The 72,089-nt window shown below is 36.0% G+C and overlaps 1 long non-coding RNA gene and 1 pseudogene across 1 annotated transcript; both read right to left on the reverse strand.

Moving 5' to 3' along the window:
- Positions 1–23,884: 23,884 nt before the first annotated feature.
- On the reverse strand, positions 23,885–24,820 carry LOC116532337 (annotated as a pseudogene).
- Positions 24,821–36,261: 11,441 nt separating this feature from the next.
- On the reverse strand, positions 36,262–47,385 carry LOC116532289. Its single transcript, XR_004260814.1, has 3 exons — positions 47,302–47,385; positions 41,466–41,470; positions 36,262–36,272 (listed from the first exon to the last, which is right to left on the reverse strand). It is a non-coding gene; the product is annotated as an uncharacterized LOC116532289 (long non-coding RNA).
- Between the last annotated feature and the right edge of the window lie 24,704 nt (positions 47,386–72,089).

A 72,089-nucleotide genomic window follows, 5' to 3' on the forward strand; every position in this document is an offset into this window, starting at 1 on the left:
AGAATTTCTGTGAAAGGGCCATAATCACCAACGGGAGGTAAGTAGAGTATGATTGTTTAACACAGGAGTCTGAAGGTCTAGGTTTCTCCTTCATTCAGACACTAAAATACAGGACAGAATCACTGAATTGGGTAACTATCTTGAGACAGTTATTGAACCACTTTGTGACTCAGTTTCGCTGGAAAAAGCAATATTGATTCCAGGATCATCTACATATGATTCTAAGACCCATTAAAATTACTCTATCTATAAAACTTTTCAAGATTTTCAGAAAAAAGGCACCTCATCAGCGATAAAGCAATAGAAATGCAATGCAATCTAATGTTATGTCTTCTGAAAAGCAACATCTCTGCTATTTATTCTGTTCTTTGACCTCATAATCCACAATTTCTCTTGGGAATTTTCTTCTCTGAGACTGCTTTCAACTTCATCTCCCAATAATGTCAAGGAAAATTAAAATAAGTTCTATAAACAAATCTACAAACTAAGCTATTATTTTCTTCCCTTTTTTTCTGTAATGAAAAGGGTCTTCTATTATGAATTACAATAATGAAATACGGCAGTAGATCTTAAAGTGTTCCCTTCCTCAGGCTGTAGTTATGTAAAAGGTTACATAGTACAACAGTTATTAATCCTTCTTCACTTTGACAATTGATTTGAATACAACGTCTGTTGTAGACTCTTTATAATACAAGATCATAAAAGTTCAAAACTAATTTATTGCTCTTTGTTCCACCCTGCAGAAAGTGCACCTTATCAAAACTGTTACTGTCAGATCGATATTATGCTGAAGGAAAAAATGCAGATTAGCTGTTAAAGGCTTCTCTTTTTAGCTGCATTCATGAATTACTTTGGAAAATGCAGGCAGTGTTGTGGAGGAAGGAAAACTTCAGTAGAGAAATTTAAAATGGAATGGAGAAGCAAGTCGGAAAAGAGGTTCCATAAAGGTTCTATTCCTAAAATTCACTGGTGTAAATTTAATAAATTTACATATTTAAATAAAACACTGATTATACTTGGTATGCCCAGATATTGAACTTGAAATTGGAAACTGGTAGTGGAGAAGACATCTGTTCCCATTTGGACTGGTTTCCCGTTTCCAGTTCAATATTACCTGCACGTAGGGAACACACATCCCTACGTGTGTGTTCACGTAGAAGAACAAAGTTCTTCTCAGATGACATAATCTAAAGTATTTGAGCAGACGGTAAAGGTTTGATTCACATTAGTGATGCAAACTTATTGAATGTAGAGGCTAATAAATTCCCAGTTAAAGTACAAAGTGCTCATTGATTTTACAAGGAAAAATCTGTAGTTCCACATGGTTCAACGAATGTTTACGGCCAATGATAAAATGTAACTAGCTTTGTTTTTCAATTAGGCCTATTCAAAAATTCATCAATCATTCTCCCTGCTCCCCCCAAGGAGTTCTCCATTATCACCTCATCTCCGGGGGTCAGAAGGGTGTACAAACACAAACTGGGTTAGAGGTAACAAAAGGGAGGAAAAAGACAGCATCTGGATACAAGCATATTTGGGTAAAACTGCACAATTTCTGAAAACAGATGCTGAAATATATGGTGGGTTTATATGCTACCCTTAGGCATTGATACCTTCAACTTGCATACTTATTTATATTTGCATGTTCTGCTATTAGGTGGGAAACAGTTACCACACCAACCTCTAAATCTCCTGGCAGCTTAGCTGTTTCAATAAAGCCATAGAATTACTTCCAACTATACATATATATGTATGTGTGTATATACATATATATGTATAGTTGTATACAACAATAAAAAACAATGTCTTGTATGTAATGTTTATACAGTGGAGGGCATTCATCTTCACATCGTCCTTGTTCCTTCCATCCAGCTAGCTAGTAGTGGAACTTGAGAATGTATTTCAGGCCTTCCAAATCTGAATTTCTTCTCATTTTTCCCACTATATTTCCACTGAGTTTATAAGATTTTCGGTGAATTAATATTGGTTAAAATTTTTCTAATTCTCAGTACACATTTGACTAGAAGTCTTATTATAAACACGTGCATTTGATTTGCCACTTTGGCTTTTCATTTTAACTTGAACAATGTGGAGCTCCTTCCTTTAAAAATTACATAGGAGTGAACAATGGTACATTTAGCATTAAAGTTCACACAGGAGGGAGAATGAAAAAAAAAAAAAAACAAGCTATTAGAAGAACAATTTAGTTTAGCGCATTTATTAGTATGTATAGGTTTCGGGTAACCTTAAAAACTGAAATCTGTCCCACCTTTCTTTTTCTCTTTTCTCTTCTTTTATGAGATGGAGTTTCACTCTTGTTGCCAAGGCTGTAGTGCAATGGCGTGATCTCGGCTCCCTGCAACCTCCGCCTCCCGGGTTCAAGCCATTCTCCTGTCTCACCCTCCCGACCAGCTGGGATTACAGGTGCGTGCCACCATGCCCGGCTAATTTTTGTATTTTTAGTAGAAACGGGGTTTCACCATGTTAGCCAGGCTTGTCTCAACCTCCTGACCTCAGGTGATCCGCCGGCCTCAGTCTCCCAAAGTGCTGGGATTACAGGCTTGAGCCATGGTGCCCGGCCGAAAACTGAAGACTCAAATGTAAAATGTATCCACTAGCAGCTTTCTGTTAGCTCCAAGTACATAATTTCATCCCACTGATCCACAAATGCAACTGCAATAGCAAGTAGAAATTTCTCATTTCCAGAGAATTTTGTTTTCTGTTTTTATGAAACTGTTTTTAATATTTTATTGTGAAAGTTTGTTTCTTTGTGCTTTTATTACGCAAGCTATAACTTGTAACAGTGTTTGCATTTCCAGTCTGTAGTGCTAAAATCTAAGCATCTCCTTACTGACTTCCTTTTGACATTTAATTTAGAATGTACATCAATTAACTGGAAGGTGCAAACAATTAGGAAATTCCAGCTAATTTTTTGAAAAGAGGATGAATCCTTATTGTGAAATATATGAAATATGAATGGGTAAAAGTGTATATTTTTTTCAAGAATATACTTACAATTCTCCAGGAAAAAAAAAAAAGGAGAATGAGAATGGCAAAATGTTGATAATTTTTGAGTCTGGGTACTAAATACATGGCATTATATTGTTATTATTTTCTCTACCTTTGTGCATATTTGAAATTTTTATAACAAAAAATTAAAACGGTCTAAAGTGTACTAGCTTCAAGATTTTGCCCCAATAGAATTTAGTAAATATAATTGAATCTTCTTTCACTTAATTGAAGAAATTGACAGATAAGTACATGTAAAACACTTCCACGTATTATCTCATTTAATTTCTGTATCAATCAACTCAGGTAGGTATTATAATAATTTTAAAGACAAAAAATTGAAAGTTGCAAATTAGTGGCATACAGGTCAGTCTAATAATAAGATCAGGTGAGCTCTGAATGTCTCCACTTAAATAAGGATCTGCCTCTCACAATTTAGGATTGGAGGACTGTAAGTATCAGAGAGTAGGCCAGATGTGTGTTAAGGTCTGGAATATATTTGCTTGGTTGTTCGTTTTGTGTTTTACGTATTCCATAATAAGAATTTGTTTTGTTCTTTTCTGTTTTTTTTTGAATTTTTACTTTTTAATCTCTCTAAGGCAAATAATAATATTAATGTTCAGCCTATAAAGTTTCAAGTTAAAATACAGGATGATATTTGAGGCATACATAAACGTAAAATTAACTAATTTTTTAGCTCGGCATCCTATATGTTTATTTTATAAATCTGGTAGCTATGCATTAGTAAAACGTTTTCCTTAGTTGATTCAGAGTGAACTGAAATTTTAGTAGGCACAGACGTGAATATGGAAACATTGTCTTCAGTGCAATGGAGAGGCATTTGCAAATCTGCAATATTGCAGAAAAGCATGACTTTCTTCCAATTGTAAGTCCAAAATACTGAGTACATTATTATTCAAAATTTCCATAATGAATAGGTACTGCTTTTGTGATGTAAAAAAAGTCATTTTTAAATTTTAAAATAAATTGATTTCTACTTTATAAGAGTTGACTGAATACCTCTGAATAAATGCAAGGTTTTGTTTTATTGTTTTATTTGTTTTTTCATGTTGGGAGTGACATTTATTTTCCTCAGTGTTGAGTGGTCGCAGAGATACTTACAAAGAACTTTTTCTTCTTCCTCTTTCCTCTTTTTTTTTTTTTCTTCTTTTGAGACAGAGTCTCTCTGTTGCCCAGGCTGGAGTGCAGTGGTACAATCACAGCTAGCTGCAGCCTCATACACCATTACATCTGGCTTTTTTTGATTTTTTTTTTTTTTTTTTAAGAGACAAGGTCATACTATGTCGCTGAAGCTTATCTCTAACTCCTGGGCTCAAGTGATCCACCCACCCTCAAGTGATCCCCTACCTTGGCCTCCCACAGTGCTGGGATTACAAGCATCAATCAATCACCACCCCTGGTCCCCTTTTCTCCTTTTAAATAAAAGTAGAGATTTCTCCAAACACTCAAAGCTATTGGGAATTTAAACCAAATCAATAGGGAAAATTCAAAGTATTAAATAAGGCCTTAAGTTATTTGGGGTTATTTTTTCTGCCGTAAGATGTTTAGGTGGGTTTATTGTATAATGAAAAGGAAAAAAAGGAGAGGAGCAATAATAATCGCCAATAAACCAAAACAACCAATTTTTTAACTTCCATCAACCTGTTAATTCAGTTGGGTGTGGGGGTGGGGTTAGTCTAATTTGTTATTTGACTGCGACTTAGTAAAATAAAACAACTATACCTCACATGCAGTTTGTTTGCAAATGTTGCTTGCTTTTAAAACTGTAACTGAAACAAAGTCTATTGAGAAAAATGCACACAGCATTCTTCACTTAGGCCAGATAAATTACCAAAGCTCTTGTTTGCTTCCAAACATGATTAGTATATTCCAGTGCTTTCTAGTACATTCTAGCATTCTGTTTTGTCCCAAATCAGTATTCATTCTGGGCAATGCTGACGTGTATGGTTGCCTTCATAGCATTCCATCTGAGAGCCATGCTGAGAGAAAGCAATAATCGTTTCATTGGACTATACAGAGTATGTAAACTATCAACACAAAACTAGCCCTCCCACTTGAAGAAGAAAAAATGTCAGCAATTGTCTCAGAAAATTTTCTTTACCAACATGACTCTGAAGATTGAAGAATGAATGAACTAAATTAAAGAACAAATCTACTAATTAAAACTGCTAAAGCGATGCTTGCTTTGAAGGTGTTTACTAGTTTGCCACTTTTCTGAAAGTATACTTACCATTTAGCAAAATCATGTTTGTATGTCCACCTAATTTATAATAAGATACTTGAAAATTGCTAATTAATAATTTTGATAAACGATGAAGGGCCCACATTTTACTATTTTATTTTCTCGTATTGCTAATATTTCACTTCATAGTCAAAGGTTCTCACCTGTTTATCATTATACCACTCATTATTAGAGCGCCTGATTTTATAATCATATCTCATGCTAACCAGGTAGTTTATTTCCATCTTTTGTCTACTCAGTAATCTTTCACCAGACCCTTGGTTGTTTCTCCCATATATCACGACAGTTACATTCATGCAGAGAGCACTGCTTGGAATGACTTTCCTTCCCATGGCTGCCTGTCCAAATGTCAATCTTTATGATTCCAACTGAAGTTACACTTGCTCTGTTAAGTCCTTATTTAATTACACCAACTCACACATATTTCTCTTTTTTCTAAGCCCCTAAGTGTGGTTCTCAAATAGTGGTGCAAGAACCCTTGTGATTACTAATGCTCTTCCCTAAAGTCTGTGACATTAAAATTATTTCCATATAAATGTCAAGATATGACCTGCCTTTTTTCTTGTGTAGATATTGGCACGTGGCAGAAAATCTATGGGGATTAAAAATGCTAGCACCCTTAGAAAAAATCAGGGCAGTGGCATCAAACTGCTAATAGTCATTATATTATTTACTGTCACACATATGCAGGTAGATATAAGTCAGTTACATTTAAAAACACTATTGATGAAGCAGTAAAGACTATCAAGGCTATTAAACCTAAATCCTTGAATATACAACTTTTGAATAATGTTGTGATAAAATGGTAAGTGTACGTAAAGCACTTTTGTTGTATAGTAAAGTATGACGGTTGTCTCCAGAAAAAGCAGTTGTATGATTGTTTGAGGTAAAAGATGTTAGTAATTTTTAAAGCTAAACAAACACATTGTTTTATTTGAAAGAATGAGATAAAAGTCATGATTATTTAGACAGGTATTTGGTAGATTGTTTTCCTCAAAAATAAAGAAAGCCAGGCATCAGTGAAAAAAAATGACAATATTTATCATAAATATTTGTTATTTGGTTTCACTCTGTAGCCCAGGCTGGAGTGCATGATCACTGCTCACTTCAACCTCAACTTTCTGGGCTCAAGTAATATTTTCACCTCAGCCTCCCAAGTAGCTGGGACCACAGGCAAGTGCTACCACGCCTAGCTAAATTTTTTTTTTCATTTTATTTTGAGAGACAACGTTTCTTCATGTTGCCTACCTCGGCAACCTCCTGAAGTGCTAGGATTACAGGCATAAGACACTACGCCTAGCAAAAACGTTTTCTAAATGTCAAATTTATTAACATGGTCTAAAAGTTAACATTGAATCTACCTTATCTATTGCAACTAACAGTTAGCAAGTTTTGGTAAAGTATTAAAGAGGAATATCCACAATTCTCTATAAAGGTTATTAGAATAATGCTTTTTCCAACTATATATTTGTGTGAGGCTGGATTTTCCTGATATATTTAAAGTAAGACAACATATGGAAAAGATTGAATGAAGAAGCACATAAAAAAATCCAGCTGTGTTGTAGTCACACCAAAGAGATGGGATGGACTCTCCATCCAAATGTGGTTTGAACATTGAGACTAACCATGCCACATATGCACCAAAAAGGTTTGGAAAAATTTATGGCATGTATAAGGAGGCCTTCTGGAGAGAGCAAAAATGGCTCCCAAGCAGGTCCAAAAATGAACTGAGAAACCAAGGAGGGGTGAATGGCCGTGGCTATCATTTTATTTAGGGAATTGGGGCTGTGTTAATGATTATATGCTTTGAACTTCCCACTGGTGCCAAAGGGTGAGAGTGTACGCTTTCTTACCAGCTTTCCTAGTTGTGAGACAAGATGAGGAAAGAGAAAGATGAAGCTGGAGAGCTGTGAGTAGTCAAACATTAAAAATAGAATGAGAATTTTATTTTTGCTCTAAGAAATTTAATTTGAAACTAATGTATAAGACAACCTGAGTAAATCTGACTTTAGAGAGATTCAACTGTACTATACCTGACTATATGAGAAGGGCAAACAGTAGAAAAGAAGAATGGGGAATTTTAATGCATTCACCTACTTTTAAAGACAGTAAGTAAAGCTGGTTAAATGTCATCACCAGCAGCATTAAACTGCATGAAGTTTGCACTGCCTTTTTTTTTTTTTTTTTTTTCATTTTTTTGAGACAGGGTCTCGCTCTGTTGCTCATACATCACTGTTGAATTTTTTTAAGCTCTTTTCCATTGTACCAGATATTCCAAAGATTTACAAAAATAGTAAAACAATGCCAGTCTCCTTACGAATTTTTTTATTAGAAAAATATAGATTTTTTTAAAAATGTCAATTATTTATGTTAACACGTAATGGGTTTATTATAATTATTTTTAAAATAACAATTTAAAAAATAAATATTAATTAACTTTAAAGAAAATTAAATTATTAAAAATAAATATTTTCATGATGTGAAAACTAGACAAAGATACTACAAAACAGAAAACTACAGGCCAAAATCCCTGGTGAACATAGATACAAAAGTCCTCAGCAGAAATTAGCAAACCAAATTTAACATTTCATTAAAAATATCATTCCCCATGATCAAGTAGGATTTACCTGAGATACAAGGATAGTTCAACATACAGAAAACTAAAAATGAAATGTGATAAACCACAGTAATAGAATAAAGAACAACAACCATATATCATTTCAATAGATGCAGAAATATCATTTGACAAAATACAACACGTTTTCGTGATCAAAACTCTCAACAAATTAGGTATAGAAAGAATGAACCTAAACACAATAAAGACTGTATATTACAAACAAACAGCCATCATGATACTCAGTCAGGAATATTAAAAAGCTTTCCTTCTAAGATCATAAACAAGACAAAGATATTCACTTTCACCGCTTTTATTCAACATGACAATGAAGTCCTGGCTAGAGCAATTAGACAACAGAAAGAAATAAAAGGCATCCAAAGTTTCAAGGAAGAAATCAAACCTACCTTGTTTACAGACAATTTTTTTTTTTTTTTTTTTTTAGATTGAGTCTCACTCTATTGCCCAGGCTGAAGCACAGTAGTGGGACCTTGGCTCACTGCAACCTCTGCCTCCCAGGTTCAAATGATTCTAAAGCTTCAACCTCCCATGTACTGGGACCACAGGTGCACACCACCAAACCTGACTTATTTTTGTATTTTTAGTAGATACAGGGTGTATGGGGCAAGGAGAGGAATAGCAGTAGGAGAAATATCTAATGTAAGTGACAGGTAGATGGGTGCAGCAAATCACCATGACACTTGTATACCTATGTAACAAACCTGCACATTCTGTACATGCATTCCAGAACTCAAAGTATAATTTTAAAAAATTAAAGCTATTTATTGTAAGAATGAAAGGGTAAAATCGAATTGTGACAGAATAAAAGATGATTTATAACATGAACAAAATAATATTTAATGTATTTAAATATCTTTTTAACATATGAAAACTTGTTCGACATCATCCAGAATGATAGAAATGTAAGGAATACCTAGGACTACAACTAACAAAGGATATAAAGGACCTCTTCGAGGAGAACTACAAAACACTGCTCAATGAAATAAGAAAGGACACAAACAGATGGAAAAACATTCCATGTTCATGGTTAGGAAGAATCAATATTGTGAAAATGACCATACTGCCCAAAGTAATTTACAGATTCAACACTATCCCCATCAAACTACCAATGACCTTCTTCACAGAACTGGGAAAAAAACACCTTAAACTTCATATGGAACCAAAAGAGAGCCTGCTAACCAAGTCAATTCTAAGCAAAAAGAACAATGCAGGAGGCATCACACTACTGGACTTCAAACTATACTACAAGGCTACAGTAATCAAAACAGCATGGTACTGGTACCAAAACAGGGATATAGACCAATGGAACAGAACAGAGGCCTCAGAGGCAACATCACATATCTACAACCATTTGATCTTTGACGAACCTGACAAAAACAAGCAATGGGGAAAAGAGTCCCTGTTTAATAAATGGTGCTGGGAAAACTGGCTAGCCATGTGCAGAAAACAGAAACTGGACCCTTTCATGACAATTTACACTAAAACTAACTCCAGATGGATTAAAGACTTAAACTTAAGGCCTAACACCATAAAAACCCTAGAAGAAAACCTGGGCAAAACCATTCAGAACATAGGCGTAGGCGAGGACTTCATGACCAAAACATCAAAAGCATTGGCAACAAAAGCCAAAATAGACAAATGGGACCTAATCAAACTCCACAGCTTCTGCACAGTAAAAGAAACAGTCATTAGAGTGAATCGGCAACCAACAGAATGGGAAAAAAATTTTTGCAATCTACCCATCTGGCAAAGGGCTAATATCCAGAAACTACAAAGAACTAAAACAGATTTACAAGAAAAAAACAAGCCCATTCAAAAGTGGGCAAAAGATATGAACAGGCATTGTACAAAAGAAGACATACTTGAGGCCAACAAACATATGAAAAAATGCTCCTCATCACTGGTCATTAGAGAAATGCAAATCAAAACTACATTGAGATACCACCTCACACCATTTAGAATGGTGACCATTAAAAAACCAGGAGACAACAGATGCTGGAGAGGGTGTGGAGAAATAAGAACACTTTTACACTGTTGGTGGGAATGTAAATTAGTTCAACCATTGTGAAAGTCAGTGTGGTGATTCCTCAAGGACCTAGAAATAGAAATTCCATTTGACCCAGCAATCCCATTACTGGGTATATATCCAAGGGATTATAAATCGTTCTACTATAAGGACACGTGCACACGAATGTTCATTGCAGCACTGTTTACAATAGCATAGACCTGGAACCAACCCAAATGCCCATTGATGATAGACTGGACATGGAAAATGTGGCACATATACACATGGAATATTATGCAGCCATCAAAAACGATGAGTTTGTGTCCTCTGTGGGGACATGGATGAACCTTGAAACCGTCATTCTCAGCAAACTAACACAAGAACAGAAAATCAAACCACATGTTCTCACTCATAGGTGGGTGTTGAACAATGAGAACACATGGTCACAGGGAGGGGAGCATCACACACTGAGGTCTGTCAGAGGGAAATAGGGGAGGGACAGCAGGGAGTGGGGAGTTGGGGAGAGATAGCATGGGGAGAACTGCCAGATACAGATGATGAGGAGGAAGGCAGCAAATCACACTGCCATTTGTGTACCTATGCAACAATCTTGCATGTTCTTCACATGTACCCCAAAACCTAAAATGCAATAAAAAGGTACAAATTTTCCTAATCAGAGTGGCAAATATCAAAATGTATAATATTGCATAGTCTGGAAAAGAGGTTGTATTAACAGGCACTTTCATAAAGTGTTTATGAGAATGTGAATGAATGTGCTTCTGTACAGGGTAAGTTGGAATTCTCTATACAATTTCATACAGTTTGAATCGGTAATTCCAAATCCAGGTATTTATTCTACAGACTTACTTCCATATGGTGGCAAAATTACATATAAGGATGTTAAACGCAACATCACTGTAGGAAAAAAAATCTGAGGTTTGGTTAAATCAATCATGACATTTCCAAACAATGTAATACTGAGCAATCTTGTTTTTTAAAACTTCTTTTATTAAAAAAAAATAACATTTACAGGTCTTTCTATCCTAACCTCTTTTCTCAATTTTAGAAGGATATGAGAAGCAAAATGAAGAGAAGCTTACAAGGTTTCTTCTTTTTATTTTAACATTAATAAGGTTAATTGACTTCAGTCCTCCACTATCTTGATTACTATAGCATTGTAATTAAGTCTTGAAGTCAGGTCTTGTGAATCCTCCAACACTGTGCTTCTTATTCAGTTATTTTGACTATTCTAACTCCTTTCAGTTTCTATATGAATTTTTAAATCAGCGTAAATACTATAAAAAATTTTAACTGAGATTGCACTAAATCTGTAGATGAACGTTGGGAAATTTGATATCTTAACAATATCGATATTTTGGACACATAAGCACTTTATACAAATATATTCATTAATTTATTTAGGCTTTAATTTTTGGCAATGTTTTGTGGTTTTCACTATACACATTTTTACATATTATCTCAGATGTATATTTTATTATTACATATTTTTATGCTTTTAATAATGGCATTTGGTTTTAATTACAATTTCCAATAAATTAGTGTTAATGTACAAAAATATATTTGAAACTGAAGAAGCTGCTCTACAGAGAGAGACACATCAAGTAAGCCTGAAAATGAGAATTCCAAGGAGGTTCATGATAAACTTCATTGTAAAGCCCTCAGATGTTCAGATGAGCAGAGGGGCCCCTAGAAATCCCAGACTTACTTTTAAATTTTTTTTCTTTGTTTCTTCTAAAAAATAATGGAATGCACTTGAAGAACATGCAGGTTTGTTACATAAGTATACATGTGCTATGGTAGTTTGCTGCATCAATTCGCCCATTCTCTAAGTTCCCTCCCCTCACCCCAATCCCCCAACAGGCCCAGGAATGTGGTGTTCCCCTCTCTCTGTCCATGTGTTCTGAATGTTCAACTCCCACTTATAAGTAAGAACATGCAGTGTTTGGTTTTTTGTTCCTGTGTTAGTTTATTGAAGATGATGGCTTCCAGTTTCATCCATGTCCCTGCAAAGAAAATGATATCATTCTTTTTTATGGCTGTATAGTGTTCCATGGTGTATATGTACCACATTTTCTTTATGCAGTCTATCATTGATGGGCATTTGAGTTGTTTCCATGTATTTTGCTATTATAAATAGTGCTGCAATAAACATACAAATGCGTGTGTCTTTATAGTAGAATGATTTATATTCCTTTGGGTATATATCCACTAAAGGGATTATTGGGTCAAATGGTATTTCTGGTTCTAGCTCCTTGAGGAATCTCTATAATGTCTCCCACAATGGTTGAACCAATGTACTTTCCCACCAATAATGTAAAAGCATTCTTATTTCTCCACATCCTCTCCAGCATCTGTTGCTTCCTGACTTTTTAATAATCACCATTCTGACTGATGTGAGATGGCATCTCAATGTGGTTTTCATGTGCGTATCTCAGATGATCAGTGATATTGAGCTTTATTTTCATGTTTGTTGGCTGCATAAATGTCTTCTTTTGAAAAGTGTCTGTACATATCCTTCTCCCACATTTTGATTTTTTTTCTTGTAAATATGTTTAAGTTTCTTGTAAATTCAAATTCTGGATATTAGACCTTTGTCAGATGAGTAGTTTGCAAAAATTTTCAACCATTCTATAGCTTGTCTCTTTACTCTCATGATAGTTTCTTTTGTTCTGCAGAAGCTCTTTAGTTTGATTAGATTTCATTTGTAAATTTTGGCTTTGGTTGCAGTTGCTTTTGGAGTTTTTGTCATGAAGTCTTTGCCCATGCCTATGTCCTGAATGATATTGTCCAGATTTTCTTCTAGGTCTTTTATGGTTTTGGGTCTTATATTTAAGTCTTTAATGCATATTGAGTTAACTTTTTGTGTAAGGTGTAAGGAAGTGTCCAGGTTCAGTTTTCTGCCAATTCTCTCAGCACCATTTACTGAATAGGAAATCCTTTCCCCATTGCTTGTTTTTGTCAGGTTTGTTGAAGATCAGATGATTGCAGATGTGTGGCTGTATGTCTCAGGTCGCTGTTCTGCTCCATTTGTCTATATGTCTGTTTTGATATCAGTATCATGCTGTTTTGATTACTGTAGCCTTGTAATGCAGTTCAAATTCAGGTAGCATGATGCCTCCAGCTTTGTTCTTTTGCTTAATGTTCCCTTGGCTTTATGGGCTCTTTTTTTTCTAGATAAAATTTAAAGTAGTTCTTTCTAATTCAGTGAAGAATGTCAATGATAGTTTAATGGTAATAGCATTGAATCTTTAAATTACTTTGGACATTATGGCCATTTTCACAATATTTATGCTTCCTATCCATGAGGATGGCGATTTTTTTAATTTGTTTGTATCCTCTAGTATTTCTTTGAGCAGTGGTTTGTAGCTCTCTTTGAAGAGGTCTTTCACATTCATTGTTAGCTCTATTCCTAGGTATTTTATTCTTCTTTTAGAAACTGTGAATGGGAGTTCATTTATGATTTGGCTTTCTGCTTGCCTATTGTTGGTGTAAAGGAATTGTTGATTTCTGCACATTGATTTTGTATTCTGAGAGTATGCTGAAGTTGTATATCAGTTCAAGAAATTTTGACTGAGATAACAGAGTTTTCTAAACATAATTATATATATATATATATATATATTGTCATCTGCAAACAGAGACAACTTGCATTACTTAATGGTAAAGGGAGCAATTCAAGAAGAAGAGCTAACTATTCTAACATATATGCACCAAATACAGGAACACCCAGATTCTTGAAAAAAGATCTTAGAGACCTACAAAGAGACTTAAATTTCCAGACAATAATAGTGGAAGAATTTAAGGCCCCACCATCAGTATTAGATAGATCAATGAGACAGAAAATTAACAAGGACATTCAAGACTTGAACTCAGCTCTGGATCAAGTAGACCTAGTAGACATCTACAGAACTTTCTATCCCAAATCAAAAGAATATACATCTTTCTCTTCCCAAATCAAAAGAATATACATCCCAAATCCAAAGAATGTACATCCACATGGCACTTATTCTAAAATTGACCACATAATTGGAGCTAAAACACTTCAGAAAATGTAAAATAACTCAAATCATAACAGTCTCTCAGACAACAGTGCAATCAGATTAGAACTCAAGATTAAGAAACACACTCAAAACCACATGATTTCATGGAAATTAAACAACTGCCTTTGAATAACTCCTGGCTAAATAATGAAATTAAGGCAGAAATCAAAAAGTTCTCTGAAACAAATGAGAACCAAGAGACAGGTATCAGAATCTCTGGGACCCAGCTAAAGCACTATTAAGAAGGAAACTTACAGCACTAAATGCCCATATCAGGAAGTTAGAAAGATCTCAAAATGATACCCTAACATCACAATTAAAAGAAGTAGAGAGGCAAGGGCAAAATAATTCAAAAGCTAGCAGAGGACGAGAAATAACTAAGATTAGAGAAGAATTGAAGGAGATAGGGACCTGAAAAACTTTCCAAAAAGTCAACAAATCCAGGAGTTTTTTTTTTTTAATTAACAAAATATATACACTGCTAGCTAGACTAATAAAGATGAAGAGAGAGAATAATCAAATAGACACAATAAAAATGATAAAGGGAATATCACCACTGATCCAGCAGAAATGGAAACCACCATCAGAGAATACTATAAACATGCCTATGCAAATAAACTAGAAAATCTAGAAGAAATGGATAAACTCCTAGGTGCATATAAACTACCATGACTTAACCAGGAAGAAGTTGAATTCCCGAATAGACCAATACCAAGCTCTGAAATTGAGGCAATAATAGCCTATCAGTCAAAAAATGAACAGAGAGATTCACAACTGAATCCTGCCAGAAATACACAGAGGAGCTAGTACTAGTCCTCTTGAATCTATTTCAAATAATTGAAAAGGAAGGACTCCTCCCTAACTCATTTTATAAAGCCAGCATCATCCTCATACCAAAAATGGGAGGAGACACAACAAAAAAAAGAAAACTTCAGGCCAATATCCCTGAAGAATATCGATGCAAGAATCCTCAATAAAATACTAGCAAACCAAGTCCAGGAGCACATCAAAAAACTTATCCACCACGATCAAGTTGGCTTCATCCCTGGGATAAAAGGCTGGTTCAACATACACAAATCAATAAACATAATCCATCACAAAAACAGAACCAAAGACAAAAACCACATGATTATCTCAGTAAATATAGAAAAGGCCTTTGATAAAATTAAATATCCCCTCATGTTAAAAACTCTCAAAAAACCAGGTATTGATGAAACATAGCTCAAAATAATTAGAGCTATTTATGCCAAACCCATAGCCAATATCATATTGAATAGACAAAAGCTGGAAGCATTCCCTTTGAAAACCAGTATAGTACAAGCATGTCCTCTCTCATCACTCCTATTTAACATAGTATTAGATGTTCTTGCCAGGGCAATCAGATAAGAGAAAGAAATAAAGAATATTCATATACGATGAGAGGATGTCAGATCTAATGTTTTATCACACAGGTTATGGCAGCATAGACATAATTTCAGAAGCCCAAGTTTATTACAGCTTTCCACCTCAGATTTTAGGACTCCTGATAAAGATAGTAGCCTCCGTGAATCTGTTTCCAGGCTTCTTTATCAACATGATTATGACAGCAGGAACTTTATATCACAGGATACAGCTGATGCCACACAAAAAGAAATAAAATACTTAACCAAGGAGGTGAAATATTTACACGTTTGAAAGAACAAAGTGTTCCTGAAAAAATTTAAGAAGACACATGTAAATGGGAAATGTATTTTTCCATTTTGTACTTCTACTAAGGAATACTTGAAGCTTGCTAATTTGTAAATACAAGAGATTAATTTGACTCACATTTCCACAGGCTGTACAAGAAGCATGGCACTAGCATCTGTTTATTTGGAGGCCTCAGGAAAATTACAGTCATGGTAGAAGGCAAAAGGATAGCAGACATGTCACATGGTGAGAAATGGAGCAACAGAGTAGAAGAGACACCAGACTCTTTTTAACAACCATATATTGTATGAATGAATAGAATAAGAGCTCACTCATTACCATGGAGAGGACACCAAACCATTCATGAGGGATCCAGCCCAATGACCCAAGCAACTCTGCCTGAGCTCCACATTCAGCACTAAGGATTGCATTTCAACATGAGATTTTGAGGAGACAAATAGCCAAATTATACCAGAAGGATATCCTATGTTCATGGAATAGAAGCCTTAATACCATAAAGATGTCAATAGTACCCCAAACAATCTACAGATTTAAGATAGTTGCTATCTAAATACTAACATTGTTTTTCCAGAAATAGCAAAATCCCCATCCTAAAATTCACATGGAATCTCAATGGACTCTGAATAACAAAAGAAATATTGAAGAACAAAATAGAAGGTGTCACACTTCCGGATATTAAAACTTGTTAAAAAACCACAGTAGGAATACAGTGTGGTACTGGCATAAAAACAGACATGCAGACCAATGGAAAGTAACAGACATCCCAGACATGCATTTTTGCATATATGCTCAAATGATTTCTGACAAAGATGCCAAGATCATACGATGTGGAAAGCAGACTGTTGAGAAAACTGGATGTATAAATGCAAAAGGATAACGTTCCATCCTTATATTACAATATACAAAAATTAAGTTTAAAAAAATCCTTAATTCTAAGAGCTAAAACTACAAAACTCATTTTTAAATGGGGGGGAAGATTTACATAATTGAATTTGCCAATAATTTCTCAGATATGACACCAAAATCACAATAAACAAGAGCAAAGAATAGCCAAATTGAAATACAACAAAATTAAAAACTATTTTTACATAAAAGGACACAATCAGTACAGTGAAACAGCAAACTACAGAATGAGTGAAAATGTTTGCAAATCATATATCTGTTAAGAGATAATTCTCAAAACACATAGGTTTGAACAACTCAAGAACAACATCACAATGATCTGTTTCACAACTGGCAAAACATTTTAATTAACATATATCTGAACACTATATACAAATAATCACAATGAAACATGCTGAACATTACACATTTAGGATGAAACATATAGTAATAATTAATAGTAGTAATAATAACAGAGGGATTGCTGGGTCCTATGGTAGGTCTATTTTTACTTTCTTCAGGAAGCTTCATACTATTTTCCACAAAGGCTACACCAATCTACATTCCTACTAATGTTCACACTTTATGAGCATTCTTTGTTCACCACACCCCTACCAACACTTGTTATTTTGTCTTTTTGATAATAGCTATCCTAACTGCAGTGAGGTATTACCTTATTGTGGTTTTGGTTTGCATTTTCCCTATTATTACTGATGTTAAGCATATTTCTATATACCTATCAGTCACTTTCATGTCTTCTTGGAGAAATATCTAGTCAGGATTTTTGCTCATTTTTTATTTGGGTTATTACATTTGTTTGGCTGTTGACTTGTGTGAGTTTCCTCTATATTTTTAAAATTAATCTCCTACTATCTATGTAGTTCGCAAATATTTTTTCCCAATAGTTAGGCTGCTTTTTAATTTTGCTGATTGTTTTATTTACTGGGCAGAAATAAGTGTGTGTGTGTGTGTGTGTGTGTGTGTGTGTTGGTGTGTGTGCATTTACTTTGACAAGGTCATACTTATTTATTTTTGTTTTTGTACCTGTATTTTTGCTGTCCTGTCGAAAAATGTATTGCCAAGATCAATGTCAAGAAGTTGTTTGCTATTTTTTCTTCAAGAAGATTTACAGTTTTAGGTCTTGTGTTTAGTTATTTAATCCCATTTTAGTTGATTTTTGTGTATGGTGTAAGATAAAGCTGTAATTGTATTATTCTGTATGCGGATATTCAGTTTTCTCATTATCGTTCGCTGAAGAGATTAGCTTTTCTCTTCTGTGTCTTCTTGCTGCCCTTGTCAACAACTAGTTGACAATATTTGCTTAGGTTTATTTCTTGGCTCTCTATTCTGTTTCATCAGTCTATGTGTCCATTTTCATGCTAGTGCTATACTGTTTTGATTACTATAGCTTGGTAGTATAAATTGAAATCAAGAAGTGTGATGTCTCCAGCCTTGTCCTTTCTCAGATTGTTTTGCCTTTTCTGGGTCTTTTGTCTTTCCATACAAATTTTAGAATATTTTTTTCCTGTTTCTGTAAAAAAATTCATTGGAATTTTTATATGGGCTCTATTGCATCTGTGTATCACCTTGGTTAGTACCTTAGTTCAATTGTGCTGCTATAACAAAATATGTGAGACTGAGTAATTTGTGAAGATCAGAAATGTATTCCTCACAATTCTGGATTACGGAAAGTCCAAGATGAAGGTGCTGGCAGGTTTTGCCTCTGTTCATGGCCTACTTTTTATATATGACACCAGCTAAATGTCCTTACATGGCAGAAAGGTTGGAAGAGAAAAACAGAACAAAAGATGTGCCCTCACATGGAAGAAAAGCAAAAGAGTGAACTTACTTATTCAAACCTTTATGCATGGTCCCTAATTCCATCAATGAGGGCTTTGTTTTCATAACTTAATTAAATTATAAAGACTGCACCTCTTAATACTATAATATGAGCCATTAAGTTTCAACTCATGACTTTAGAGAGGCATGTTCAGACCATAGCAGAAAATATGGACATTTTAACAATATTGATTCTTCCAATACATGAATACAGGACATCTTTCTATTTATTCATGACTATTTCAATGTCATTCATCAATATTTTGCAATTTTCAGTGTACAGATTTTCTACTTCCTTGGTTAAATTGATTCCTCAGTATTTTATTCTTTTCTTTCTTTCTTTTTTTTTTTTTTGGGACGGAGTTTCACTCTTGTTACCCAGGCTGGAGTGCAATGGCGCGATCTCGGCTCACCGCAACCTCCGCCTCCTGGGTTCAGGCAATTCTCCTGCCTCAGCCTCCTGAGTAGCTGGGATTACAGGCACGCGCCACCATGCCCAGCTAATTTTTTGTATTTTTAGTAGAGACGGGGTTTCACCATGTTGACCAGGATGGTCTCGATCTCTTGACCTCGTGATCCACCCGCCTCGGCCTCCCAAAGTGCTGGGATTACAGGCTTGAGCCACCGCGCCCGGCCTCTATTTTATTCTTTTCAATGCTATTGTAAATGAGATTATTTTCTTTATTTCTTTTTTGAATAGGTCATTATTGATGTAAAAAAATGAAACTATTTTTGTATGCTGATTTTCTATCCTGACAATTTACTGAATTTTTGTTAGTTCTAATTGTACTCACTTTTGGAGGCTTTAGGGGTTTCTACATATCGGATCATATTATCTGCAAATATAAATAGTTTTTACTCTTCCTTCCTGATTTCAAGGCCTTTTATGTTTTTTCCTTACTTTATTGCTCTTGCTAGAACTTCTAGTACTGTGTCAAATAGACATGTCAAGAATGGACATCCTTGCCTTGTAATAGACATTAGAGCAAAATTTCTCCTCATTGATTATGATGTTAGCTCTGGGCTTCTCACAAATGGCTTTTACATTGAGAAACATCCCTTTTGTTGAGTATTTTTATCATAAAACGTTGTTAATTTTTTTGTTAATTGCTTTTTCTGTACCTATTGAGATAATATTATGAACTGTATTTTTTATTACATAAATGAGATATATTTTATTCCCTCTTTTGGTTATATGCCCAAAGGAAATGAAGTCACCATCTTAGAAATATATCTGCATGCTCATGTTCATTGGATCATTATTTACAATAGTCAAATTATGGTGAACATATGTGTTCACTGATGGGTGAATAGATTTATAAAATCATGGTGTAGAAGTAAAATGGAATATTCTTTAGCCCTAGAGGAACAATATTCTGTTTTTGTGACAACATGAATGAACCTAGAGAATACTGCATTAAGTGAAATAGGATAAATAAAATGATTGCATAATCTGACTTATATGTAGAATTAAATCTATATATCTATATTTATATTTATATCTATACATATGTAATACAGAGAAACAGAGAGTAGAATGTGGTTAACGGGGCAGGGAGGGGTAGGTAATGGGGAAAATGTAGGACAAAGGGTAAAAACTTGTTGTTATATAGAATTGATAAGTCTAGAAATCTAGTGTACAGCATTAGAATTATAGTTAGTATTATTGTAGTGTATACTAAATATTGTATTTTATTATATAATAATTATGGAATAGAATTATTATATTATATACTATTATAAAAAGTATGTTGTAGGTCTTCTTACCACAAAGAAAGATAATTATGTGAGATGATGGATATGTTAATTTGCTGGGCAGTCGTAGGCAGTTCACTATGTGTATCTACCTATCTCTACATATATATATCAAAATGTCATTATGGACCACTTAAATGTACACAGTAATTAAATAAAACAACAATTGTTGATGAGGATGTAGAGAAATTGGTACATTTTTGCTTTCATTAGTGAAAATGTAGAATGGTGTCGTCACTTGACGGGTGCAACAAACCACCATGGCACATGTATACCTAGGTAACAAACCTGCATGCTTAGCACATTTATCCCAGAACTTAAAGAATCCTAATTAAAAAAAAAAGTATGGTGGTACCTAAAATAATGAAAGCAGAATTGTAGAATAACCATAGATTCAGCAATTCAATTTCTTGATATATATTAAGAAGAATTTAAATCACAGTCTGAAAGAGAGGAACATTATGATAAATTATACACAACATAAAATTTCCCATCTTAATAATTTTAAGTGGGTATTTCAGCAGTATTAAGTATATTCACAGCATTGCACACCCAATCTCCAGAACTTTTTTAACTTTGAAAAACTAAAACTTTATACCTTTTAAACAACAATACTTCAAACCTCCCTTGCCAGCCCCTGGCATCATCATTCTACTTTCTGTCTCTGAGAATCTGACTACTTTAGGTAGCTCATAAGAAAGGAATTATATAATCTCTGTGTTTCTCCAGACTGTGAGAAATTGCATACTTTGACCAGCCTATTCTAGGGTGGGGATGTGAGGAATCTAATTTAAAAATAAACAAAATAGAGATGTGCAAAAATATCAACACCCATTTGTTTAAAACAAAAATTTATCTTCAATGAAACAAGCAGTGGTCATATTAATTTTTATTAATTATTATTAATAATGCCTCTTACAACTTACCCAAAGCCCCTAAAAGGAGTGTATCCCAAAGTTATACCACCTAGCATGAAGCGAGTTTTGGAATATTCAATAAAAAATCTGGCGTTTATGTATAAGCTTCTGACTTTTGAATCTAAGTTTTGTTATTTGATGGTTTGTATTAGTCTGTTTGCATGTGAACACATATCTCTAGAATTCAAGAGGTTAGAGGAATGCTGGAGATACAAAACACCATGAGAGAATAATAAGAATACAAACTGAAGGTTTATGGACAGAACAGAAAATATGCTTATGGACTGGGGATGTAAAACTATAGGGGAGCAGATAAAAGTATGATTGCACCTTTAATTTATTTAGGAGTGTCTAGTGAATGATCCTGAAATATGCCATCCCAAAAAACAGCGATGTATTACAGGCCAGCGCGGTGGCTCACGCCTGTAATTCCAGCATTTTGGGAGACCGAGGCAGGTGGATTACGAGGTCAGAGGTTTGAGACCAACCTGACCGATATGGTGAAACCCTGTCTCTACTAAAAATACAAAAATTAGCTGGCTGTGGTGGCTCACACCTGTGGTCCCAGCTACTCGGGAGGCTGAGGCAGAAGAATCACTTGAACCCAGGAAGTGGAGGTTGCAGTGATCCGAGATCACGCCACTGCACTCCAGCCTGGGTGACAGAGTGAGACACTGGAGGAAAAAAAAAAAAAGTCAAAAAAAAAACAGGGATAGACAAGTTGGGCAAGGAACACTTTAAGACAAGAATGAAAGGCTGGGCTATGAATAGGACCAATAGTGGGTGCTGTAAATGGGGAGATAATCCAATGAGGTGAAGGACAGGTAAGTAAAATTATAATAAAACAAAATAAAATAAAATGTACAGTCAAGAAATAGCCCATGTTCAGGATAGAAGATGAGACAAAGACAACCTGGATAGTAAGGATCGGATCTTAAATTTTACTCAGGAATTAACAGTGAGGCCACTAGAGCCAGGACCAAGCTGTGACACCTAACTAAGGGAAGAGAACTCTATCCACAATGAGAAGAAGAAAGAATTTGTTAGGCAACTTCTATGTGCCAGACAATGTGCGGAGTGATTTACATGCATTATCCCGTTTAACATTTAATCCTAAAAAAACCCTACAAGATAAATATTATGAAAATATATTTTGCATAATTTCAAAATTGCTGTTGTTGCTTGTTTTCTGAGCTACCTCTCTAATTCCTTCAGATGAAAAATGTATGATTGAAAGAAATAGATAATGGGATGAATAACATCTTCTCAAAAACATAAAAATATTCATTATAATTTGTCCAAAATCGTTAACTGTTTGATGGTCCAGAAGTTCTCAATTTGTATTTTATGCATTGAATTATGTCCCCCAAAATTTATTTCTATAGCTCTAACCCCCAGTACCTCAGAATGTGATTGTATTTAAAGATACAGTCTTTATTTTATTTTATTTTTTACATTAGTGGAAGATGATTATTTTTATCTCACTATTGCAGGCAAGATCAAGCCTTGTACTAGTTAAAAACAGAAATTCCTGGACTTATACCCAGGTACATGAGTATCAGAATCTCCAGAGAGTCTTGGAAAGCTGTACGTTTAACAAGCACCCTAGGTGATTCACATCAGCACAGAAGTTAGGAGAATATTGCAAGGGACAGTGGTTCTCAATGCTGGCTTGTGCAGTAGAATCCCCTAGGAGGAACTCATTCATTAAGAGTCTAGTTTATTGGTCTGGGGTGAGTTCTTATTGTTTGTTTGATTGTTTGGTTGGTTGCTTGGTTGCTTTTTTATTTTAATTTTTCCATAAGTTATTGGGGTACAGGTGCCATTTGGTTACATGAGTAATTTCTTTAGTTGGTTATTTGTGAGATTTTGGTGACTCATCATCTGAGAAGTATACACTGCACTCTATTTGTAGTCTTTTAACCATCAATCCCCTCCCACCCTTCACATCAAGTCCCCAAAGTCCATTGTATCATTCTCATTTCTTTGCATCCTCAAAGCTTAGTTCCCACATATTAGTGAGATCACATAATGTTTGGTTTTCCATTCTTGAGTTACTTTACTTAGAATAATAGCCTCCATTCTCATCAAGTTTGCTTCAAATGCTGTTAATTCTTTTCTTCTTATGGTTGAGTAGTATTCCATCACACACACACACACACACACATCACAGTTTCTCTATACACATGTTGATTGATAGGCATTTGGGTTGGTTCCACAACTTTGCAATTGCTAATTGTGCTGCTATAAACATGCTTGTGCAAGGATCTTTGTCATATAATGATGTCTTTTATTCTGGTTTGATACCCAGGAGTGAGATTGCTCAATCAAATGGTAGTTCTACTTTTAGTTCTTTAAGGAATCTCCACACTGTTTTCTGTAATGGCTGTACTAGTTTACATTCCCACCAGCAGTGTAAAAGTGTTCTTGATCACCACATCCATGCCAACATTTACTGTTCTTTGATTTTTTGATTATGACCATTCTTGCAGGAATCAGGTGGTATCACATTGTGGTTTTCATTAGCATTTCTCCAAACATTAGTGATGTTGAGTATTTTTTCATATGTTTGTTGGCCAATTTTATAATCTTTTTAAAAAATACATACTTTTATTAAATCATAAAGAAGTATCAAAATTAAAAGCAAAAATTACAGGGTAAGACTTAACAAAACTACTAAGAGCATCAAAGGAAGTGATTTGGCACAGGGAAATATGAATTAATGAATATGGGAAGAACAAGGATGGGGAGAACAGTGAGCATGTGTTGAAGATACTAAGGGAGAGGATATGGTAATAAATTTCATTTTAGACAAGTGCCTAGGTAAAGAAATAATAGGATAAGATTTCTAAACCCCACTATGTGCTTAAGAGTCATCCTCACCATTGATGCTGTCCCTGTCATCCTCTGCTTCCTCAGCCTCTTTTTCATCATCCTTGATCAGCTCCAGCTGGTCATCCCCCATATTCATTATCACCATCATCCAATAGGTCCCCCTCCTCAACAGAGTCATCTGCAAACCACTCAGACTCCACCTTCACATTAATCTCACCTTTCTTCAAGGAGCTGCTGCTCTGCTCCTCTTCTGACTTACCATTCTTCATCTCTACTGCTTATTTGCTCTGTTCCTTTTCAATTTTTTCCAGGTTTTCCAGGAGAGAATCCACTTTTTGTTTTATCTGGGTCAATTCTTCTTAATGGCCTGAAGGTCATCTCCTTTCAACTTTCCAGACATGGAAGATCCCCGCTGTCTACTCTTAGAATTGAAGCCACTTTTGCCCCTTCATGAGGTGTTTCCTGATACACACTGACATTTCGAGGGCACTACAGCCTAAGCAATAGGAGGAGGAGGTACACGTGCTGGGTAACACGTGCTGGGTACATCCTATCATAATAATCCCTTCAAAAGTCATAGTCCAAGTCAAAAGAGGAGTCATATATCTCCACTGCAGATCATTTCACACCTGCTTTTCCTCAGTTCACTTTTGGCTCTGCAGCCAGGTTAATATCTAAAACCTGGCTAGCAATCATTCTGCTCTCCTCTCCTGCTACAGCAGCCTAGGCATTTCTCTCATTAACATATTGAACAAAGGCAAAGCCCTTATGAACAGAGCAGCCCACAATTTTGCCATACTTCAAAAATATTGCCTCCACATCAGATTTCTTGACTACAAGAGTGTTGAGATTCCCAATGAACACACAGGAGTTCATGGAGCGAGGATCTGTCTTGATGGTAACATCGCTGGCCATGGTGTTTGATGCTGAGGTTTCTCACAAAGCCAAAATGTAACTGAAGATCAAAAAAATCCCACAGGAGTGGGGAGGGAGAAGAGATTCGATTCTGAAACTCTTAGTCCCAGGTTCTGTGTCAAGAAGCAGACTGCTGCTTGAGGTCAGCAATGCAGCCACAACTGCTCAGCCTTTGTCTCTTCACAAAATTGTTTTATAATCTTATTTTGAAAATTGTCTATTAATGTTCTTAGCTCACTGTCTTGATGACCTGCCTAGTGCTATCAGTGGAGTATTGAAGTCCCACAGTATTATTGTGTTAATGCCTATCTCATTTCTTAATTCTAATACTAATAGTTTTATAAATTTGGGAGCTCTGGTGTTAGGTGCATATATGTTTGGGATTATGCTAGTTTCCTGTTGGACAATGTTTTTTACCATTATATAATGTATCTCTTTATCTCTTTTAACTGCTGTTGCTTTAAAGTTTGTTTGGTCTGATATAAGAATAGCTGCCACTGCTCAGTTTTGGTGTCTGTTTGCCTTTTTTCACCCCTTTATTTTAAGTTTATGTTAGTGTTTATGTGTTAGGTGAATAGCCAGAAAGCAGCAGATAGTTGGTTGATGAGTTCTTATCCATTCTTCGGTTCTGTAGAAGATACAGTCTTTAAAGAAGTGACTAAGTTAAATGAGTTGTTAGGTGGACCCTAATCCAAAGTAGCTGATGTCCTTGTAGATGAGGAAATTAGGACACTGACAGGTACAGGAGGAAGATCATGTAATCACACAGAAAGAAGACAATCATCTACAAACGGAGATAGGCCTCAAAATAAACCAACTCAACTGATACCCAGATCTTAGACTGCCAGCTTCCACAACCCAATGATCCAATTAGTTAAAATAAATTTGTTTTTTTTAACCCACCCTATCTGTGGTACTTTGTTAAAGCCAGTCTAGTGAACTAACAAAAGGAAGCCATTTAAGGTCATGGCTATTCCTGCAATAAAAGAGCTGATAAAACATATTTTTCTAAACTTTTTAAAGAGTATTATTTAAGTACTCACAAAACATAATGTTTTGTTTGAATTGAGGCAAGATAGGTAGGCAAGGAAGTAACCATGTCCTCAGGATGCAACAACCTGTATAACACAACATCAACACAATAAGCCCCAGCATTTGCATTGTAGTCAAGCTCATTCAAGAAAATCACTCTCTGGTAGGGAAGTTCTCCCATGGGGAGCCCAGGCACATTTTTATTTTACCTGTTCTCAGACTGATGCTTTGCTCTTACAATAGTAAAATCACACCCTGGATAGAGATTTAAGATGCTAATGAGACATGTGATGCATGAACAAGAATGTACAGCTACTGTGTATGTGCAGCCAAATGTTGTCTATAACATATTTACTAGCAATACCCCTTTCTACCTCTTATGAACAATCATGTAAGATTTCCAAAAAGGGAATCTCCCTAATTCCAGTCATTGTTATTTCATCCTTATGAGCAGCCCACTCTGAATTGTCTCTCAGCTGTGCTGACTATTCTGCAACTAACTTTCAGAGTATTTTTTCTCTTTTGCAATACATCGTTTTATGCTGCATCTTCTTCGCTGTATGTCTCTTCCTTGAATTCTTTTAAACTAAGAAGACAAGAACCAAGATTTCACAATAGCCACCAACATTTCTGGTGCTGCAACTTGGAGAGAAGTTTGTCTGCTTCATTTTGATCAGTTTTCTTTCAGCCATAGTGAGTAGTATGGTAGTCCCAGACTACCTAGCTGACTATGATTTTTTTTGCCAAGTGCTATTTTATGGCATTTTAAAATCGCTCAAATTCTTTAAGCAAGTAATTATAATTGCTTTCCATTTGACTGCTGCTTTTGCAATGTTGATAATTACCTTATTCGGACGGAATGTCCTGATTACTCAGCCTTTGGACTCATGATGTTTTTGTCTCATCTTTTGTTTAGTTGTCCTTTCAAGAACCTCAATCAACCAGTATTTATTAGCTATTATAACTTGTTTGACATTAAATAATCTCTTCAAAGATTTTTGTTTCCTTTGAGGTAAACACATTAAATATAATTTGCCAAAAATGTTTTATCCTTGCAGACTCTATGTGGTTTTAGACTTTCTCAGGAGACTTTTCAAGTGGCCATTCATGTTGAGTGCAAGGTGCATGGCCACATGAATGCCCAGTCAGGGAGACTACACCAAATCATTCCAAGCATCATAATTGGGCATCAAAAATGGCACATCAGGTGGAAAATGGTGGATACAAGGAAGGACTAATGTAGCTTTCACTCAGATGGACAGAACAGTGTGAATACTCACCTTATGAACTTTTGCTCCAAGAACTACCACAGGGAAATACCAAAATAAACAAAATATTTCACAGACCCTTTGAAAAATGTGACTTACTCCTACAAACATCAAGAGACAGCCAAAAAATTGTGAGTGCCCAAAATGTGAGGGGGAAAGTCCACCTCCAAACACAGATTCTCACTGAGGACCCTGAAAGTTCAGATCATGGAAGGATTTAACCTTACCTAAAGCCAAAACAAATTTAGAGAGCCAAGTGAAATATAAAAGCAGAAGTGGGAAGAGCCCTGTAGGTACTCCCGGCTCCTGACGAAGCCCACGGCCCCCATTTTTTACTTTACCTCACAGGGTTCCTTGGGGAGGGCTCCCAGTGGAATTGAGGAAAGACCCCAGGGAATAGAAAACTTACAGCTAAACTTTGTAATAATTTTGGCTGAACATGAATTTTCTAGGGTAAAATCTGGGGGTGGGGAGAGAACAGGAAGCGCAGGTATGAACACAGAAACTGTGGTGGGGAGGAGCAAATCCTGAAAGCCCTGCTTGCTTTCTCAGAGAAGAGGTTTGTAACCTGGGGCAAATTCTCATCCCTGCTCATCAGCTGCCTAGATATAGACTTGGTGTTGTTGGGGGAGTACGATGGAACCGAGACTGGCCTTTCTGGCTGCATGAGAGCTGGGTAAGTCCTGTCACTGCTGGCTTTTTCCTAATTTCCTGGTAACCTGTATGATGCTGCAGAGGCAGCCATAATCCTCCTGGGAACATAACTCCATTGGCCTGAAAAATTCATCCCCATCTCCCACAGAGGATGCTGCAAGCCCTGCCCAGTGAATCTGAGCTCAGGCACATGTAAGCCTGCCCCCATTCTGAAGGTCTTTCTCTACCTACCCTGGTAGCTGAAGACAAAAGGCATAATCTCTTGAAATCTCTATAGCCCAATCCACTACCTGAGAACCCTGAGTACTTATCCAGGTGACCCTAGGGCCAACTTGTATCTTCCTTATACTACCACAGCTGATGCTCTCTTAAAAACAATACATCCTGGCTGGAGACCAACCAACACAAACCATTACAAAAACTTATAAAAGAACAACTCTGCCCTGAAAAATGAAAAAAAAAAAAAAAACAAAAAAACAAACAAACAACAAAAAAAAACAGCTAACTTCACTGCCTGTGACCTCCTGGCTAACCAGAGGTCCTAAGTCCTTCCATATGACAACTTTACTGCCAGCACAACCAGTGTTTGCAAAAACCAATGCACTAAACAACACTACAACCAAGGTCCCTAACAGAGTCCATCTCACTCCCCTGGACCAGTTGCTGGAACCCATGGCTTAGAGATCTGAAGATGGATGACATCACAGGACTCTGCAGACACTCTCCAGTACCAGTCTGAAGCCCAGTAGAACTGCTGGGAAGCTAGACCCAGAAAAGAAATAATAACTGCAGTCCAGCTCTTAGTAAGCCAAATCTCTACTGGAAGGGGAAAGGCAGCACATCAAGGGAGAATCTCATGGGACAAAAGGAATCTAAATGGCAGTGCTTGATGTCCAGGTCTTTTCTTTGACATAGTCTACCCAAATGAGAAGAAATAAAAAAACCAATTCTGTTAATATGAAAAAACAAGTTTCTTTCACAACCCCAGAAGATTACAGTAGCTCACTAGCTATGGGTTTAAACCAAGTCATCTCTGAATTGCTGGAAAAGAATTGAGAAGCTTGATAATCTACTCAACGAGGCACCATAGAAAGCTGAATATCAACTTAAATCAAAAACATGATACAGGATATGAAAGCAATGTTTTTCAGAGAAATAAACGTATAAATAAAAAAGTTACAAATTCTTGAAATAAAGGACACACTTAGAGAAATGCAAAATATACTGAAAAGACTCAACAATAGAATCACACAAGTATGACAAAGAACTTCAGAGCTTGAAGACAAGGCTTCAAATTAACCCAATCTGACCAAAACAAAAAAGAAAAAAAGAAAGAAAAGAAAAAAGTAAAACAAATTCTCCAAGAAGTTTGGGATTACATTAAATCACAAAACCTAAGAGTAATTGGTGTTCTCAAGGAAGAAGAGGAGCCTGAAAGTTAGGAAACATATTTGAGGAAATAGCCTAGGAAAACTTTCTGGTCTTGCTAGAAATTGCAGCACCCCAAAACAAGAAGCTTTAAGAACACCCAGAAAATTCATCACAAAAAGATCATCACCTAGGCACACAGTCATTAGGTTATCTAAAGTCAAGATGAAGGGAAGAATCTTAACTGTGAGGCAAAAGCATCAGGCAACCTATAAAGGAAAACTTATCCGATTAATAGCAAATTTCTCAGCAGAAACCCTACAAGATAGAAGGAATTGAAGCCCTTTTTTAGTTTCCTTAAACAAAACAATTTTTAGCCAAGAATTTTGTATCCAGTGAAATTAAGTTTCTTAAAAAAGAAAGATACAGTCTTTTTCCTACAAACAAATGCTGAAAGATATCACCAATATGAAGTCAGCACTACAAGAACTGGTACTGGTATAAAAATAGTCATATGAACTAAGGGAACAGAATAGACAAGAGTATCATTGAAAAAATGGTGGATAAGCGGCAGGAATAAATTGTAGTTCACACTTGGATGGGCAGAGTAACATGTGGAGACTTGCATTATAAACTTTTGCTCAAAGAACAACTGCAAGAAAATACTACAAAAGCTAAGATAATTCACAGATCCTTTTAAAGAAGTGGATTGCTCTGGCAGGACCTGAGAGACAGTCCAAATACTGTGCTGGCATCCATGGCTGAAAGACCTGAACACTTCACAGCACAGGACGATGTGCAGACACCCCACAATACCAGCTCAGAGCCCAGTAGCGCTGCTGGATGCTGGATCCAGAAGAGAAATAACAATCACAGCAGTTTGGCTCTCAGGAAACCCCATTGATAGGGAAAAGGGGAGAGCACCACATCAAGCAAGCACCCTGTGTGAAAAAAGTTTCTAAATAGCAGCCCTTGAGTCCCAGATCTTTTCTCTGACATAGTCTACCCAAATGAGAAGGAATCAGAGAAACAGTTCTAGTTATATGACAAAACAAGGTTTTTTAACATCCTCAAAAGATTACAGTAGCTCACCAGCAATGGATCAAAACCAAGACAACATCTCTGAGTTGTTTTGTTTAGGGAGGCTGAAGATAGGGTCCCAATCCCTTCTAACTTGAAGGGTTTCTGCTGAGAAATCTGCTGTTAATTTGATAGCTATTCCTTGATAGGTTACCTCATGCTTTTGCCTCACAGCCCTATTTTCAGACTTCTTAAACAAAACAAGTATCAGCCAAGAATTTTGTATCCAGTGAACTAAGCTTCATAAATAAAGAAAAAATACAGTTTTTTTCAGACAAACATACAATGGGAGAATTCACCAATATGAAGCCAGCACTAAAAGAAATGAAAAAAAAAAAAAAAAAGAAAGAAAGAAAGAAAAGAAACCCTCTAAATCTTGAAACAAATTCTGAAAAATAAAATCAAAACATAATCTTTTTAAACCATGAATGTCACAGGACATATAAAACAAAAATACAATTAATTAATTAACTAATTAATTAATTCAGGCAACAAATAGCACAATGAATGGAACAGTAACTCACATATCAATACTAACATTGAATGTAAGTGGCCTAAATGCTCCACTTAAAAGATACAGAATTGCAGAATTGATAAAAATTCACCACCCAAGTATCTTTTGCGTTCAGGATACAGACCTAACACATAAGGACTCACAGAAACTTAAGGTGGTAGAAAAAGATATGCCATGAAAATGGACACCAAAAGCCAGCAGGGGAAGCTTTTCTTAAACGAAACAAACTTTAAAGTAAGAGCAGTTAAAAAAGGCAAAGAGGAGCATTATACAACAATAAAAGGCCTTGTCCAACAGGAAAATATAAGAATTCTACATATATATGTGCTTAATCCTTGAGCTTTAAAATGTACAAAACAATTAATACTAGAAATAAGAAATGAGATAGAAAACAACACAATAATAATGGGGGACTTCAATACTCCACTGACAGCACTAGACAGGTCATCAAGACACAAAGTCAACAAAGAAACAATGGACTTAAACTATACCCTAGAACAAGTGAACTTAACAGATATTTACAGAATATTCTAAACAGCAACTGTGGAATATACATTATATTCAGCAGCACATGGAACTTTCTCAAAGATATATAATATGATAGCCATGAAACAAGTCTCAATACATTTAAAATAATTTAAATTATATCAAGCTCTCTCTCAGATAACAGTAAAATAAAATTGGAAATCAACTCTAAAAGGAACCTTCAAAACCATGCAAATCCATTGAAATTAAATAACTTGATCCTGAAAAATCACTGGGTCAACAATAAAATAAAGACGGAAACAAAAAAGTTTGAATTGAATGATTATAATAATACTACATATTAAAAGCTCTGGGCTACAGCAAAGGCAATGCTAAAAGAAAATTTGATAGCCTTAAATGCCCACATCAGAAACTGTGAAAAAGCACAAATAGACAAATCCAAGCTGTCACCTCAAAGAACTAGAGAAACAAGAATAAACCAAACTCCAAACCAGCAGAGGAAAGGAAATAACCAAGATCAGAGCAGAACTAAATAAAATTGAAACAAGGAAAAAAAAATACAAAAGATAAATAAAACAACTGTTTCTTTGAAAAGATAAATAAAATTCATAGACTGTTAAAAAACATCAAACATTAATGAAAGAGAGAAGATCCAAATAAGTTCAATTAAAAACAAAATGAGAGATGTTATAATTGACACCACAGAAACACAAAAGATTATTTAAGGCTACCACTAGCACCTTTACATGTATAAAATAAAAAACCTAGAAGAGATGGATAAATTACTGGAAATACACCACCTGCCTAGCTTAAATCAGGAAGAATTAGAAACCTTAAATGGAGGAATAACAAGCAGTGAGATTGCAATGGTAATAAAAAAAATTCCCAACAAAAAAAGTTCAGGACCAGATAGATTTACAGCTGAATTCTATTAGACATTCAAAGAGGAATTGATACCAATTCTATTGACACTGTTCTACATGATAGAAAAAGAAGGAAGCCTCCCTAAGTCAATCTATGAAGCCAGTATCACCTGAATACCAAAATCAGGAAAAGAAATAACCAAAGATGGAGATCCAACATGTCCAAATAGAAACAGCACTGGAGTGCAGTTCCCAGTGAGAACAACACAGAGGGTGAGTGATAACCACACTTCCAAATGAGTTTTTACTTCCCACAGACCAGAAGATTCCTGGGCTGACAAGTGCCACAAGTTTCCAGCATGACTGTTTCAGCCAGCGCCATGGGTTTCCATACAAAAACTCACACAAATCTGGGTGACCATTTCAACTGGTACCTGGAACACCTGGGAGACAGAGCCACCCATTCAATTGAAAAAGAGGGGGCTGAAAGAGGGAGCCAAGCAAACTGGCTTTGTGAGTCCCACCCCCACAAAGACTAACAATCTGAAACGCTCCAAAGTGAGAGTTTTGCAGCAAGTGCAGCTGGACCAAGGACAGTCGAACTCAGAGCAGGGAAGGGCATCTGCTATTACTGAAGTAGTCCAGCATTACCAAGGCAGTCTTCAATTACCAAGGCAATCTGCCATTACCGAGGAAGTCTGCCATTACAGAGGCAGACTGCCATTACTGAGGCAGTTCTAACTGTACCTCTGCAACCTACAAGGAAGTTTACACAGCAGCCAGGAAGAGCCCACAGCAGCACAGCAATGCCTCTGCTGGCATACTGGGACTAGACTACCTTCTTGCAGGGCAGGACATCTTTGAATAAAGGCAGCAGCATGTCAGGAACTTGTAAATAAAACCCCACCTTCCCAGGACAGAGCACCTAGGAAAACAGGCAGTTATGAGTTCCGCTGCAGCAGACTTAAATGTACATGCCCAGCAGCTCTGAATGGAACAACAGAGCTCCCAGCACAGCACTTGAGCTCCTATAAGGGACAAAATGTCTCCTCAAGCAGCTCCCCGACCTGCATATATCTAAAGAGACACCTCATAAAGGAGGGCTCAGGCTGACACCTGGTGGGGACACTTCTGGGATGAAGATAACAGAAGAAGAAACTGGCAGTAAACCTTACTGTTCTGCAGCCCTTTTAGGTGATCCTCATGCAAGCAGGGTCTGGAGCAGACCTCCAGCAGTCCTGAAGCAGAGGGGCCTGTTAGAAGGAAAACTAAGAAGCAGAAAGAAATAGCTTCAACATCAACAAAAAGAACATCCACTCAGAAATCCCATCCAAAAGTGACCAACTACAAACACCACAGTTAGATAAATCCATGAAGATGGGAATAAATCAGTGCAAAAAGAATGAAAACGCCATAAATCAGGATGCCTCTCCTCCTCCAAGGGATCACAACTCCTCAGCAGCAAGGGAAAAAAGCTGGATGGAGAATGAGTCTGATGAATTAACAGAAGCAGGCTTCAGAAGGTGGGTAATAACAAACCTCTCTGAGCTAAAAGAACATGTTCTAACCCAATGCAAAGAAACTAAGAACCTTGAAAAAAGGTTAGATGAAATAAACAGCTTAGAGAAGAATATCAACAGCTTTATGGAGCTGAAAACCACAACAGGAGATCGTCACGAAGCATATACAAGTTTCAGTAGCCAAATCAACCAAGCAGAAGACAGGATATCAGAGATTGAAGATCAATGAAATGAAATAAAATGAGAAGGCAAGATTATAGAAAAAAGAGTGAAAAGAACTGAACAAAGCCTCCAAAAAACATGGGATTATGTGAAAAGACATAATCTATGATTGATAGGTGTACCTAAATGTGACGGACAGAATGAATCCAAGCTGAAAAACACTCATCAGGATATTATCCAGAAGAACTTCCGCAACCTAGCAAAGCAGGCCAACATTCAAATCCAGGATATACAGAGAACACCACAAAGATATTCCTCAGGAAGAGCAACCACAAGGCAAATAATTGTCAGATTCACCAGAATTTCAATGAAGGAAAAAATGCTAAGGGCAGCGAGAGAGAAAGGTTGGGTTACCCACAAAGGGAAACCCATCATACTCACAACAGAACTCCCAACAGAAACCCTACATGCCAGAAGAAAGTGGGGACCAATATTCAACATCCTTAAAGAAAAGAACCTTGAACCTAGAATTTCATATCCAACCAAACTAAGCTTCATAAGTGAAGGAGAAATAAAATATTTTACAGAAAAGCAATTGCTGAGAAATTTTGTCACCACCAGGCCTGCCTTACAAGAGCTCCTGAAAGAAGCACTAAACATGGAAAGGAATAACCAGTACCAGCAACTCCAAAAATGTACCAAATGGTAAAGACCATTGACACAATGAAGAAACTGCATCAACCAGTGGTCAAAACAACCAACTAGCATTAAAATGTCAGGAACAAATTAACATATAACAATATTAACCTTAAATGTAAATGGCCTAAATGCCCCAATCAAAACACACAGACTGGTAAATTGGATAAAAGTCAAGACTTATCTGTGTTCTCTACTCAGGAAATGCATCTCACATGCAAGGACACACATAGGCTCAAAATAAAGGGAAGGAGGAAGATTTCCCAAGCACATGGAGAGAAAAAAAAAAAAAGCAAGAGTTGCAATCCTAGTCTCTGATAAAATGGACTTTAAACCAACAAAAATCAAAAGAGACAAAGAAGGGCATTACATAATGGTAAAAGGATCAATGCAACAAGAAGAGCTAATGATCCTAAATATATATGCAGCTAATATAGGAGAACTCAGATACATAAATCAAGTTCTTAATGACCTACAAAGAGACTAAGACTCCCACACAATAATAGTGCGAAATTGTAACACTCCACTGTCAATATTAGACAGATCAATGAGACAGAAAATTAACAAGGATATTCAGGATTTGAAATCAGGTCTGGACCATGCAGACCTAATAGACATACACAAAACTCATCACACTAAACCACAGAATGTACATTCAACAAAATTCAATGCCCTTTTTGCTAAAAATTCTCAACAAATTAGGTACTGATGAAATGTATCTCAAAATAATAAAAGTTATTTACAACAAACCTACAGCCAATAACATACTGAATGGGCGAAAACTGGAACCATTTCCTTTGAAATCTGGCACAAGACAAGGATGCCCTCTCTCATCACTCCTGTTCAATACAGTATTGGAAATTCTAGCCAGAGCAATCAGGCAACAAAAAGAAATGAAGGATATTCAATTAGGAAAGGAGGAAGTCAAATTGTCTCTATTTGCAGATGACATGATTGTATATCCAGAAGACTCCATCATCTCAGCCCCAAATCTCCTGAAACTGATAAGCAACTTCAGCAGTCTCAGGATACAAAATCAATGTGCAGAAATCACAAGTATTCCTATGCACCAATAAGAGACAAACAGAGAGCCAAATCAAAAGCAAACTCCCATTCACAATTGCCACAAACAGAATAAAATACCTAGGAATACAACTAACAAAGGATGTAAAGGACTTCTTCAGGGAGAATTACAAACCACTGCTCAAGGAAATAAGAGAGGACAGAAACAGATGGAAAAACATTCCATGCTCATGGTTAGGAAGAATCAATATTGTGAAAATGGCCATACTGACCAAAGTAATTTACAGATTCAATGCTATCCCCATCAAGATACCAATGACGCTCTTCACAGAACTGGAGAAAACACTTCAAACTTCATATGGAACTAAAAGAGAGCCCACATAGCCAAAACGATCCTAAGTATAAAGAAGAAAGCTGGAGACATCACACTGCCTGACTTCAAACTATACTACAAAGCTACAGTAATCAAAACAGCATGGTATTGGTACCAAAACAGAGACATAGACAAATGGAACAGAACAGAGGACTCAGAAGCAACACCACACATCTACAACCATCTGATCTTTGACAAACCTGACAAAAACAAGCAATGGGGAAAGGATTCCCTGTTTAATAAATGGTGTTGGGAAAACTGGTTAGCAGTGTGCAGAAAGCAGAAACTGGATCCTTTCCTGACACCTTATGCTCAAATTAACTCCAGATGGATTAAAGATCAGAACGTAAGACCTAACACCATAAAAACCCTAGAAGAAAACCTAGGCAAAACCATTCAGGACATAGGCATATGTAAGGACTTCATGACTAAAACACCAAAAGCAATGGCAACACAAGCCAAAATAGACAAATGAGATCTAATTAAACTCCAGAGCTTCTTTACAGAAAAAGAAACAATCATTAGAGGGAACCAGCAACCAACAGAATGGGAAACAAATTTTGCAATCTACCCATCTGACAAAGGGCTAATATCCAGAATCTACAAAGAACTAAAACAGATTTACAGGAAAAAAAAAAGCCATTCAAAAGTGGGCAAAGGATGTGAACAGCCACTTTACAAAAAAAGACATCTATGATGCCAACAAATATATGAAAAAATGCTCACCATCACTGGTCATTAGAGAAATACAAATCAAAAACGCATTGAGATACCATCTCACGCCAGTTAGAATGGTGATCAATTAAAAACCTGGAGACAATAGAAGAATGTGTATTCTGTGGATTTAGGGTGGAGAGTTCTTTAGATGTCTACTAGGTCCACTTAGTCTAGATCTGCATTCAATTCCTGGATATTCTTGTTAATTTTCTGTTTCATTGATCTGCCTAGTATTGACAGTGGAGTGTTAAAAGTTTTCCACTATTATTGTGTGGGAGTGTAAGTCTCTTTGTAGGTCATTAAGAACTTGCTTTATGTATCTGGGTGTTCCTGTATTTGTTGCATATATATTTTGGGTAGTTAGCTCTTCTTGTTGCATTGATCCTTTTACCATTATGTAATGCCCTTGTGTCTTTTGATCTTTGTTGGTTTGAAGTCCATTTTATCAGAGACAAGGATTGCAACCCCTGCTTTTTTTTTTTTTCACTCCATGTGCTTGTTAAATCTTCTTCTATCCCTTTATTTTGAGTCTATGTGTGTCTTTGCACATGAGATGGGTCTCCTGAATACAGCACACTGATGTATCCCGACTTTTTAAGCAGTTTGCCAGTTTGTGTCTTTTGATTGGTGCACTTAGGCCATTTACATTTAAGATTAATATTGTTATGCTTGAGTTTGATTTTCCCATTTTGTTACTAGTTGGTTGTTTTGCCTATTAGTTAATGCAGTTTCTTCATTGTGTCATTGATCTTTACCATTTGGTACATTTTTACAGTGGCTGGTAGTGATTCATTCCATGTTTAGTACTTCTTTTAGGAGCTCTTGTAAGGCAGGTGTTGTGGTGATGAAATCTCTCAGCAATTGCTTGTCCATAAAGGATTTTATTTCCCCTTCACTTATGAAGCTTAGTTTGGCTAGATATAAGATTCTGGGTTCAAAATTCTATTCTTTAAGGATGTTGAATATTGGCTACCACTCTCTTCTGGCTTGTTGGGTTTCTGCCAGGATATCTGCTGTGAGGCTAATGGGCTTCTCTTTGTGGGTGAATCAATCTTTCTCTCTGGCTGCCCTTAGCAGTTTTTTCCTTCATTTCAACCTTGGTGAATCTGATTATTATGTGCCTTGTGGTTCTCTTTTTGAGGAGTACATTTGTGGTGTTCTCTGTATTTCCTGCATTTGAATGTTGGCCTGCCTTGCGAGGTCATGGAAGTTCTCGTGAATAGTAATCTGAAGAGTGTTTTCCAGCTTGGGTTCATTCCCCCTGTCACATTCAGGTACACCAATTGAGAGTAGTTTAGGTCTTTTCACATAACCCCATATTTCTTGGAGGCTTTGTTCATTTATTTTTACTCTTTTCTCTGTAATATTGCCTTCTCATTTTATTTCATAGAGTTGATCTTCAATCTCTGATATCCTTTGCTTTGCTTGATCAATTTGGCTATTGAAACTTGTGTATGCTTCACGGAGTTCTCGTGTTGTGTTTTTCAGCTCCATCAAGTAGTTTATGTTGTTCTCTAAGCTGGTTATTCAAGTTACAATTTGGTCTCACCTGTTTTCAAGGTTTTTAGTTTCTTTACAATGAGTTAGAACATGTTCCTTTCGCTCAGAGAAGTTTGTTATTACCTATGGTCTGAAACCTGCTTCTGTCAATTCATCAAACTCATTCTCTATCTTTTTTTTTCTCTTGCTTGTGAGGAGTTGTGATCCCTTGGAGGAGGAGAGGCATTCTGGTCTATGATTATTTCATCCTTCTTCCCATCTTTGTGGGTTTATCTACCTTTGATCTTTGAAGGTGATGATTTCTGATGGGGTTTCTGAGTGGACATCCTTTCTGTTGATGTTGAAACTATTTCTTTTTGTTGCTTTTTAGTTTTTCTTCTAATAGGCTTCTCTGCTTTAGGACTCCTGGAGGTCCAGTCCAGACCTTGCTTACTTGGGAATCACCCATGGGGCCTATAGAAGAGCGAGTATTGCTGCCTGATATTTCCTTTGGTAGTTCTGTCCCAGAAGGGTACCTGCCAGTTGTCAGCCAGAGCTCTCCTGTATATAGCACCTTTTTAGTTATGCAGGGGTCTGGGAGTTGCTAGAGGAGGCTGTCTGTCTTTTGTCTGCCTGCAGTGGCACTGTTGGGGTAACACAGGCTCAGTCCAGCTGCTGTGTAACCTTCCTCTGGCTTTTGTTTACACAGGTAAGATCAGCTATGGTGGACACACTTCCCCCATCGAGCTCGATCATCCCTGTTTGAGCTTGAACTGATGCGCTGGCCACAAAACTCTCAAGTGAGAGGGCTTCAGTTTGCTGGTCTTTGTAGGGGTGGGACCTGCCAAACCATATCACCTGTCTCCCTGCTTTTAGCTCCCCCTCTTCTGGGGAGACAGGAGTTCCGTCCTGCAGGCGCTTTCAGCACTAGTCCAAAACATCCACCCTGATCTGTGCTGACAACCCGCAGTGCCAGCTGGAGATTCTGCTCAGATCTGTGCTAGTAACTTGTGGTGCTTTTCAGCCCAGTGGGGATCTCCTTGTCTGTGGGTTGCAAAGGTTACGGGAGAAGCACAATACCTGAATAGGAGTACCAGAGGGGAAGAGTCCCTGATCCTCTATACAGTTGCACTTCCAGGGTAGGGCAGCACCCTGCCCTGCCTCAGTTTGCCCTCCTTGGGCTACACCCATTGTCCTACCAGTCCCATTGAAATTAACCTGGTAACTTGGTTGGAAATGCAGAGATTGCATTTCCACTTCTGTGCCACTCTCACTGGAAACAGCACTCCAGAGCTATTCCTATGCAGCCATATTAGCCTTGTGATACTAGTTTTTTTAAAAGTAAACATGGTATGCATCAGTGGTCAAGGAAACAAAAACATTAAAACCTAACTTTTTGTTTAATGGACACTCTTTGGCCCAAAATCTTTGGCAGAGGCTCAGCAAAAAGAGCTATCACTGTCAGTAGAAAATAGAAAAGCAGCTAAAAGTAGGCGTGTAGTTTATTTTAAAATTGTATTTAGAAAGGTCTTTAAATTTGATATACAACATACTTTATATACGCCAATTTTATGCCACTGTAAAGCAGTAATAAACTACTTTACAATAAATGAAACTTCCAAAACCATATCAGAAAAACTATCGGGCAGTTTCTTGGAAAGTTAAGCACATACTGTCCATGTGACCCAGCAGTCCCATTCCTAATTGCACTGGTTAGGACTACCAGTACTGTACTAAATACAAGTTGTGGAAGTGGGCATCCTTGTCTTGTTTCTAATCTTAAAGAAAAATGTTCAGCTTTTCATCATTGAGTATGATGTTACCTGTGTGCTTGTCATATACGGCCTTTATAATGTTGTGGTCCATTATGTTACTACCTAATTTATTGAGAGATTTTATCACAAAATGATGTTGCATTTTGTCAAATTATTTTGCTGTGTCTATTGATATGATAGATAATTTTTATCTTTAATTCTCTTAATGTGACATATCACATTCATTGAATTGCATGGACCAAATTATTCTTACATCCTAGGGATAAATATCATTTGAACATGGTGATTCCTTTCATGTGTTGTCAAATACTGTTCACTCATATTTTGTTAAGGTTTGTTCATCAGTATTCATTGGGGATATTGGTCCCAATTTTCTGTTTGTCTTTTTGTAACATGGTGAAAGACTGCAACATTTTCTCTAAAATCAGAAATAAGAAGAGAATACTTACTTTTGCCATTTATATTCAATATAGTACTAAACGTCCTAACCACCAGTATAAAATAAGAAAAAGAAATAAAAGCTGTCCAAATTGGAAATTGCAAAGTGAAAATTTGTCTTCAGGTGATGTGATATTCTATATGGAAAACCATCAATTTTCCACCAAAAGCTGTTATAACTAATAAATTCAGCAAATTTGCAAGATACAAAATGAACACACATATATCAGTTTCATTTCTATACACTAATAATAAACATTTAAAAATGATAAAGCAATTCCCAAAACAATAGCATCAAAAGAATGAAATATTTAAGAATAAAGTGAATCAAAGAGGTCAAAGACACGTATACTAAAAACTACAAAAGTGTGTTACAAAAAATTTAATAAAGATGTAAGTAAATAAAATAATGCCCCAGGTTCATTCAGTGGAAGATTTAGTATTTTTAAGATGTTAATACCTATTTTATTCTGACATAGTGGATTATGGGCTTTTAGTGTGCTTCAGTCACTTAGAAATAGATAAACGTGTAAAGATAAACTCCGTGGACTTTAATTCAAGAAGAAAAATGGGAATTTACCAGAAAAGCAAAGAACACCCCAGAACTTAGGGAGAAGACTTGGAAGCAGCCCCCCTGTTGGTGGTTGACTGATTTAAACCAGCCCATGGCCTGAGACAACAGAGAACATACCACAGCAAACCGGGATCAAGTATACACCCATCCACATTGGTTATAGTCAGCTCTTACCCATAAGCACATACTAGTTCCCTGGAGGCTAAATGGTAGAATAAAACAAGAAATCTGCTGGCTGAAGTACACAGCATTAGGGAATAAGGTCAGATAGCCTGAGAGCTCTGACACCCAAGCTACATAGGAGGTAGTGTGTCTGCTGACAGGCCCAGCACATCACTACTACAGCAAATATTTGAGAAAGCCACTATATATAGGCTACTTTTAACCAAGGAACTTACAAAGATTCTTTGCCACGTAAAACATTCAGAACCAAAGCCAAGGGACTCTACACAGCATCATAAATTTTAGACACCTCCTCAAGAGTAAAAATATTGCCACCTAAACAACAAAAAAAAAAGTCAAAATGTAAGTAAGAGAAATAGCCTACCCAAATGAGAAAGAACCAGAGCAACAACTCTGAAAATATAAAACAAGAGTGTTACTACATCCACAAAGGAAAACACTCCCTCTTTAGCAACAAATTCTAACCAAAAGAAAATCTGTGAAATATAGATAAAATATTCTATGCATCAATTTTAAAGAAACTCAATGTGATGCAAGAAAAAGCTGAAACCAACACAAAGACATCAAGAAAACAATTCAGGACATGAAAGAAGAGAAAAATATCAAGGAAAAAACCCAGAATATCTGGAAATAAAAAAAGTAAGAGTTACAAAATACAGTTAAAAACTTTAACAATAGGCTAAACCAAATATAATAAAGCATTACAGAGCTGAAAAACAGTTCATTTGAATTAGCTCAGTCAGACAGAAATAAAGAACAATGAATTTAAAAAGATAAAAAAGTCTTTGAAAAATATAGAATTATGTAAAACTCCCAAATCTACAAGTTGTAGGTATTCTAGGGAAAGATAAAATATAAAAACTATGGAAAATTTATTTCAGAAATAAGAAAACATTGAGATTTAAACATATAGATACTCTGGGCAACAAGAGCAAAACTCTGTCAAAAAAAAAAAAAGTTATAAAGCTATCCAAAGTCAGCTTAAAAAAAAATTGTAAGAGTGGCAAAAGAGGTGTGTAATCTCATCAGACTGACAGCAAACTTTTCAGCAGAAATCCTACAATCCAGAAAAGGTTTGGGCCTATTTTTCACATCCTTAAAGCAAAGAAAAGCCAGCTGAAAATTATATATCCTGCCAAACTAAGCTTCAGAAATAAGGGAGAAATAGTATTTTCCAGAGAAACTATCACTAAGGAAATTTATTTCTGCTAGACTGTTCCTTTAAGAAAAGCTCAAAGGAGTTCTAAACATGGAGATGAATTGACAACAATCATCATTATAAAAGGACACATAAGTACAAAGTTTGTGTATCCTATGAAACAATTACACAATTCAAACCCCAAGGCAACTAGCTAACAACAATATAACAATATCAAAATCTCACATATTAATATTATTAACCTTGAATATAAATGCCCTAACTACACCAATTAAAAGATACAGATTGACAAACATGATTCAAAACAAAAAAGTCTGTTGCCTAAAAGAGACATACCTACTGGCTAAATACAACTACAGACTTAAATTAAATGGGTGAATAAAGATACATCGTGCAAATGGTAAACAAAAGTGAGCAGAAGCCACCATTCCCATAGCAGATAAAACAGACCTTAAACCAACAACAATTAAAAAAAGAAGAAGAAGGGCCTTTTATTATTAATGATAAAAGCTTCAGTACATCAAGAAGAATTAATCATCTTAAATATATATACACCCAACACTGGAGCACCTAGATTCATAAAACAATTACTACTTGACCTTAAAAAATATGGATAGCAATGGAGTAATAATGAGAGACTTAAACATCCCCACTTAAACAACTAGACAGGTCATCAAACCAGAAAAGCAACAAAGAAACTTTAAACTTAAACTTAAGTATAGACCAAATGAAGACATTTACAGAGCTTTCTATCCAATGACAGTAGAGTATATTATCTTCTCATCACCACATAGAACATTCTCCAAAATTGACCATATGCTTGGCCATAAAGCAAAAATTATTAAATATTTTGAAGTCAAAATCATATTAAGTATTTTCTTGGACCACAGTGTAACAAAATTAAAAAGCACCACCAAGAGGAACTCTAAAAACTACACAGGTACATGGAAGCTAAACAACTTATTTCTGAACGACCTTTGAGTAAATGACAAAATTAACATACAAATGAAAAGAAATCAAAACGATGAAAATAGAGATACAATATATCAAAACTTTGTGATACAGTAAAAAAAAAGACTTAAAAGTTTATACCATTAAATGTCCACAATAGAACAGTCCCAAATTAACAACCTAACATCAAACTTCAAGAAACCAGAAAAATAAGAACAATGCAAACTTGAAGCTAGCAGAAGAAAAGAAGTAACGAAGATCAGAGCAAAACTAAATGAGATGGAGACAAAAAAAAAAAGATACAAAAAATTAACGAAAGAAAAATTTGTGGTTTCTTTTTAAGGATAAACAAAATTGACAGGCAGCTAACTAGATTAACCAAGATAAAATGAGGCAAAATTCAAACAAATACAATCAGAAATGAGAAAGAGGGCATTACAACTGATACCGCACAAATACAAAAGATTATCAGCAGCTACTATGAATGCCACTATGTGCTAGAACCAGAAAACCTGTAGAAAATGGATAAATTCCTGGAAACATACAAATCCCCAAGATTGAACCAGGAAGAAATAAAAATCATAAACATGCTAATAACAAGCAAAAAAAGAAAAAGCTGAATCAGTAATAAATTATTTTTCAACAAAATACAAAAGTCTGGTATCAGACAGATTCCCAGACAAATTTTACAAGACATAAAAAGAAGAGCTGGTAACAATCTTATTGAAACTATTCCCAGAAATTGAGAAGGGATTTCTTTCTAACTCATTCTATAAAACCAGTATTACCAGTATCATACTGATATCAAAATCAGCAAGGACAAAACAAAAAAGAAAACTACAAGCCAATATCTCTGGCAACACAGATGCAAAAGTCCTCAAGAAAATACTAGAAAACAGATTCCAACAGCACATCAAAAAAGCTGATTCATCACAATCAAGTTGGTTTTACTTTAGGGATGCAAGGATGATTCAACATCTACAAATCAATAAATGTGTTTCACCATCTCAACAGATGCAGATCAAGCATTTGAGAAAATATAACCCTTCATCATAAAAACCCTGAACACACTAGACATTAAAATAACATACCTCAAAATAATAAGAGCCATCTATAACTAAATCACAGCCAGGATTATACTGAATGGGGAAACGTTAAAAACATTCCAACTAATAACTGGAAGAAGACAAGAATGTCCAATCTCACCACTCCTACTCAACATAATATTGGAAGCCCTAACCATAGTAATCAGTCAAGAAAATGAAATAAAGTATCTTCAAAATGGGGAAAGTGTAAATCAAATTATCTATTTCTGATGCTGGTTATCTTTCTAGAAAACCCCAAGACTCTCCCAAAAGACTCCTAGACTTAATAAGCAGAATCACTAAAGTTTCAAAGTACAAAATAAATGCGCAAAACAGTAGTATTTCTATAAAACAATAATGTCCATGCTGAAAACCAAATCAATAACTAAATTCCATTTATAATAACCACAAATAAATGAAATACCTAGGAATATATTTACAAAGGAGGTAAAAGATAACTACAAAGAGAACTTTAAGACACTGATGAAATAAATTGTAGATAATTAAAACATAGGAGATGTTCACAGACTGGAAGCATCAGTATCGTTAAAATGAGCATACTGCCCAAAGCAACCTACAGATTCAATGTTTTCCCTATCAGGTTACCAAAATCATTTTTAATAGAATTAGAAAAATACAATCCTTAAATTCATATGGAACAACAAGAAGAACAAAAATTAATTAAGGTAATTCTTGCTGAAGAGAACAAATCAAGAGATATCAAACTGCATGACTTGAAGTTAAACTACAAGGCTATAGTAATTAAAACAGCATAGTACTGCAACATAAATAGACACATAGGTAAAGAGAATAAAATAGAGAACCCAAAAATAAAGCCACATACTGAAACCAACTGTGCTTCAACAAAGTTGATAAAAATAAAAAATTGGGAAAGGACACCTTATTCAATAAATGGTGCCAGGAAAAATTGGCTAGCCATGCGCAGAAGAATGCATCTGGACCCCTATCTTTCACCATATACAAAAATCAACTGAAGATGGATTGAAGACTTAAATGAAAAACATGGGACTACAAAAGTCCTGGAAGAAAATCTAGAGAAAACTTTCCTGGACATTGGCCAAGGCAAACCATTTATGAAGAATAACTAAAAACCAAATGAAACAGAAACAAAAATAGACAAATGGGACTTAATTAAACCAAAATGCCTTTGTACAGCAAAATAGACAATCAACAGAGTAAACAGACAACCTATGGAATGCGGGAAAATATTTGCAAATTATTCCATTGACAAAGGACTAATATCCAGAATCTACACGAAAACCAACAACTCAACAAGAAAAAAACAAAATAAAACAAACATATCCATTTAAAGCAGGGCAAAGAACATTAATAGACATTTCTCAAAGGAAAAAATACAAGTGGCCAAGAAACACATGAGAAAATGCTCAACATTATTAATCATCAGAGAAATGCAAATTTAAACCACAATGTGATATCATCTCACACTGGTCAGAATTGCTATTATTAAAAAGTAAAACAAGGAAAAGAAAACAACAGATGTTGGCACAGATGTGGAGAAAATGAGGTGCTTATGCATTTTTGTTGGGAATGTAAATTTATTCAACCTCCATGTAAAACAGTATAGAGATTTCTCAAAGAACTAAAAATAGGACTATTATATAACCCAGCAATTCCATTACTGGGTATATACACAAAGAAAAATAAATCATTATATTAAAAAGGCACTTGTATTCATATGTTCATTGCAGCACTATTCATAACAGCAAAGTCATGAAACCAACCTAACTATCTATCAGTGGCTGACTGGATAAAGTAAATGTAGTATATATACACCATGGTCTAATACACAGGCATAAAAATAATGACTGTATGCCCTTTGTAGCAACATGGATGGAGCTGGGGACCATTATTTTAAGTGAAGTAACTCAGAAAAAGACAATCAGTTACTTCATGTTCTCACTTAAAAGTGAGAGCTAAGCAATGCGTTTATATGATTATAAAGACACTGGTAACTCCAAAAAAGAAGATGGGAATGAAGAGACAGTTGAAAAATCAGGCACAATGTTTACTATTTAGGTATTGGGTACACTAGAAGCCCAATCTTCACAAGTATGCAAAAGAGAAGCATGTGTACCTTCCTTAATCTAAAATAAAGTGAAAATAAAAATATGTCAATATTTCCCAAAACAATTTACAGATTCCATGTGATTCCTATAAAATCCTATTAATTTTTTTTGCAAATATAGTAAAATCTATCCTAAAATTTGTATGGAATTTCAAAGGACTCAAAATTACCAAAATGGTCTTGAGAAAAGAAAGCAAACCTGGAGTTCTCACATTTCTTAATTTCAAAACTTACTATATAACTACAGTAATCAAACTAGTGTGTTAATGACATAATGGCAGACCTACAATCCATTGTAATATAATTGAGAACCCAGGAACATATACTCACATAAATGGTCAAATCATTTTTGACAAGGGTAGCAAGACCATTCAAATGAGGAAAGGACAATCTTTTCAACAAATGGTGTTAAGAGTACTGAATATCCACATGGGAAAGAATAAAGTTGGAGCCTCCATTTACCCCACTTACAAAAAATTAAATGCATTAAAGACCTAATGTAAAAGCTAAAATTATATACCTTTTAAAAAGAAACATAGAGGTAAAACTTCATCACATTTATTTTCAATGATTTCTTGGACATGACACCTAAATCACAAACAACAAAAGTAAACAAATTGGGTTACAAGAAGTTGGGAAGGGTAGTGGTGGTGGGGAGTGAGGATGGTTAATAAGTACAAAAATATAGTTAGATAGAACAAATGAGAACTAGTATTTTATAGTATGACAGAGTAATTACAGTCAGTAATAATTTATTGTACATTAAAAAATAACCAAAAGGGGATATTAGAATGTTTGCAACATTACAAAATGATAAATGCTTGAAGTAATGGACACCTCGTTTACAACGATGTGTTTATTACACATTGTATGCCAGTGTCAAAGTATCTCATGTACCTCATAAATATTTACACCTTCTATATAAGCATAAAATTAAATATTTAAAAAAGTTTAAAAGTAAAAAGAGGCTAATTGGAACACTTCAAAACTTAAAAACTTCTGTGTGCATCAAAACACACAACCAACAAAGTAAAAAAGCAACCTATAGAATGTGAGAAAATATTTGTAAATAATACATTTGTTTATGGGTTTTACCCAGAATATATAAGGAACTCCTCCAATTTAACAAGAAGAATGCAAATAAACGAATTTAAAAATGATCAAATGACGGAGTAGATACTTCTCCAAATAATATATATATATACATGTTCAATAATCACATGAGAAGATGCTCACAATCACTGATGCTTGAGAGAAATGCAAATCAAGAGCATAAAAAGAGATCACTTTATGGTCATGATAGTAACTGTCAGAGCAAATAACATAATAACAAATCATAGTGAAAAGGTGGATAATTTGTTGTTGTTGTTGTTGTTGTTGTTTCACTGTTTGATGGAATACAAAATGGTGTAGCCAGTATGGGAACCAGTGTGGAGGTTCCTCAAGAAATTTAAAATACAATTTTCTTATTACTCAGAAATCCACTTCAGAGTATATATATATATATATATCCAATAAGCTTGAATGCAGAATCTCAAGGAGATGCTTGCACCCCTCTGTTCATTGACTGAGCAATAACCAAGATTGTCCAGAGGTTCACAACATTTTCCCAAGAGGGAAACTCACAGAAGAAGAGAAGCAAAATTGCATCATGATTAACAGTCTGAGATATGAAGTTCCAAAGAGCTATTTCTAAGTTGCACACTTCCCTTTATGAGCTATGTTGCCTAGTACAACTTACTTCTATTTCTCAGATGTTTATTCTTTAATATTTAAGCAATAATACTGCCTACTTTATAGATTATAGTGGATAATTTTGTGAGGTAATGAACATAAAACACATAAGACAGTAGCTGGAAGAAATTATTTGTTCAATGAAAGCACACTGTAATATTTTTAATGGTTTTTATTTGAAACAGTACATTTTTCAATATCAAATGTGGCTTCATAGGATAAGCTAGGAAAACAGGAAAGTGGGAGAAAAAGTGATGCTACCCATTTATGAAAACCAAAATCATATTTTGATCAATTAATTAAAACTACTAAAAATCATTAATCTAGAAATTATCATCCCAGAGATAAGGTAAAATTGTCTTAAAGAATGTGGGCATAGGGAAGCAGCTCAGCAATTCCCCTCAAGTGTTACTTTTACAATCCTATTATTTGAGTTACTTGTAAAAATAAATAATTTGTTGTCTTCTTCCAAAGCATAACACTTGAGCAAAGGTAATTTTGGGTTGTATTTACATAATACAAAATAATTACTTCAAAGTGGAAGGGAGTGGGCAGAGTCAAGCACTTATTTTGTATCATATCCTCTGCTGTGTTTTGGATGCAGGTTTATTTGTCCCCACCAAAGTTTATGTAAAAATTTTATCTTCAATGTAGCAGTAATGAAAGATGAAGCCTGTTGGGAGGCATTTGGATAATGAAGGTGGATCCCCTATGAATGTTTGGTGCTGTTCTAGTATCAGTGAGTGAGCTCCTACACTAAAGAGACTAGATTCATTCTATGAAAATGGATTTGTTCTCAGGAGACTGGGTTGCTATAAAGTCAGGATGCCTCTCAGTGTTTCTACTCTTCAAATGTGTCTGTTTCTTTTACTACCTTCTCTGCCATATTGTGATGCAGCATAAAAGCTCTTACCAGAAACCAGGGCTAGCCCCTTCAACTTCTCAGCCTGCAGAATCTTGAGCTAACTAAACCTCTTTTCTTGATAAATTACCCAGTCTCAAGTATTCCTTTATAGCAACCCAAAACAGAATAAGACATACTTCATAGAGCTATTTTAACATAATATGCTGAATTTTTTTAAATGCCAAATCAATGTTGTATCCTTTACCCAAATAAATAAAGAGTGCAATTATATTTTAATGTACTGCCTCAACATTTTTTTGTTTCCAGAGTAATAGCTGCCAGTGCCATATATACATAAGAAAAAATAACATCAGGGGAGACAAAATTTCCTAGAAAAAGTTAACTTCTTTTTCCTTTGATTCTTCCAACTAGGTCTCTATTCAGACTGCAATTATAAAGTGAATTTTGGGCCAATGAAGATAAACACAGATTTTAGCCAGTTAAATGGATGAGGCTCACACTATGGGTAGCAGTATTGCTATGTGTTCATTAAAATCTGTTTTCTTTCTCCTAGGCAAGTAGAATACATTTCCCAAAACAACTTTTCAGTTAAAAGTGAATATTAACTCTATTTCTCATCCATGAAGCACACCAATTTGAGGCCTAACTCATAAAGACCTCAGGCACATTTTCTTATACAACTAAAAAAAGAACTAACATTTGATCCAGCAATTGTATTTCTACACATTTTTTTCCAGGGGAATGAAAATGTGTGTTTACACAAAAACCTGTATGTGAATTTTTACTGCCATGTCATTTGTAACAGTCCAAAACTGGAAAAATATCTAGATGTTCTTCAACAAGTAAATGGTTAAACAAACTGTAGTGCATTCATATAATGGCATATTACTCAGCAATAAAAAAGAATGAACTATTGATTTGCAAGTTGGATGACTCTCAAGGAAATAATGTTGAGTTTAAAACAGCGAATCTGAAAAACTTACATACTGTATGATTTCATTTATATGAAATTACTGACATGGCAGCATTTTAAAGGAAGAGAAAAGATTATTAATTGTCAGGATTTAGGAATGGGGAGAGGGAGGAAAGGTCGGGTTGAATATAAAAGAGTAGCAGTAGACAGATCTTAGTAGTGACAAAATAGTTCTGTATCTTTATTTGGGTGTTGGTTATATTAATTGCACATGTGACAAAATGACAAAGAACTATATATGCACAATGATTATTTTGGGGGGTTTGATATTATACTATGTATAATTATACATTTAACGTATTAGTACATGATTATGCTATATACTCCCCCACACATACATAACCATAGAAGGAGACTGGATGAAGGGTATGTGAAATATTAATGTACTATTTTGAAACCTTGTGAATCTAGAACTATTGCAAAATAAATAAACAAAAAACAGACTCTCACTTGCATGGTCTCCCTCCCTTTTCCCATTTGCTTACTGAAAGGAGAAGAATCAAAATCATGTTTTGAAAATGGCTAAGCCACAAAATGGAAAAAAGCCTGTCCCTAAATCTCCATGTTCATAGATTACCTCTCAATTTGGTATTTCTGTAAGTGAGAAATAAATTTATATTGTGTTTTATTCAGAGTTTATTTGTTATGAAAGCTAGTAATGCCTTAACTTGTATAGTATATGCCACAAAATAAATATCTTAATATGTGAAACACTTATAAGGTATATTTCCTAAAGCATCATTATATGTAATTTTGATAGTTGAAAATCCAAAGAAAGTCATATAATTTGTTAAGTATGTTGATAGGATTCTAGGCACTGATATAGCTAAGTAAAATATTTTTTTTAAAAAAATACACAATATTAACAAATCTTAATGCAGACTAACCAGAATTTTTTTAAAAAAAAAGATCAAAATAAATAAAATCAGAGATGAAAAAGATGTTACAACCAATACTGCAGGAATTCAAAAAATCATTAGAGGTTGGTAAGAACAACTATACAGCAATAAATCAAAAAAATGTAGGACCAATGGATAAACTGCTACACACATAAACCCACCAAGATTGAACCATAAAGAAATTCAGACCTGATCAGACTGAAAGCAAGTACCTAGATGAAAGTCATAATAGAGTCTCAGCAAAGAAAAGCCCCAGGACCCAATGGTGTCACTGCAGAATTTTAACAAATATCTAAAAGGAAGTAATACCAATTTTATTCAAACTACCCCAAAAACTGGAAGAGGAGGAAATATTTTCAAACTAATTTTGTGAATCCAGAATTACCCTGATGCAAAAATCAAAGACCCATTAAAAAAAGAAGACTATTGGTCAATGTCACTGAAAAACATTAATACAAATATCCTCAACAAAATCCTTGCAAACCAATTTCAACATTATATTAAAAATATAATTCACCTAGATTTTCTTCTAGGGTTTTTATGGTGTTAGGTCTTATGTTTAAGTCTTTAATCCATCTGGAGTTAATTTTAGTGTAAGGTGTCAGGAAGGGGTCCAGTTTCTGCTTTCTGCACATGGCTAGCCAGCTTTGCCAACACCATTTATTGAACAGGGAATCCTTTCCCCATTGCTTGTTTTTGTCTGGTTTGTCAAAGATCAGATGGTTGTAGATATGTTGTGTTGCCTCGGAGACCTCTGTTCTGTTCCATTGGTCTATATCTCTGTTTTGGTACCAGTACCATGCTGTTTTGATTACTGTAGGTGTAGGCAAGGACTTCATGACCAAAACGCCAAACGCATTGACAACAAAAGCCAAAATAGACAAATGGGACCTAATCAAACTCCACAGCTTCTGCACAGCAAAAGAAACAATCATTAGAGTGAATCGGCAACCAACAGATTGGGAAAAAATTTTTGCAGTTTACCCATCTGACAAAGGGCTGATATCCGTAATTTACAAAGAACTAAAGCAGATTTACAAGAAAAAAACTAACAAGCCCATTCAAAAGTGGGCAAAGGATATGAACAGACACTTCTCAAAAGAAGACATACGTGAGGCCAACAAACATATGAAAAAATGCTCATCATCACTGGTCATCAGAGAAATGCAAATCAAAACTACACTGAGATACCATCTCACGCCGGTTAGAATGGCGATCATTAAAAAATCTGGAGACAACAGATGCTGGAGAGGATGTGGAGAAATAGGAACACTTTTACACTGTTGGTGGGAGTGTAAATTAGTGCAACCATTGTGGAAGACAGTGTGGCGATTCCTCAAGGACCTAGAAATAGAAATTCCATTTGACCCAGCAATCCCATTACTGGGTATATATCCAAAGGATTACAAGTCGTTCTACTATAAGGACACGTGTACACGAATGTTCATTGCAGCACTGTTTACAATAGCAAAGACCTGGAACCAACCCAAATGCCCATCGACGATAGACTGGATAGGGAAAATGTGGCACATATACACCATGGAATATTATGCAGCCATCAGAAACGATGAGTTTGGGTCCTTTGTAGGGACATGGATGAACCTGGAAACCATCATTCTCAGCAAACTGACAGAAGAGCAGAAGATCAAACACCGCATGTTCTCACTCATAGGCGGGTGTTGAACAATGAGAACACATGGACACAGGGAGGGGAGCACTACACACTGGGGTCAGTTGGGGGGAAATAGGGGAGGGAGGGTGGGGGGTGGGAAGCTGGGGAGAGATAGCAAGGGGAGAAATGCCAGATGTAGGTGATGGGGAGGAAGGCAGCAAATCACACTGCCACGTGTGTTCCTATGCAACAATTTTGCATGTTCTTCACATGTACCCCAAAATGTAAAATGCAATAAAATAAATAAATGGGAAAAAAAAATATCATTCACCCTGACTACATGGCATTTGTCATAGAGATGCAAGTATAGTTTAACGTTTGCAGATCAATTGATGTGAGCATCATATCAACAGAATGAAGGAAGAAATTATACGGTTATTTCAATTGAGGTTGCCAAAGCATTTGATAAAATCCTTTTATGATAAAAACACTCAAAACACATGTACAGAAGAAATATACCTCAATATAACAAAACCACATAAAATAAGCCCACAACTAGTGTCATACTCAGTGGGGAAAAACTGAAAGCCTATTCTCTAGATCTGTAATACGACCAAAAACATATGCAGATAAATCAATGTTACACATCTTATCAGCAGAATGAAGGATAAATAATATGATTAAAATGCTCATTTTTATTACTGTTATTAAACATATTGGGAGTCCTGGCTAGAGCAATCAGATAAGAGAAAGAGGAAGGAAGGAAGGAAGGAAGGAATGAAGGAAGGAAGGAAGGAAGGAAGGAAGGAAGGAAGGGAGGGGAAAGGTAAAAAATGTCATGCAAATTGGAGAGGAAGAAATCAAATTATCCCTGTTTGTAGATTATGTAATCTTATATTTGGGAAAACCTAAAGACTCCACCAAAAAACTATTAGAACTGATAAACAAATTCAATATAGTTACAGGATAGAGAATCAACATACAAATTAATAACGTCATATTTGCCAACAAGAAATCTGAAAATGAAATTTTGAAAATCCTACTTACAATAGCTACTAACAAAATTAGATATTTGAGAATTAGCTTAAATGAAAAAATCTTTAGAATGAAAACTATAAAACTTTGTTAAAACAAATTAAGGAGGACATGTAAAAATGAAAAGATATTTTACGTTCATGTATTAGAAGAATCAATGTTGTTAAAATGTTCACACAACAAAAAACAATCTGCAGATTCAATATAATGCCTCTCAAAATACTGTTATTCTTCACAGAAACAGAAAAAAAATTCTAAAATTTATATAGAACCACAAAAGACCCAGAATAGCCAAAGCTATTCTGAGCAATAACAACCAAAATGAAGAATTGCATTGCCTGACTTTAAATTATACTACAAAGCTGTAATAACCTAAACAGCAGGGTACTGGGATAAGAACAGACACATAGACCAATGTAACAAAATTGATAAACCCAAAACAAACTCATACATCCACAGTGAACTCATTTTCAATAAAAATGCCAAGAACATACATAGTGAAAACAAGTCTATTCAATAAATAGTGCTGGGACAACAAGATATCCATATGGAGAAGGATAAAACTAGACCAATATCTCTTTTCTTATAAAAAGATCAAATCAAAATGGATTAAATACTTAAATCTAAGATCTCAAACTATGAAACTACTGAAAGAAAACTTTAGAAAAACCTCCAGGACGTTAGACTGGGCTAGGATTTCTTGGCTAGTGCTTCCACAAACACAGACATCCAAAACAAAAATGGACAAAGGGGATCACATCCAGTTAAGAAGCTTCTCCACACCAAATGAAACAATTAAAAAAAAAAAAAGTGAAGACACAATTCACAGAATCGGCAAAAATGTTTGTAAACTATCCATCTGACAAGGGATTAATAACCAGAATATATAAAATCCTCAAACAATTACATAGGAAAGCATCTAACAACCCAATTAACAAATGGGCCAAAGACCTGCATAGACATTTCTCAAAAGAAGACATACAAATGACAAACAGGTAAATGAAAAGGTATTAAACATCCTTGATCATCAGAGTAATGCAAATCAAAACTACAATGAGATATCATTTTGTCCTAGTAAAAATGGCTTTTTTTTTTTTTTTTTGAGATGGAGTTTCCCTCTTGTTGCCCAGGCTGCAGTGCAATGGCACGATCTCAGCTCACTGCAACTTCTGCCTCCTGGGTTCAAGTGATTCTCCTGCCTCAGCCTCCCCCTCCTGAGTAGCTGGGATTACAGGCATGCACCACCACACACGGCTAATTTTGTATTTTTAGTAGAGACCGTGTTTCTTCATGTTGCTTAGGCTGGTCTTGAACTTTGGACCCCAGGTGATTCACCCACCTCAGCCTCCCAAAGTACTGGGATTACAGGCATGAGCCACTGCACCTTGCCTAAAATGGCTTTTATCCAAAAGATCGGCAATAACAAATGCTAATGAGGATGTGGAGAAAAGAGAAAACTGTATACTCTTGGTGGGAATGTATATGAATACAACCACTGTAAAGAACAGTTTGAAGATTCCTCAAAAAGTTAAAAATAGACGTCATACATGATGCAGCAATCCACTTCTAAGTATATTCACCCAAAAATGGAAATCAATATATCAAACATGTATATGATTTTTACAGCACTATCTACAATAGGCAACATTTGAAAGCAACCTAAGTGTTTATGGACAGATGAATGAATAAAGAAAATGTTGTACACACACACCATGGAGTGCTAGTCAGCCATAAAAAAGAATTAGATTCTGACATTTGCAACAGCATAAATGGAACTGAAGGTCATTTTGTTTAGTGAAATAAGCTAGGCACAGAAGGATAAGCGTTTCATGTTCTCCCTTACTTGTTAGAGCAAAAAATTAAAACATTTGAGCTTATAAACATAGAGAGTAAAAGGATGGCTATCAGAGCCTGGAGGGGTAGTGGCAGTGTAGATAGTTACTGGAGAAAAAAGAATTAGCTAGTTAGAGCTAGTTAGAAAGAATGAATGAGGTCCTGCATTTTATAGCACAACAAGGTGACTATAGTCAATAATAAGTTAACTGGACATTTAAAAATAACTAAAAGAGTATAATTGGTTTATTTTTCATACAAAGAATAAATGTTTTTCGTGATGGATTCTCTACGCCAATGTGATTATGCATTGTATGCCTGTATTTAAATATCTCATGCACCCAATAAATACATACACCTACTATGTACCCCCAAAATTAAAAATAAAAAAGAAAATAATAGTACCGTTTATTTTTGAATATGTATAATTGTATTTTCTGCTTTATATTTTTTGCATTTGTAAATTTCATACAAGTTATAGAAAGCAATAAAACTATTTTTAATTTGGAAAACAAAAATTAGTAAGTAAACATATATTGGATGTCGGTGACTCATTTTCTATTTTAAATAGTGTATTTTTGCCTTAGCGAACTAAGAGCAAAGACATTTTATATTTACCAAAAACATATTGTGCCATATTCATTTGGTTTAGTCAAATGTGAAATCAATCAAAACTGTTTGTTCTGTTGCTTTGGTTTGAGCTTCACTAGTTGGTACTATCTTTTGCAGTACATATATATACTGAAACCCATAAAGCCAAATATAATCCCTCCAAAATAAATGAAATATTTGTGTTCCCATTATTCTTCAAGACTAATATATAGAGTCTTTAGTACTTAGCACATTAGTTACGGATTACAAAGAAAAGCTCAGAAGAGAAAATATTTCATAAACATAATGTGTCCTCAAAATTTTAAATGTAAACCGTAACAGGAAAAATAATGGCATTCTAGATTCAGAAGTGTACATGAAAACATTCCTTTCTTTTTTCTGAGACATCACAGAGAATTTTCATTGTGGAGAAATTGGAGACACCATTCAATGGCATACACACAGATAGAAAAAATGTTGCTGAAAACAGAAAGAGAAATAATTTGTTTTAGAAATTAACATGCCTCCATAGTGATTTTTTCATGAAGTGTAAAAGAACATTAAAGTCACAGTTTAACTCTATTTTTTATATATCCATACGATTGTAGATAACCATAGAGGTCTAGCTCTTCTGGTATTTCATCATTTACTATCACTTGCTCCCTCTGCTGGACTGCTGACCATACAACAAGAGAACATCGTACATGAGAAAAGAACTTCACTCTTCTTGGTCACTCTACGTTTAGTGGCATATTAAAATACCCAATTTTAAAATCTAAATAAATATAAGTAAATGTCCCATTTTTTGGAAGTCATTTTTTGGCTTGGTCTGTCTACTACTAATTCATGCGTCATGACATGTGTATTTAGTAATCCAGAGTGTCTTTTAAATTGAACATTTGTAAGTATGGCATTTTTATTACAGACCTACATACCATCATCTTTCTTTGAGGTTGATATCTTTTTTCACTTTTACCTGTAATTCCAACATGTTTTGAAATTCATTTCACACTTACACATTGGTTTCCACACTTACACATTGGTTTCCACACTCTTCTGTTTCTAAGCAACTATAGCCCTGGTTTTCCAGGAGAGTTACAGGTTATGCTTATAATAGCGTTCATAGGAGTCATAACACTTTTTTTCTGAAGAAAAATTTTTATTTGGATAAAAAGTGATGACCTTGAAAGTCTTACTCATATCCTGCCTGTGATGACTACATACCTGACTAAAAGCTTCATATGTTTGCTTCTTAGAAAAAATATAAAGTAGTGAATTTTACCCAACCTACTCAGAGTCATGTCTCTTCTCTTGGAAGCAAATTAATCAGTGAACAAAATGGTGGACCAGCTAAAAGATTTAGTGACTGTGATAATAGGCAGAAGCAATTTTCCACTGTTAAGAACTACCACTATAATAGGGCAACTGATTGTGACAAAAAGATGTGCCTCTTGCCTGCTCACAAATTCTCAGATCTCTCAAGGAGTGACAGACACTCTTCTTAACCAAGAGCTATTCCTAGGCTTCTGTTCTTTGATGCTGTTCTTTGTCCCTTGTGTGAGTTGAAAAGACTGCTTTGTTAATGATTATTTTTTCTATATTATGATGACTATGGAAATGTGGGATACTAATGAATAAATAAAAAACTTACCCATAAATAAAAGAAAAACGACTGCATTAAAAATAAAGTGTACTTCCCACCTGTGAATTCTATCTCTCTGATAAAATAAATCATTTAATAAAAAAAAAAAAACTGAAAATACACAAAGGTGATACCTGTAAAAAAATTATTTGTGCACTAGTACTTATAACTTAAGCAATGTGCACTCAGTTTGCTCTGGGTGTTCAAGTTCTATTAGCAAACAAAAATGATTAATTATTTAATTAATTCAGATATGTATAATAATGTTATATATCAGTAAATAGAAAACCTGAAGCTTCAAAAGACTGCATCCAGACTATAAAGAAACCATCTAGGATTTTACCTAAAGTGATGCAAAATTTCAGGTTCTATTTTAAAGCAAATTAGAAAGTAAAAATGAAATGAGAAAGCGAGAAACAATTTGCCAATATCTAACTTGCATGTAGAAAGTGGAAATAGATTCCATGGCTTTCATTAATAATTTAAGACTAAGTAAAATTCAAGAACTTCACTTTATGGATGTCTACATAGAGGAATCATTAGTAGTTAAAATATTTTCACACACAGCCATTTGTTTACTCTGTAACTGAAATGTATTCTTTTTTATATGAATGTTTGACTCCCAAAGCATACATATGTGGTTCTTACAGTATTTGTTAAGCCAGCTTCCCCTAAAGACTTTGTCATAATCCAGACTTCAAAACAAAGGTCATTTTTACATCTGAAAGCTTGAAAGAAGCAATAGAAAGAACAAAGAAGCCATGAGTCTCTCTGAAAATGGAGCTTTTTGGTGGAACAAGGAGAATTATGAGCCTGCAGGAGTAAAATGAGTAATTAAGTCAACAGCATGCCTTTATCTTATGGCTGATGGAGTGAAACTACAACTTAGCTCTGGGCAAAAAATAACTGAATTTAGTGTTCTCATGTTGTTACTGAAAGCAAAATGAGAAGGGCTAAATTAACAATTTATTAAGAGAGGAGTCAATTGGTTTGAGAAGCCAGTTGTTCCCAGTCCTGTAACATTAAAGGACAAAGTCAACAATAAGAAAAAAAAATATTTCGGACATAGCTGGGGAAGGAGGGCAAGATGGCTGACTACATGCAACCAGGTGGAACAGTTGCCACTGAGGGACTGAGATGATGACTGGCACATTCCTAACAGATCTTCAGAGGGAAAGCACTTACAGCAGATGGAAGGAAGACACAGAAGCTAGACTGAAGACGGAGAAAGCTGGGAAATCTCTAGTGGGTGATAGCACACCAGGAATCATTCCTGGCCCCCAATGACTTGGAGGAATCGGTGAGTTTTACTGGAAAAGAGCAATCCTGCTCTCACCATGGTCCTCTGGAATCCCAGCAGAAGGAAACCCTGCACCACCTGACACTCAAGTTGGCAGGGAGAGGTGCTTAGAGAAGTGGTAGGGACAGCAAACCAGCTGATGTGAATCCTAGAGAGTCCAGTGCGGGAGCATCTGTAGCTGAACATGGACATGGTCAGCTATTCTCCTAGGCTCCACTTGCTCCCATAAAAGACTTTAGCCATAGGGAAAATGTTAGGCCTAAATTCTGCAGGGTGGTATTGCCCATGAGATGGGGTTGGTCTAATTTCAGCACCCCCTAGACTGTAGGCTTGTCCCGGGCCCCAGACTGACTGGCTGACTTGCAGGACAGCCTCAAGTGCTGTGGGAACTCACATAATGACTCCTGTGCTGGCTGACCATGCCTTACCATCAGAGAGCTCAAGTGTGGTGGCCCACACTGCTGTATGCCAGCCTACCTGCTCCCTACCCACACTGACACTTTCACCAGGCACACAGTAAGGCCCCTATTGCTTTGCTGACATGCATGTGCCTTTCTTGACCTGCCAGTGCACATGAGTGCATGCGCCCTGCACTGTCACTGCTTCAGTAAGAGTACAGTTCACCCCTTCCTCTTCTTGCCTACTACCATTGTGGGCAGAGCCTTGATGTGCACATCACTAGCCAACCCCACACCTGCCAGTGACTCACCCTTTTATCAACACTGCCACAGAAGTGAAACTAGGTACAAAGAACAGCGGACCCTCCCCTGTCCTCAGGAACCATGCCTGACTGCAACACAAGGAGAGTGGATACAAACCTAGGCCCACCAGTGCCCCGCCCCATGCAAACACCACTACTAGTGTGTCTGCACACACAGTCACCAGCAGACATCTCCTGTAACTGTCCCCAGCTACATTTTTCCCAACATTGTGGTGAACTTCCACACTGAGACAGGCAGCCCAGGAGGCACTAGCACCCTCCTACAGCCAATGAACATTCAACCAGTTGGACTGCCATTTCTGGCGGATGTTGGCATGTGCAAATGAGGACAAATCCTGCTGTCACAGCATTATAAAATGCTTTGGCTGACACCACATGTTAAAGTGTAGTGACCAGCGGTCTGGGAGCTCCTCTGCCCCCACCCCACTCCTACCCCCAGCACAGTGGATTCTTAAGGTGAAGAAGCCAGAGCAAAATGTCAGGGCCTCACAAAAGTCCCCCAGAGTTAGAGAAGGAAGTTCAGGAGCTAGAAGCTGCGTGCTGGTCCCCTAAAATCTTCCATAAACAATGCCAGTTGCCTGAATCCACTTTTTACCATGATCAAATCTTCAAGGTCATCAAATAAGATAAAAGAAATGAAATCCATCCAAAGGTCAGAAACATCAAGCACTGAAGAAATATAAGCCCACAAATATGAGAGAAAACTAATGAAAGGACTCTGAAAATGTTAAAAGCCAGAGTTCTTTCTTTCCTCTATGCAACAGCACCACCGCTCCACCCAGTGTTCTGAACCAGGCTGAGAGGGCTAAAGCGACAGAAATATTATTCAGACTATGGAGAGCAATAAAAGGAGACATTTGTGAAGCCAACAAACATATGAAAAAATGCTCATCATCACTGGTCATTAGAGAAAAGCAAATCAAAACCACATTGAGATACCATCTCACACCAGTTAGAAAGGCAATCATTAAAAAATTTACAGATAACAGATGCTGGAGAGGATGTGGAGAAATAGGAAGACTTTTACACTGTTGGTGGGAGTATAAATTAGTTCAACCATTGTAGAAGACAGTGTGGTGATTCCTCAAGAATCTAGAAATAGAAATTCCATTTGACCCAGCAATCCCATTACTAGGTATATACTCAAAGGGCTATAAATCATTCTGTTACAAAGACACATACACACATATGTTCATTGCGGCATTGTTTACAATAGCAAAGACGTGGAACCAACCCAAATGTCCATCAATGATAGACTGGACAAAGAAAATGTGGCACATATACACCATAGAACACTATACAGCCATAAAAAACGATGAGTTCATGCTCTTTGTAGGGACATGGATGAACCTGGAAACCATCATTCTCCACAAACTGACACAAGAACAGAAAATCAAACACTGGATGTTCTCACTCATAGGCACGTGTTGAACAATGAGAACACATGAACACAGAAAGGGGAGCATCACACACTGGGGTCCATTGTTGGGGGCTAGGGGAGGGACAGTGAGAGGGAGGGTGAGGAGGGATAATATGGGGAGAAATGTCAGGTATAGGTGATGGGGGGATGGAGGCAGCAGATCACCTTGCCATGAATGTACCTATGCAACGATCTTGCATGATCTGCACATGTACCACAGAATCTAAATAAGAAAAGAGACATGGAGGAGTATGTTTAAACCTATTCCAAGGAAGCTAAAAATTATAAAATGATTCAGGAACTGAAAAACAAAATATCCAGTGTAAAAAATTACATAACTGACTGCAAAACCTAAAAAACACACAATAAGAATTTCATAATGCAATCATAAGTATTAGTAGCAGAACAAGCAAAGCAGAAGGAAGAATCTCAGAGCCTGAGGACCAGCTCTGAGATAAGACAATGAGACAATAATGGAGAAAAAATAATTTGAAAGAATAAACAAAAAAACTGAAAAATATGGGATTATATAAATAAACCAAATCTACAACACATTGCTTTCCCTGAAAGAGATGGGGAGAGTATAAGCAGCTTGGAATATGTATTTCATAATGTCATCCATGAGAACTTATACAACCTAGCTAGAGAGGCCAAGATTCAAATTCAGGAAATGCAGAGAATTCCAATAAGATACTTCACAAGAAGATCATTCCCAAGACACACAATCATCAGATTCTCTAATGTCAAAATAAAAGAAAAATGTTAGAGGTAGCTAAGGAGAAAATTACATTACCTACAAAGGGAAGCTCATCAGACTAACAGTGGACCTTTCAGCAGAAACTCCACAAGCCAGAAGAGATAACATTTTGGTGGCCAATATTAAACATATAATTTATAATTTATAATTGGTGGCCAATATTAAATAAATGATAATATATATAAATATATAAATCATAATTATATTTTTTAATTTTATAATCATATACATATATGAAAATATAATTAAATTATAATTATATGATTACATAACTTATAATTTCTTTCTTTTTTCCCATTTATTTATTTTATTGCATTTTCGGTTTTGGGGTACATGTGAAGAACATGCAAAATTGTTGCATAGGAACACACGTGGCAGTGTGATTTGCTGCCTTCCTCCCCATCACCTACATCTGGCATTTCTCCCCTTGCTATCTCTCCCCAGATTCCCATCCCCTACCATCCCTCCCCTATTTCCCCCCAACTGACCCCACTGTGTAGTGCTCCCCTCCCTGTGTCCATGTGTTCTCATTGTTCAACACCCGCCTATGAGTGAGAACATGCAGGGTTTGATCTTCTGCTCTTCTGTCAGTTTGCTGAGAATGATGGTTTCCAGGTTCATCCATGTCCCTACAAAGGACCCAAACTCATCGTTTTTGATGGCTGCATAATATTCCATGGTGTATATGTGCCACATTTTCCCTATCCAGTCTATCGTCGATGGGCATTTGGGTTGGTTCCAGGACTTTGCTATTGTAAACAGTGCTGCAATGAACATTCGTGTGCACGTGTCCTTATAGTAGAACGATTTGTAATCCCTTGGATATATACCCAGTAATGGGATTGCTGGGTCAAATGGAATTTCTACTTCTAGGTCCTTGAGGAATCGCCACACTGTCTTCCACAATGGTTGAACTAATTTACACTCCCACCAACAGTGTAAAATTGTTCCTATTTCTCCACATCCTCTCCAGCATCTGTTGTCTCCAGATTTTTTAATGATCGCCATTCTAACTGGCGTGAGATGGTATCTCAATGTAGCTTTGATTTGCATTTCTCTGATGACCAGTGATAATGAGCATTTTTTCATATGTTTGTTGGCCTCACGTATGTCTTCTTTTGTAAAGTGTCTGTTCATATCCTTTGCCCACTTTTGAATGGGCTTGTTAGTTTTTTTCTTGTAAATCTGTTTTAGTTCTTTGTAAATTCTGGATATCAGCCCTTTGTCAGATGGGTAAACTGCAAAAATTTTTTCCCAATCTGTTGGTTGCCGATTCACTCTAATGATTGTTTCTTTTCCTGTGCAGAAGCTGTGGAGTTTGATTAGGTCCCATTTGTCTATTTTGGCTTTTGTTGTCAATGCTTTTGGTGTTTTGGTCATGAAGTCCTTGCCTACACCTACGTCCTGAATGGTTTTGCCTAGATTTTCTTCTAGGGTTTTTATGGTGTTAGGTCTTATGTTTAAGTCTTTAATCCATCTGTAGTTAATTTTAGTGTAAGGTGTCAGGAAGGGGTCCAGTTTCTGCTTTCTGCACATGGCTAGCCAGCTTTCCCAACACCATTTATTGAACAGGGAATCCTTTACCCATTGCTTGTTTTTTTCAGGTTTGTCAAAGATCAGATGGTTGTAGATATGTTGTGTTGCCTCTGAGACCTCTGTTCTGTTCCATTGGTCTATATCTCTGGTTTGGTACCAGTACCATGCTGTTTTGATTACTGTAGCCTTGTAGTATAGTTTGAAGTCTGGTAGTGTGATGCCCCCCACTTTGTTCTTTTTGCTTAGAATTGACTTGGCTATGCGGGCTCTCTTTTGGTTCCATATGAAATTTAAGGTGGTTTTTTCCAGTTGTGCGAAGAAGGTCATTGGTAGCTTGATGGGGATAGCATTGAATCTGTAAATTACTTTGGGCAGTATGGCCATTTTCACGATATTGATTCTTCCTAACCATGAACATGGAATGTTTCTCCATCTGTTTGTGTCCTCTCTTATTTCATTGAGCAGTGGCTTGTAGTTCTCCTTGAAGAGGTCCTTTACATTCCTTGTTAGTTGTATTCCTAGGTATTTTATTCTCTTTGTGTCAATTGTGAATGGAAGTTTGTTCTTGATTTGGCTCTCTATAAATTATAATTTTTAATTGGTGGCCAATATTAAATATATAAATATATAATTATATATATGATACAAGAATTTCATAGTCAACCAAACTAAGCTTCATGAACAAAAAAGAAATAATTTTATTTTTGTACAAGCAAATGCAGCAGGAATTTGTTACCAACAGATCTGTCTTACAAAAGGTCGTGAAGGACGCATTGAAAATGGGAAAATAGACCATTACCAGCCATTACAGAAAGACACTTAAATACACAGACCAATGACACTAAAAATCAACCACACAAACAAGTCTGCATAATAACTAACAAACATCTTGATGACAGGATCAAATTCACACATATCAATGCTAACCTCAAATAGAGATAGGTTAACTGTCCCAGTTAAAAGGCACAGAGTAACAAGGGGGTAAAACAGCAAGACACAATGGAATGCTTTTCTCAAAAGACTTATGTCACATGCAATGACACTCATAGTCTCAAAATAGATGTAAGGAAATCTACCAAGCAAATGGAAATTAGAAAAAAGCAGGGATTGCAGCCCTAATTTCAGACAAAACAGACTTTCAACTAAAAAGATAAAAAATGACAAAGGAGGGCATTTCATGATTGATATGGTTTGGATATGTGTCCATACCCAAATCTCATGTTGAATTGTAATCCCTACTATTGAATAAGGGACCTGGAAGGAGGTTATTAGATCATGGGTGTGAAGTTCTCATAAATGGTTTAGCACCATCCCCCTTTGGTACTGTATAGTGAGTGAATTGTCACAATATCTGGTTGTTTAAAATTGTATAGCACCTCCCCTTTTCTCTCTTTTCCTCCTGCTCTGGCCACGTAAAGATGTCTTCTCCTGCTTACATTCTGACATAAGTAATGCCTCCCTGAAACCTCCCCAAAAGCAGATGCTGCCATGCTTTCTGTATACAGCCTGTAGAACTGTAAGATACAGTACTTAAAACTCTCTTTCTAATAGATTACCCAGTCTCAGGTATTTTATCAGGTCTTTCTTTATAGCAATGTGAGAGTGAACTAATACAGAAAATTGGTACTGAGGAGTGGAGCATTGCTATAAAGATAATTGAAAATGTGGAACGAGCTTTGAAATTAGATAATCAGTTGATGTGGTTTGCATTTGTGTTCCTGTCCAAATCTCATGTAGAATTGTAATCCCAAATGTTGGGAGAGGGGCCTGGTGGGAGGTGATTGGATGATGGGAGTGCATTTCTCACATGCTGTTCTTATAATAGTGAGTGAGTTCTCATAAGAACTGGTTGCTTAAAAGTATGTACCACCTGCCCCTTCTCTCTCTTCTTCTCCAACCCTGTGAAGATATATCTTCTTCCCCTTTGCTTTCTGTCATGATTAAAAATTTCCTAAGGCCTAACCATGATAGCTGTACAGCCTGTGGAAGTGTGAGATAAGTAAATCTCTTTTCTTTATAAATTACAAAGTCTCAGTTAATTTTTATAGCAGTGTGAGAATGAACCAGTATACTGGCTAAGGCTGGAAGAGTGTGGAGGGCTCAGAAGCAGAGAGGAAGATGAGGGAAAGTTTGGAACTTCCTAGAGACTGGCTGAATGGTTGTGAAGAAAATGCTGATGGTGATATGTACAATGAAGTCTAGGTTGAGGAGGTCTTAGGTGAAGATGAGGAACTTATTGGGAACTAAAACAAAGGTCACATTACGAATTAGCAAAGAGATTGGCTGCATTGTGCCCCAGCCCTAAGGAGCTGTGGAACTTTGAACTTGAGAATGATGATTTGGGGTATCTGGTGGGAAAACATTTCTAAGCAGCAAAGCATTCAAGATTTGGCCTGGCTGCTTCTAATCACCTATGCTCATATGCATGCGCAAATAAATGATATAAAACCGAAATTTATATTTAAAAGGGAATCAGAGCAAAAAAGTTTGAAAAATGCACAACTTGGTCATGTGGAAAAAGGGAAAAGCCTATTTGGGGGCTAAGGAATTAAAGCAGGCTATAGACATTTGCACAAGTAAAAAGGAGTCAAGTGGGAAAGGCTTGAAAGGCATTTCAAAGACCTTTGTGACATCCTCTTCCATCACAGCCCTGGAAGCCTAGAAGGAAAGAATTGTTTCATATGTCAAGCCAAGGGACCCACTGCCCTGCACAACCTGAGGACATTGGTACCTGCATCCCAGCTGCTCCAGCTCTAGCTATTCCTAAAAGGGTCCCAGATACAGTTTGGGTCAATGCTTGGGAGTGTCTGCCTAGATTTCAGAGGATATATGGAAAGGCTTGGATGTCCATGCAGAAGCCTGCTGTAGGGGTAGAGCCCTTGTGTACAACCTCTAATTGGGAAGTGATGAAGAAAAAAAAAATGAGATTGGAGCCTCTACACAGAGTCCCCACTGAGGCACCGTTTAGTGGATCTGTGAGAGCAGTGCCACCATCCTCCAGATCCCAGAATGGTAGATCCACTAGCAGCTTGCATTTTCCTTTTAGAAGAGCTATAGGCACTCAATGCCAGCTCATGAGAGCAGTCAAAGGGGCCAAACTCAGAAAAGCCACACGGGCAAAGCAACCCAAATATTGGGAATCTACCCGTTGTATCAGCATGCCCTCGATGTGAGATATGGAATCAAATGAGATTATTGGGGAGCTTCAAGATTTAAAGCTTAAACCTTGACTGCCTTGCTGAATTTCAGACTTACATTGGGTCTTTAGGCCCTTTGTTTTGATTGATTCCTCCCTTTTGAAATTGGGAAATTTACTCAATGCTTGTACGTTCATTGGATCTTGGACATAACTAACTTGTTTTGATTTTGCAGACTCATAGGTCAAAGGGATATGCCTTGTCTCAGATAAGAGTTTGGACTGTGGACTTTTGAGTTAATGCTGGAATGGGTTAAGACTTTGGGTAACTTTTGGGAAGGCATGCTTGCATTTTGAAATGTGAGAAAGAAAAGAGATTTGGGAAAGGTCAGGAACAGAACAAAGAAAATCCAACAAGCAAATGGAAATCAGATAAAAAGCATGGCTGCAATCCTAATTTCAGACAAAACAAACTTTAAACCAACAAGGATCAAAAACAACAAATGAGGGTATTACATAATAGTTGATATAGTTCGTATTTGTGTCCCTACCCAAATCCCATGTGGAATTTTAATTTTCAGTGTTGAAGGAGAGTCCTGGCAGGAAGTTAATGGGCCATGGAAATAGAGTTTCTCTAAATGGTTTAGCACCATCACCCCTTGGTACTGTATAGTGAGTGTGTTCTCATGAGATCTGGTTGTTCTAAAGTGTATAGCACCCCACACCTTCTTGGCCTTTATGCTGTTCTGGTCATGTTAAAATGCCTGCTCCTGTTTTTCCTTTTGCCATAATTAAAATATTCCAGGGGCCTCCACAGAAGCTGATGCTGCTATGTTTCCTGTACAGTCTGTGGAAGCATTAGCCAATTAAACCTCTTTTAAAATAAATTACTCAGTCTCAGATATTTCTTCATGGCAATGAGAGAATAAATTAATACAATGATAAAGGGTCAAAGTCAACAAGAAAACTTAACTATTCTAAATATATATGCACTCAGCACAGGAGCACCCAGATTCATAAAGCAAGTTCTTAGAGACCTTCAAAGAGACTTAGACTTCCACAGAATAATAATGAAAGACTTCAATGTCACACTAATAGTATAAGACAGATTATAAAGACAGAAAATTAATGAAGATATTCAGGACCTTAACTCAGCATGGTATCAAATGGATCTGATAGTCATCTACAGAACTCTCCACCTCAAAACAGCAGCATATACATTCTTCTCATTGCCGCATGGTGCAACTCTAAAAACAATCACATAATTGAACATAAAACATTCCTCAGTAAATGCAAAAGAACTGACATAATGACAACTCTCTCAGACCACAGTACGATCAATTAGAAATCAAGCAAAACAAATTTGCTCAAAATAATACAATTACATGGGAATTGAACAACCTGCTCCTCAATGACTTCTGGTTAAATAATAAAATTAAATCAGAAATAAGGAAGTTATTTGAAAATAGTAAAAGATAAAACGTACCAGAATCTCTGAGACATAGGTAAGGCAATCTTAAGAAAGAAATTTATAGCACTAAATTCCCACAGCCAAAAGTTAAAGGATCTGTTTAACAACCTAACTTCATAACTAAAAGAACTAGGGAATGAAGAGAACCTCAGTGCCAAGGCCAGAAGACAAGAAATAACCAAGATCTTTACTGAACTGAAAGAGATTGAGATACACAAAAGAATATTGGCTAGATCAATGAATCCAGGAGTTGGTACTTTTTAAATAATTAATTAAAAAGATAGACTGCTAGGAGACTAATAAAGAGTAAAAGATAGAATGTTAAAATATACACATTTAGAAATGGCAAAGGAAATATTACCACTGAACCCACAGAAATACAAATAACCATTAGAGAATATTATGAACACCTCTATGAACATACACTAGAAAATCTATAAGACATTAATAAATTCCTATTCACATACACCCTTCCGGGAATAAGCTAGGATGAAGTTAAATCCCTTAACATATCAATAATGAGCTTCAAAATTGGATCCGTAATACATAGACTATCAACCAAAAAAGGCCAGGACCAGACAAATTTTTAGCTGAATTCTACCACATGTACAAAGAAGAGATGGTAACATTCCTACTAAAATTGTTTCAAAAATAATAAGGAGGGATTCTTCCCTAACTTATTCTATGAGGCCAGCATCATCCTCATAGTAAACCAGGCAGAGACTGATTCCACCTCCTTGCCCCAAAGAAAAACAAAGCAAAACTTTAGTCTAATATCCTTGTTTAACATGATGCAAAACTTCTCAACAAAATACTGGCAAATAAAATCCAGCAACACTAAAAAAGCTAATCCACCACAATCAAGTGGGTTTTTTTCTCAAGATGCAAGGTTAGTTAAACATACACAAATCAGTAAATGGGATTTGTCACATAAACAGAACTAAAGACAAAAACTGCATGATTATCTCAATTGATGCAGACAAGACTTGATGAAATTCAACACCCCCTCATGTTAAAAAATCTCAGTGAACTAAGTATTGAAAGAATGTACTTCAAAATCATAAAAGCCATCTATGACAAATCCGCAGCCAACATTATGGGCAAAAGCTAGAGGCACTTATCTGGAAAGTCAGCACAAGACCATGATGTCCTCTCTCACCACTCTTATTCAACATAGTATTGGAAGTTCTGGCCGGAACAATAAGAAAAAAAAAGAAAAAAAGAAAAAGAAAATAAAGGGTATTCAAATAGGAAGACAGGAAGTCAAACTATCCCATTTGGCAGATGTTACTGTTCCATATCTAGAAAAAAAAAAAAAAAACACTGTTTTGGCTCAAAAATGTCTTAAGCTGATAAACAACTCCAGCAAATCTCAAAATACTTAATGAACATACAGTAATCAGTAGCATTCCTATCCTCCAATAATAGTCAAACTGAGAACGAAATAAAAAATGCAATGCCATTCACATTTGAAACAAAAAACTAAAATACCTATAAATACAGCCAACTGGAAAGGTAAAATATTTCTACAAGAAGAACTATAAAACATTACTCAAGATAACAGAGATGACACAAACAAATAAAAAAAATCCATACTCCTGGATAATAAAAATCAATATAACTAAAATGGTCATACTCTCCTATGTAATTTAAAGATTAGATATTATTCCTATGAATGAAATAATGTTATTTTCACAGAACTAGAAAAAAAAATTACAAATTCACATGGAACCTAAAAAGAGCCTGAATTGCCAGGCAATCCTAACGAAAAAGAACAAAGTTTGAGGCATCATGCTACCTGTTTTCAAACGATACTACACATCTACAGTAATCAAAACAGCATGGTACTGCTACAAAAACATACATGTGGACCAATGGAACATAATAGCTAAGAAGTGAAGCCACACACTCACAACTATCTGGTCTTTGACAAAAATGACAAAAACAAGCAATGAGAAAAGGATGCTGGGATAACTGGCTAACTACATACAAAAGTTTAAAACTAGAACTCTTTCCTACACCATATATAATAGTCAGATCGGTATAAATTAAAAACCTAAATGTAAAACCCCAAACTATAAAAACCCTGGAAAACAACTTAGGCAATACAATTCTGGACATAGGAATGAGCAAAAATTTTATGATGAAGATGCCAAAACCAACTACAACAAAAGCAAAATTGGCAAATGAAATCTAACTAACCTAAAGAGGTTATTAACAGGAAAGAAACTATCTACAGAGTAAACAGACAACCTCCAGAATGGTAGAAAATATTAGCAAACTATATATCTGAAAAAAAAATTAATATCTAGCATCTATAAGAATCTTAAACATTTTTTTTAAAAGTAACAAACAACTGCATTAAAAAGTCGCAAAGAATACGAACAGTTTTCAAAAGAAGACATATATGTGTCCCACAAGCATATGTAAAACAGCTCTACATCACTGATCATTGATGGAAAGCAAATCAAAACCACAATGAGACACCATCTCACACCAGTCAGAATGGCTATTATTAAAAAGTGAAAAAATAACATGCTGGTGAGGTTGTAGAGAAAAAAGAACACCTATACACTGTTAGTGGGAGTGTAAATTAGTTCAATCATTGTGGAAAACAGTGCAATGATTCCTCAAAGATCTAAAGACAGAACTACCATTTGTCCCAGCAATCCTACTACTGGGCATATGCCCAGAGAAATATAGATCACTCTGTTATGAATGTACATACACATGTATGTTCATTACAGCACTACTTACAATAGCAGGCATGGAATCAAACTACATGCCTATCAATGGTAGATTGGTTAAAGAGAATGTGGTACATACACACTATGGAATACTGTGCAGCCATGAAAAAGAATAAGGGTATGTTTTTTGCAGGCTCACAGACATACTTAGAGACCATTATTTTTCAGCAAACTAACACAGGAAAAGAAAACCAAATATGTTTTAATTTATAAGTGGGAACTAAATGATGAGGACACATGGACACAAAGAAAGGAACAGCAGTCACTGCAGCCTATCAGAGAGTAGAGGGATGGAGGAAGAAGAGAATCAGGGAAAATAACTAATGAGTACTAAGCTTAATACCTGAGTGATGAAATAATCAATATTGGCCCCACTCTCTTCTGACTTGTAGGGTTTCTGCAGAGAGATCCACTGTTAGTTGGATGGAGTTCCCTTTGTGGGCAACCCGATATTTCTCTCTGGCTGCCCTTAACATTTTTTTCTTTCATTTCAACCTTGGTGATTCTGACGAGTACATGTCTTAAGGTTGCTCTTCTCGAGGAATATCTTTGTGATGTTCTTCTCTGTATTTTCTGAATTTGAATGTTGGCTTGCCTTGCTCGGTTGGGGAAGGTCTCTTGGATAATATCCTGAAGAGTGTTTTCCAACTTGGCTTCATTTTGCCTGTCACTTTCAGGTACACCAATCAAATGTAGATTTGGTCTTTTCACATAGTCCCATGTTGCTTGTAGGCTTTGTTTGTTTCTTTTCACTCTTTTTTCTCTGTCTCCTCACTTTATTTTATTGAGTAGATCTTCATTCTCTAATATTCTTTCTTCTACTTGATCGATTCAACTATTGATACTTGTATAAGCCTCATGAAGTTATTATATATATTTCAGGGATAGGTAGTTTAGGCAAAGATCTCTGGGAAGATAGTTACATTCAAATAAGTCTCTCATTTCTTCTAAACAATTATAAATTAATATATGAAAACAAGCTTAAAAGTTTTTCTTGAGAGGAGGTGGAGCAAAGTGGCTGAATACAGCCTCCACTGATTTTTCCCCTCACAGAAACACAAATTTAATGATTATAGAGACCCCACAAAAAAGCATGTTTATAAGTAGCAAAAATCTGGTGAGTAATTTCAACACCTGGTTTTACCTTCAGATAACTGAAAGGGGCAGTGAAGTAGGTAGAAAAGACAGTCTTGAATTGCAAATGCCACCACTCCCCCACCCACAGGTAGCTACCATGTAGCAAATGGACAGAGCATGTGTGCTTGGGGAAGTGAAAGTGCCATAATAGTGGGTCTTTGCACTGGAACTTGGAACCGCCAACACCGAACAGAACGGAGCCAATGTCCATAGAGACAGGATTTAGTCAAGCCATGGCCAGAGGAGGATTTCCTATCCCACCAGTTGAAAACAGAGTTTCACCAAGACTTGTCACCATGTGCCACAGTGCTCTAGGGTCCTAAATAAACTTGAAAGGTAGTCTAGGCCACAGTTACCAAAATTCTTAT

The sequence above is a fragment of the Sapajus apella genome, unplaced genomic scaffold, assembly GCF_009761245.1.
Source record: "Sapajus apella isolate SASKATOON/1434 unplaced genomic scaffold, GSC_monkey_1.0 scaffold75, whole genome shotgun sequence".
Lineage (NCBI taxonomy): Eukaryota > Metazoa > Chordata > Mammalia > Primates > Cebidae > Sapajus > Sapajus apella.